Below are 52772 nucleotides of genomic sequence, written 5' to 3'. Positions count from 1 at the left end.
CCGACTACCTGGGCGGTACACAAGCCCCCCAGTCTTAAGCGAAGACTTGTCCAGCGAAAAGACTAAGTGGTTACGTCACTGCCGATCTACGTGGCGCTGGCGCAGAATTCCAAACGTTCGTACCTTCTGCTTTTCTGACACTCCACCAAACACCTTTCTAATCGCTCGACACGTGGCTTCATCAACGGTTATCTTTAGCTGTCGTTTGTGCTTCCAAAATCGTTTGAAAAACCCTTAAACCCTTTTTCATTTTTACTGTTTCATCATCTTTCTGCCTTCGAAACGCTCTGAGTCTTCCCTGCAAACCCACGACGCTCTTCGACTCTCTCAATACCCAACTCCCTTCAATCCCTTATCTGATCATCGAAAGGTACCTCTTTTACTTCCTCTGTTGATATTTGTTGCATTTTAACCGATTCGCATCATCCATTAACTGTCTGGTGCATACGCTGTGGGTTGTTTCTTCCTCTCCTCCCTTTTCATAACTTAGGGCTTCGTCTTCCATCACAACGAACTTTCGTTCGTTCGTTTTTCACCCTTCGTTCACAATCGAGTCGACCTCTGCAACCTTCGCTCATCTTTCCTTTCCTTTTTCCTTTGCAGTTGCCGCGATGGCTCGTTCAAAGATCACCGCGAATCCTCCTCCTTCGTCACGAAACCCTCCATCCCAAGCGCAAAACCTACCGCGAGCATCTGGTGCTCCCTCTTCCCAGGCCGAGAGGCCTGCAACCTCTCGTCCCGACCTTGCTCAGGAAACTCCACCAGTCGCCGGAGGAGCCTCCATTCCCACTCCAGACTTCAAGAAACTCTACCCATGGGCCACCCCGACTTTGCTGAAGGAGACTTCTTCAGTAAACTCTGCGCTGGCGGTGCTAAGATTGAAGAAAGGGGACCAACCCAATCTTTCGTTCCACAAGGAGCACGACGACAAACTGGTGGTGCTGCCTTGCCCCCCCGACGTGCCAATCTGCGCGGATGACAAGGGGAACAACGGCGAGCTGTTCTGCTTCCTTTATACCACTCTCTTCAAGAAGGTGAAACTCAGACTTCCCTTCACCCGTTTTGAATGGGAACTATTGACCGAGCTCAACATCGCCGCCGCCCAGCTCCATCCCAATAGCTGGGCATTCATGCGGGCGTTCCAAATTATGTGCGCGCATTTGGGACTACCAGCCTCGGTAGATGTCTTCCTTTTCCTGTTCGAGGCCAAGAATCCTGGAGATCACCTTTGGGTGAGCCTGAACGGAGTTGCTGGGAGGTCAATCCTCTCTATCTTCCAGCAATCTTACAAAGATTGGAAGGGAAAGTTCGTCCAAGTGCGCCAAAATGATCGAGACCCTTCGCTGCTCGACGACTTTCCCTTGTACTGGGTAAATAAGGGAAATAAGGACTCCAAGGAAAGCTTCAGAAGGCCAAGAAGCCCCGACAACATGGGCGAGTTGGACAAGGACCTATGCCTCTTCTGGAAGAGCGTGGCAGCCGCTAACATCACCTTTCCCACCTCTTCAATAATCTCCTTCGAGTTCTTCGAGGACCAACTCGAAGCTCACATAGGTTAGTACTTACCTCGACATTTAGGTTTTTGCCCTGTGCTGCATCTCTGTTATCTATTATTGGGCGTCCTGTTTGTTGCGCACTAGACTTGGTTTTTATTTCCTGCACCATTTGTTTGTCTCATTTGCACACGTACTCACACATTTCACCTTTGCCTTTGTGCTTACTTGTATATTTTTGCACTATGCAGATCTCATGCTGGGCAAAGGCAAGTTAGCTGAATTGAGGGCGCTCGCCCGAACCCACAGATTGGCGTCGGGTTCCCAAACTGTGCCTAACTCAGTGGTGGAGATCGCCGCTGCTCAGGGCAGATCGCCCCCTCAAGGCCCAGCTCCTCCAGAAGCATTGCCCGCTCCTCAACGAAAGAAACTCATATTGAGGAAGCCAAAGAGGAAACCTCCTCAGGTGGTCCAAGAAGATGAAGAAGAGGACGATGAGGCGACTGAGGATGGCCTCATTACCAAAAGGAGGAGGGTGGCACCTTCTTCACCACCTGCTCCACCTGCTCTACCAGCATCAACACCAACACCAACACCACCTTCTCCCCCGGCTCCAACACCGCCAATCCAAGCAGTACCCTTGGTGGCTGCACTTCCTGCGGTTGAGGCCAACGAGCCCAACTTCATGGAGAACCCTCCGAGCGCCTCCACGCCATTCGTATCCGCTGGAGAGGGTCCTCCTTCAACTGCCTCAATCGCCGAAGCTGCGCCAGGTGGGGAAGAAGGCGCTCATAACTCGCCAATAATCATTACCGAGTCCCCCACGTCACCACCACGCCAAGAAGCCCAACCTCAACAACCAATTCAAGAGGGTGGTGACGAGAATCAGCACCAGGCTCCTCCAGCACCTCCACCAACAGCGTCTGCAAGCCTTCCCCTCGCGGTCAAAGGAATCTGGGGGCCCTTCACGGCTAAGCTCAAAATGATGGCAGAGGATCTCCCCTCCATCATAACAAAATCTGTGGAGAGCTCTACCAAAACACTTCAGGATGATATCTCCACACTCGAAGAGGAGAATCGCCTGATAAGAATCAAGGCGGAGAAGTTGTCTTGCAACCTCATGATGGCAGAGATCGACCACTCAAGGGTGGAGGATGCCATGAGCGCCGAGCTGCGGGTCGCACGCAAGGAGACTTCCGATCTACGCCAGAAACTGCACCTCCTTGCTCAAGAGAAGATCGAGCTGGAGAGTAAACTGGTTCCCTACCGTCTCAAGGTGGCTGACCTAGAGGCATCAATCAAAGCAGATGCAGCCAAGGTAGAGAACCTTGAGAAGAGGTCGGTCGATCAGGAGGTACTCTTAGGAAAAGTTGAAAAGGAGAGGGATGACGCCGTGGCTGAGCTCGCCGAAGCCAGAGAGGGGAATGCAAAGATCGCTGCAAAGCTGGCCCAGGCGCGGGAGGAAAACAAGAAGGTTGCTGAAGACCTCGCTCAGACTCGCAGGGAAATTGAAGAACTGAAGAAGCGAGCTGACGAGCTGAAGCAGCAAACCGAGGGGCTTAAAAAGCAAAACGAAGAGCTCGAACTGAGCTCCGCCCCAGTCCTCGCCGCTGGGTTCGACGCCGCCCTGGAGCAAATCACCTGCCAGTACCCCGATCTTGACCTCTCCATGGTGTCACTATACAATGAAGTGGTGGATGGGAAGATCGTGCCTTCTGAAGATTAGTCATCTCCCTCCACTGCTTATTCCCTGATACCTTTTAGCACAATGCTTGTAATATTTCTCCTCTATCCTGATGTACTTGAACTGATACTGCCTTCATTATAAATTTTTATGCTTCTTCATTTGATCTCTCTGCTTGCTTTGCTTCTTCTTGTAAAAATCGCTTAAACGAACTTGGCTTAGCGATTCTGCGAGCACAACTATTTACTTACTGCTTCGAACTCGATCAAGCTATTAACTTTCGTACGATAGTATTTTAATAACTTGTGAACTTTGAGACAACGAACTTCAGCGTGAAACTACTTACTAACAGCAAGTTTCAATCCATCTGATAGTCTAAGATGTAGTTCACCTGATCTGCTCCATCAAAATGGGCCCTTACTCTTGCCATCGCTTGAATTTCTTCTGACCGCCAAAGAATTTCTTCTCACCGCCAAAGAGTCTTGGCGATACCGGCTTCCTCTCGCCTTCATAACTTGGCCATTGTTCCCTCATCTGGGGGTAGAGGCGCCTTTCGGATCCTTCTCTACCTTCCCTGAGTTTCAGAACAATAAGTCGGATAGCTAGGCGTTCTCTTCGAACCTACCTTAGCTTTCCTTTAAACTTCTTCCACCCTCCACACCATACCTGAACTCGTTCGAGACGAGAAGGATTTTATCTTGCCTGAACTCGCTCGACGGCGAGAAGGTCTTTAACTCGCCTGAACTCGCTCGACGGCGAGAAGGTCTTTAACTTACCTGAACTCGCTCGACGGCGAGAAGGTCTTTAACTTGCCTGAACTCGCTCGACAACGAGAAGGTCTTTTACTTGCCTGAACTCGCTCGACGGCGAGAAGGTCTTTTATCTCGCGCCTCTACATTGCACCAGGGGCTACATCTTCTCTCCCCTGGAGGCACTGAGGACTTTTTACTGGTGCCTCTACATTGCCCCAGGGGCTACATCTTCTCTCCCCTGGAGGCACTGAGGACTTTTTCTCTTTCTCGCCTGCGCTCGCTCGACGGCGAGGAGGTCTTTATCTCTTTCTCGCCTCAGGACGCGCGAGGGCGTTGAGGTCTTTTAAACACTGTTGGTGCCTCCGATCGCCGAAAGACGATGAGGACTTTTAACTTTAACTGATGCCGCCAATCGCCGAAAAACGATGGGGACTTAGAAACTTTTAGAAAGCATGCAACATAACTTCAAACTCGCCTTAAATCACATTCGAGTGACAAGGTCTTTTTTCAAACTTTCGTAACAACAACAAGCATGCAATCTAAAACACTTTAAACTTCGAAAACTCTTCTTTATTGGGTGGCCTCATCAAAAACCCTCCTTAGGGAAAAAAGAGTGCCCCCTTCAAACTGTTTTAACAGAAAGCTTGCAAAACTCTTCGTGTTTGTTTTTACTTACAAAGCTTTTAACTGTAATATAACTTGAGGTGCGTGGCGTTCCAAGTGCGAGGAATCGCCCCTCCTTCCAATGTTTCTAAGCGGTAGGCGCCGTTCTCGAGCGCCTCGGTTATTCTGAACGGTCCCGTCCACTTGGGCGACAACTTGTTCTCCATCTCGTACTGGTGGGCCTTCCTCATCACCAGGTCGCCTTCTTTAAACTGCCTTGGCATCACCTTTGAGTTATACCTTCGTTCAATCCTTCTTTTCACTGCCTCAGCTTTTACTCTCGCCTCCTCCCTGACCTCATCCAGCAAATCCAGATTCAGCCTTCTTTCCTCATTTGAGTCTTCTGCTACAAAGTTCTGGAATCTCGGCGAGCTCTCCTGGATTTCTACTGGAATCATTGCGTCGCATCAATAGACCAAGCTAAACGGGGTTCATGGGTTCCTGACTGCTCGGTGGTGTGGTACGCCCAAACTATACGGGGTACCTCCTCAGCCCACGATCCCTTGGCTTTCTCTAGCCTTCTCTTCAAACCTCTCAGCAATACCCGATTGGCTGACTCTACTTGGCCATTTGTCTGAGGGTGCTCGACGGATGCAAATACTTGTTGAATTCCTACCCCTTCGCACAGCTTCTTCAACAGGTGACTTGCAAACTGAGTCCCGTTATCTGAAACCAGGCGCTTAGGCACACCAAACCGGCACACGATGTTCTTCCACACAAAGCTCTCGATCTTGTGTGCGGTGATCTGGGCCACTGGTTCTGCTTCAATCCACTTGGTGAAATATTCAATTGCCACCACCAAGTACTTCATCTGCCTGATCGCCAATGGAAAAGGTCCCAAAATGTCGATCCCCCATGTATGAAACGGCCAAGGGCTACAAATCGACTTCAACTCCTCGGGAGGCGCTTTGTACCAATCGGCGTGCTGCTGGCATTGCTTGCAATACTGTGCGTACTTCTTGCAGTCCTCCCTCATTGTTGGCCAGTAGTAACCTGCACGGAGGTTTCTTGCGGCCAGAGCTCGACCCCCGACGTGACTTCCGCATGTCCCTTCATGGAGCTCGGCCATGATTCTTGTGCATTTCTCTCCGTGCACACATTCCAGGAGTGGGTGTGTGAACCCAAACCTATACAACTCGCCATCAATCATTGTGAACTTGCTAGAGTTCTTCTTTATCTTCCTAGCCTCTGTCGGATCCAGCGGGAGAAGGCCATCTGCCAGGCATTGCTGGTACTGTGTTATCCACGTGTCTGGCTCATGCGTAGCGCAGACCTGCGTCATGTTCACCCTCTCCCCCTGACATGCTCTTATTCTCGGCGATCTCAAGGTTTCCTGAGTCAAAGACCTGTGACTCCTTGCCGCTTTCTCCGTTGACTTGCTTATTTGAAGAACCAGGTGATCTGCCACAAATGCTCTAGGCGTCTTCAGAGTTTCTTGGATCACCGTCCTCTGCCTACCCCCCTTGCCTGAACTAGCGAGCTTAGCTAGCAAGTCAGCTCGGGCATTTTGCTCTCTGGGCACATGGACCACTTCAAAGGAGACAAAGGAACTCTTCAACTCCTGTACAAACGAGAGCTCGACCACGAAATCAGCGAAAATCTGCCCCATGATCGGACCTCGGGGCTCATACTTGATATCGAACTCCGACAGCTCCATCGCCCACTTCACCATCCTCCCAGCTACGTCGGGCTTCTTCAGAACCTTCTGGATGGGCAAGTCGGTCATCACCATTATTGTAAAACTGTGGAAATAGTGGCGCAACCTTCTCGCCGAAAATACCACTGCCAGTGCAGCTTTCTCCAAGGCCTGATATCTCACTTCCGGGCCCTGCAGCACCTTGCTGACGAAATAAATAGGCCTTTGAGCCTAGTCCTGGTCTTGGGCGAGGACCGCACTTACCGGCCTTTCAGTCACAGCAAAATACAACCTGAGAGGGGTCCCCACCAACGGTTTGCACAAAATCGGCGGGCTCGCCAGGTACTCTTTAAGCTTGACGAAGGCCTCTTCACACTCCTTCGTCCAGACAAACTTGTTGTTCCGCCTTAAACACTGAAAGTACGGATGACCCTTCTCTCCGCTGGCTGATACGAAACGAGACAGGGCGGCCATCCGACCTGTAAGTTGCTGCACTTCCTTCATGGTAGCCGGGCTCCTCATCGCCAAGATGGCAACACACTTATCAGGATTGGCTTCTATTCCTCTTTCAGTCAAGAGGAACCCCAAGAACTTTCCCGCCTCCACGCCAAAAATGCATTTCTCGGGGTTTAGCTTCAACTTGAACTTGGCGATTGTGGTGAACAACTCCTCCAAGTTCGCAACGTGCTTGCTCTTCTCCGGCGAGGTCACGACCATGTCATCTACGTACGCTTGCACATTCCTTCCCAGCATAGGTGCAAGTACCCTATCCATCAACCTCTGGTACGTGGCCCCCGCGTTCTTCAGCCCAAAAGGCATCACCTTGTAGCAGTAGCACGATCTCTCGGTCATGAAGGCGGTCTTCTCTTCATCCATGGGATGCATCTTTATCTGGTTGTACCCCGAGAAAGCGTCCAGAAAACTCAGCAACTTGCACCCTGCTGCACTGTCGACCAGGGCGTCTATGCTTGGCAAAGGATACGAATCCTTTGGGCAAGCCTTATTCAGATCAGTGAAATCGACGCACATGTGCCACTTCCCATTGCTTTTCTTCACCAGCACGACATTGGCCAGCCACTCAGGGTACTGGACTTCCCTGATATGGCCTGCAGCAAGGAGCTTCTGTGTTTCATCCCTGATCGCCTGCCTTCTCTCCTCGTTGAACTTCCTTCTTCTCTGTCGTACTGGCCTGACCTGGTTGTCCATTGCTAGATGGTGGCACAAGAAGTCGGGGTCGATTTCCAGCATGTCTGAAGCAGACCATGCGAAAGCATCCAGATGCCGCTTTATCACCTTGGCAATCTGGTCTTGGAGCTCAGCCTCCAAGGATCTTTCCAACTTGAAGACCTTTCCCCCAATCTCCCTTTCGAGCCACTCCTCGACGGGTTTGGGTCTAGCTTCCCTGGCGATCACCGCCCTGGCGATTCCCAGCTCCCTCGCTTCCTCTGGGCGGTTCCTCGCCTCTTCTTCCCGCTCAGCGTTCTCTCCCTCAGCCTCAACATCCATCATGGCGACGTCGCCCCCGGCGGCCACCTCCATCGCTGCACCGACAACTCGCCATTCTGTTGGCTTGGGCTTCACACCGGGAGGCGGCGTCGTTGTGATGTAACTTACTGACCTCTTGTTTTTCAGGCTATTCTCATAGCATTTCTTTGCTTCCTTCTGGTCAGATTTGATGGTGATCAACACCCCTTCCATCGATGGCAACTTCACCTTCATGTGCCTGGTTGAAGGCACAACTCCTATTTTGTTGAGTGTTGGTCTTCCCAACAGAATGTTATATGCTGAGGGAGTATTCACGACGAGGTACTTGATTTTCTCCGTCCTCGAGCCCGCCTCATCCGTGAAGGTAGTTCTTAACTCTATATACCCCCTGACCTCCACTTGATCGCCAGCGAAACCATACAAGCACCCTCCATAGGGCCTCAGCTGGTCAAGGGGCAACTGTAACTGTGTGAAAGTCGGCCAGAACATCACATCTGCCGAGCTTCCTTGGTCCACCAGGACCCTGTGGACCTTCCTTTCTGCCGTAACAAGCGAGATGACTATTGGATCGTTGTCATGAGGCACAACGTCCCTGAGATCTTCCCTTGTGAACGTGATGTCCACGTATGGCGAGTGGTCCTCGAACATGTCCACCGTCATCACAGACCTCGCATACTTCTTCCTCTGTGACGCGGTGCATCCACCACCCGAGAAACCTCCTACAATGGTGTGAATCTCTCCGTGAGTGGGCATTTCGTGCTGCTGAGCCTCACCACCTGCTGGCTGGGAGCTCGACGCTCCCCCCGCCCTCCTGTCCAGCAAGTAATCATTTAGGAACCCGCTCTTGACCAGGTCGTCGAGCTGGTATCCTAATGCCAAACATGAGTCCACGGTGTGGCCAAAGCCCTGGTAAAATTCGCACCAGGCGTCTGGCTTTGGTCCCAACACCTTGTCGCCCACCTTCTCGGGCGCCTTGAGCCTGGCTGCTATATTGGGGATGGCGATCAGGTCCGCCAGCCCCATGACAAACTTATGCTTCGGCGGGCGATTGTACTCCCCGGGGCGCCCTGGGCCCCTGCCCTTGTTCTTCCTTGGATCATAAGGATGGCGAGTCCTTTGATCCCTCTTGGGCGCCGCTGTCTCCAGCACCCTCTGTGGCTGGATCCTGGTCTGGGCACGTGGCCTAGCGGGGGCCACGCTTCCTCTCTTCTCGGCGACCTCACTTTCATCGGCGATGAGGGCCACCGCAAGTCGCCTAACCTCAGCAAACGTGGCGGGGTGAGCCCTGATCAGCGCTTCGCAGAAAGGTCCCGGCAGCACGCCCTTTTTGAAGGCGTAGACCAACATCTCTTCGTCCTTGGCCGGCGAGCGGACCATTTGCGCCCCAAAACGATTTAAGTAGTCCCTGAGGGACTCTCCCTGGTACTGCCTTATGTCGAACAGATCATAAGACACCCTTGGCGGCGCCTTGTTCACTATGTACTGCTCGACGAAAAGCTTCGAAAACTGCTGGAAATTGGTTATGTGACCTGTAGGCAGGCTCACAAACCATTCCAGCGCTGTTCCCTGGAGCGTGCTCACAAACATCTTGCAATACACAGCATCCGAGCCTCCTGACAGCATCATCTGCGTGTGGAACGTGGTGAGATGTGCTTCAAGATCCTCCACGCCGGTGAAAGTAGCCTTCACGGGTACCGCACTCGTAGGGATAGGCGTGTCTGTGATCGCCTGAGCAAATGGCATGGGGAAGACGCGAGGCGGCGTCGACGGCGCGACCTCTTCAGCGACTGGGCGCCCTCTCTGCTCCTGAAGAGCTTGGCGCAATTCCTCAGTCACTTTGCTGAGCTCTTCATTCCTGGCCTGAGAGGCGACCAGGTCCTCATGCATCCTTGCCTGCTCTATGCGCGAGGCTTCCACATTCGCCTGCAGCGCACGCATAATCTCCACCATCTGCGCCATAGTCATGGCGCCTTCAGCAGCAACTGGCGCAACTGGACTTGAACGGTTGCTTCTCATCTTTCTCATGAAAACTTGACAGATCACAATGAGCGACGAACAAAACCTCCTTCAGCAACGATCGATCCAGCAATCAATCGGTCAGAACTTCGCAAACTCCAAAGAACTTTAAGAACACAACCTCAACAGCAAAACCTTCGCAGAAACTCGCCACTTCACCACAGACCACCGCTTCTCCACCAAAACCTCTGATTCACCGGTCAAAACAGCGAAAAACATCGATTTCACCGTTTAAAACTCGCGTAAACAGCGAAAAACTTCACCTCACCGAACGAGAACGAAAGAAACTTCAAACGAACGGTGGAAACGCGAATTTACCGAACGAAACTTCAACAAACAGCGGGAAATGGTTGCACCAGCACACAACCACACAGAACTTGCAGAAACTCCAAGAACTCACGCTGCGGATGGGAACAAGTTTTACACGGCCCCACGGTGGGCGCCTGATGATCCTGCCTGTTGACCAGGACGCAAGAACCTTGCCTCGTCAGATCTGGATCGACTCTGCGCCGTGTTAGCTTCGGTCCTTCGCCTTGATTCGCCTCAAGAACCTGCAAAAAGACAGAACGGTGCCGCTGCGGCCGATCACGCTCCGACCCCCAAGTCATCGACTGAACCACCAAATACTAAGAGAAAACTCAAGAACTCTCTGGAACCGTGCAAGATTCTCTCTCAGCGTACTCTAGTTCTCGCAAGCGTAAAAGAAGTAATCTAAAACGCGCGTACCTCCGAAGTTCGTTAGAATCTCTTATATACCTGTGCACTTTCTCTCTCCTGACAGTTACACATCTGGACACGTGGTTCGCATCCAGCTGTACATGATGGCATTTTCATGAAGTTCTTCTTGAATCAAGGTAGAGTATGGGGCGGAAGCAATGAATGAGAGTGAGCAAGATCCTCCTAAGAGTGGTGTTGATCTTGTAGGTGCATGATAAGTATGGGTATTGAGTGGTTCGGCCAGCTCAAGGGAAAAGATGAAGGAATTGAAGTTTAGAGCCTAGGATTCTAGGGAGAAGCAAAGTTGAGCACAAATTGGCAGCATAACTTTACTCACAATAAACTTGAAAATACAAGGTGTAGGCTCCTCCTTTTATAGGCTAAGAAGGACCATAATGCAACCCTAATGCTAGCCAAATGAAATGTAAATGTGAAGCACATGGGTGCACATGGCACATGGGTGCACAAATGAGCACATGGGGAGGGGTGTGTCTAGTTTTTATGCTCACCCCCCTCCATGGTCTTTCTAGAATGTTCACACAAATATGCTTTCTACACTACTCTAATTACTAAGCACCCCTAATGGGCCTTTATGTAACAATTACAAAGGTCTTCTCTTCCCAAAACCGTAGCTTTGACCCATGTGTATGTGAAGCTAGACGGTCTAGAAGGAATCCTCATCATGGCCTAGACGCTCCTTATGTAGCCGCTCCTCATCATGGCCTAGACGCTCCTCTTCATGGGCTAGACGCTCCTTTTTTAGTCTAGACGCTCCTCATCATAGGCTAGACCGTCTAGTCTTGGAGGCTTGGCTTTCATCGTGTGGTGAGCTTGGGCCCTCCTCCATCATCCCCTCCCTCTTGAAAAGGATTTGTCCTCAAATCCAAAGCTTTTGCTTTTGAGGGGGATTGTTGTGGCTGGATGGTGTCCATCATCTCCTCCTTCAGGAAAAGATCTATCCTTAGATTTGCTAACTTGATCTCGGATAGCAGCCTCTTGCTTCGTCAAGGTGTGTCCTCCCGGATCAAATATCAACCTATGAGAATCTCTAAACAAAGCAAAGGAGTTAGAGTGAGTATTTGGAGAACAATTAATTGTGTGAAGTTGCCATCTTTGTTCTTCTCTTGTTTTGGTCAACTTCTCACAATGCTTCCCTTTTGATGGTTGTAGGTGCCCTCTAATCCTCTTATGTTTTCTAAAATTTCCAAAAGTAGTTACTTTTTCCTTAGGCATAATCCCTTTAGGAAATGGTGACAACTTTAAAAAGGCAAGAGGACTATGTTCACATACAACTTCAAATGGAGAGATATGAGTAATCTTGTGGACTACTCCATTGTATGCATGCATAAAAGGAAAAGGATTCTTATCCCAAGAATTGTGGGTGTCCCTCATGATTTCGTGAAGCATAGAAGGGAGAGCTATGTTTTCAAATTTTGGAGCTGTATCCCTTATTTTTGAAAATAAATCATGGAGGCTTGTCACTTTTCTTAAGAAGAGTTTATCCACTTCCATGAAGAAAGAATCAAGACCTTTTGTCGTCCTAGGAAGCTCTAATTTGAAATGTGTGTCTTCCCATGGATCTTTTACAAAAGGTGAAGGAGTATAGAGTTCTTGGAACGTTGCCTTAGGTGTAGTTTGAAAACAAGAGTTATACCTAAAGTAATGTCTTTGAACTTCTTTTCTCATGGGTGACAAAAGTTTTCCTCTTAAAAGCTCTAGAGTTTTATCAACTCTAATTTGACCCATGAGTTCTCCTTCATGAAGAATTTCTCTTTTATGTGTGAAGGTAGTCTCGTTGATACAACCTTTGTTCATGGAAATTTCAATTCTTTGCAAAGGTTGTCTCAATAAGACATGACAAGTTTCTTTAGGCACTACTTCACATAAAAAATTGTCTTTGTAGATGCCTATAGATGACTTGACCTTCACTTGGTGATATCTTGGCATGTATGTAAAATAATCTACTATATTTTTATCTATGCAAACCTTTTTTAAGGATTCTTCTTTTTTTTCTAGGCTTGCAAGTGTTCCTTTACAAAAGGTAAGGCTAGGTTGTTCAACAAGAGGTATATTTTCAAATGTATTTTCAACTTTTCCTTCTTGTTGAATGACCTTGTGGGAAGGAACACTCTTCTCCCACGCCTTTTGTTTCCCAAGGTTTTTCTCTTGCTTTTCTATTTTTACATTTTCTTCACTCTCACTAGCTTCTTTTTCTTGGCTACTATTCTCATCTTTGTCCCTTAAGATCATAGATCTTTCATTGAAACATTGAGATGCTAATTGATCATTGCCAAGGTATTCTAAACATGGAATTTCTCTAGCTGGAGTGTGAGAGATATGCTTGGTTAGGTTTTCTTGTCTCTCTTTCCTAGCTCTCCTAGGGAATTGTTGATGATATTCATTTTTCCGAAGACTTTCTTCCCCAAGATAATCATGATGTTTAGAGCTAGATGCATGAGAATGTAATTTTTTTGAAAATTGAGACTTCTCATTCTTTGCTTTAGTCAAAACATTAAGTTTAGTCTCACTCTCCAATTGTCTATATGCAATTGATTGCACAGTTTGTGAAACTTCTTTCAAAAGAGTTTTTAAAGATTTTAATTCACTTCCAATAGACTTTGTAGAATGAGAAGAAGAAGACATGGCTAATGTTTTTGTGTATATAAGTGTTTTACCTTAAGGAAATTTAGGAAAGTCAAAGAAGGTAGTTTTCCAGGTAAGGGAGGTGAGTCACAAAGGACTACTTAAATACCAAGCCTTTGCCTTAGCCAAAAACTATCCCTCAATGTCTTCACACAAAACTTTCTCTTAGTAAACCACTTAGAACACAATTAAGGTGAGAAATCAAATTTTCAATGAAAGAAAACAATGCAAGCTACTAATCAACAAAGCTAGTCGGTTTAACACAAACTTAACAAAACTAACCATGCAAAGCGTAACTATGAAAGCAAAAGAAAAACAATTACAAACAAGTAACAATTACTAATCAAGAATGCTATACTATTTGGCCCTAGGTGAGGCTTCTTGGACACTTAGAGCCCTTGAAGACACACTCACCGTCTAAAACGTAATTAAAAAGGTAATTAACAATAAACCAAGTTGCAAAGGAAATAAGAGAACTCCCTTTGTTGATCCTCTTTTGGTTAGTGCACTTCCTTGTTGTCTTTGATTGTTGATCTTCCAAGTGTTTGTAGTGTTTATTTCAAGAATGCTTGTTTCGGCTTTGGCCTTGTCTTCTCCTTAGAATGATGGTCTTTAATTCACTACAAGGAAATAACAATTTAGTCACCGAATTTAGCGACCGAAAATTAGTGGTCACAATTTGCAACTGAAATAGCCACCAAATAACTGTAGTGTCAAATCTGCGACCGAAATAGCGACCGAATGAATTATTTATTATGTTAGTTAGTTTTGCGACCAAATCCGCGACCGAACATGAGAGTGACAAAACCATTGGTCGCTAAAGTGGTGGCTGTTTCGAATAACTTAGGAAAAATATATCTGCGACCGAATTAGCGACCGAATATGTTTATTTTTTAGCCACCGCTGTTATTTCGGTCGCTAAATTTTATTGCTTTTTTCTGCCACCGAATTAGCCACCGAATATTCTTACTTTTTAGCCACGGATTTTCTTTTGGTCGCTAAATATAAATGTTTATTTTTGCCACCGAATCAGCCACCAAATTTATTTATGTTTTAGCCACCGATTTTGCTTCGGTCGCTAGATATAATTGTTTATTTTTACCCCTGAATTAGCCACCAAATACGTTTATTGTTTAGCCACCGAATTTCTTTTGGTCGCTAAATATAATTGTTTATTTTACTAGTACTATTAATAATAATAATAATAGTAATAATAATAATTCATTTTTATATTTAAAAAATTATAGAAGGATCACATACACTTTGAATATTAATGCGTACTCATCCCTTTAAAAAATAATTAGTTGTATTACTAATTTCTTTTTCTATTTAAAAAATATGTGTCAATTATATTTTTAATTTCTTAAATTTAAATAAAATTTATTAAATATTGATTTTATAATAGCAGCTCAAATAAAATTCTAAATAAAATTATATAACACAATATTATTATTAATAAAATTAATCCTTTAAAAAAAAATAGATTACACTATATAATTAAACTTAAATAAAATGATTTCTTTAAAATAAATTTAATTTTTAAAAATAAATATATTTTCCAAATTAAATTGTAAATAATTTTTTAATTATTAATTTCTTTTATTAATAACAATTTTATCACTTGTTTCTAAATTATTTTTGTTTAATTAAAAATTATTAACGTATCTGCCTTAGAAATTATAAATGTATCATTATGAAAAATAATTAATTGATTAAAATATCCACATTTATTATATGAATATTTAAATACTTATTTAATAGTTATTTTTTAATTTTACATTTTTTAATATTATTTATGAAGAGGAGTAAAAAAGAATGTGATAATTAGATAAAATTGGAGATTTGTTTTTTTTAAGTTTCAAAGTTATTTTGAAGTTGCAGATGCTTAGGGCACCAAATACTCAAAATTGGTCCATGGTGTAAGCAAAGGTGGGGAGGAAGCTTCAAGGTGGTCGGAGGCGGAGGTGAGCGGAGGCGAAGGTGAGCGAAGGCGAAGGTGAGCGGAGGCGGAGGTTAGCGGAGGCGGAGGTGAGCGGAGGCGGAGGTGAGCGGAGACGGAGGTGAGCGGAGGCAGAGGTACGAACAGAGGATATTTCTCCTCTCAGTTTTGTTAACTCTTTTCTATGTTTGATAGTTTTGTTCCCCAAATGGATTAGCTTGCCTTCTACCAATCTAGTGTGTTATGTGAGGAAACTAAAATTTGGTGATATAGTGATAGTCATTGTTGAAATTTTTTGAAAGCCAGTTGCTTCTGGGATTTGTGAGTTTGGTAGTGAAACCTTAGGTTAATAGTCTGCAGCTTGAACCTTTTTCAAGCTTTCTAGTGTGCATTTGAAGCTTGTTTCTGTCCAGTTCTCTGTTATTCCCCTACATGTGTGATATGGCCGTTTGGCTCCTTTTCTGGGCTTCATTTTTTCTGTCATTACTTTGAGGAGTAGAAAGGTTAAAGTTGTCTAGCTTGGGCCTTCCCAGCAATTAGAGTTTAGCCCCAATTTAATCCAGTCACAGGTTGACCACTATCTCTCCAATATTAGCTGTGTCAAATCTCCAGCTGCATCAACTTCTAGATGTGTCTATTTCCAGAAGCATCCAGTTCCAACAGTTGTAAAGAGTACTTAGTGCTCCAGTGCTCTTTTTTGTGGCCTATAATCATGCCCTTTGTTTCCTTTGTAGCCTTCTGTAGTGGAGTCATATTATTTATAAAAAATTGTTTAAAACAAGCTTAAAACCCAATTTTCTAAGGTCTCACAAATAAAAGTTTAAATGTTGAAATAACAGAAAAGTTGGAAATATTATGGATTAAAATGTCATTTTTTATTTTATTTAATGGCTTGTCTTAATTTCCCTATAGAAATCAATATTTGGGAAAAAATCTTAAATCAAACAGAAAAACTGAATTATCATTTAGTAATTAATCACTTTAAAATATCATTATTATATCTCTGAACAGTCTAAGCTCATTGTTGTGTCTTTAAAACGTGCAGAAGGGATAATATATACTTATTGGATCATGCTTACGTTCGCTGCAGCATGGATATGTTCCACTCATGAATTTTATTTTAATCAAAACTCACGACTACATTTCATTGTCATGCACTATGTCGGAAATATGTGGATGATCTTTATCTATATATTAGTAAGTCACGTTAAGTGAGAAAGTTAAACATTATTATATATTAAAAAAATTATATTTTGAGTTGGAAATAATGTGATTATATAAACAGTTGATGGTTCATTAATGTCAATTTTTTCTAGTATATTGTGTGATCAATGTTACGTCTTTCCTACTAAAGTGTTATACTCAGTGTATTTATCATTATAAGTTTACTTTAATCTAATTAACAATACTTTTTATATTTATATTTTACCTGTTATGATATTTCTTTTATAAAATACTATTGACTTTATAGTGTTAGAGAAATGAGTTAATATATAGCAATTAAGGGGTAGCATGTCTGGTTTGAGGAAGTTGTTGGAGTATTTATTTGATGATTTGATAATTAAGTGCCCTATCGTTCCACACTTGACCCTTCCTTGTCCTAAAGAGAACCCTTTCATAATGAACAGTAAGTGAAGATCTACGAAAATCCCACTTTTACTTGCATAGTGCATGCACGGTTTATTCCTATTCCTTTGCTCCTTTTCTGCGCACAACATGTTTATGCTTCTCTGTTTCGCTAGCGTTAAATCCTATCCCACTAACAACCATATAACTTCTTTTTATTTATAGGGCCATCAATATGACTAATTACAATGTTTCTTCAGCCTCATTCATCTTTTTTTTCGAATGTTCTATTCTATAATATTCATTTCCCTGTGTTCTAAACCAAATTAATGGTTGAACTTTAAAAAATAAAAGGTGAAAGATTTTTCCCTGTGTTCTAAACTTGCCTCTACATTCATTTCCTTAGTTTGTAGTTTCTTCTTTCTTATTCTTTTGTATGATATCGGGATGAAACTGTTGGCAATATGGCTAATCAATGGTTGATTATATCTCACTTTGTATTAGTTTTCCATGATGGTGACTAAACCTTTATTATTAGGCTGAAGCTAGTTTTACTTATTTAAATGATCTTTTTATTCAAGAAAAGTTTCAAGAACAAGGTGAAATGTTAAGATGTCCTTGTATTAAATGTAGTTGTAAAGTTTTCAAGTATGTTGATCAAGTTGGGTGGGATCTTTATCAAGAGGGATTCATGCCTAATTATTATTGGTGGACAAATCACGGTGAAGAATTGCCACAATCCCCCCCAGTGGATGTTGCCAGTTCATGTTATGGAACTTGTGAACAAAGAGAAGAATTAGGTCGTTTCCATCAAATGATAATGGATCATGTGGGACCCTCAAATGCACATTGCATGCAACCAGAGAGTGTTATTGGATCTGAGTACATGGAGGAAAATCCTGATCTTGAAACTCGAAATTTTTTTAACATGCTTGCTGCTGCACAAGCACCCTTGTGGGAAGGATGCGAGAATCACTCAGAATTGTCAGCTTCTTTGGAAGCTCTAAGCTTGAAATCTGATTATAATATGTCTGAAGGATGTTTCAATAGAATGGTCCAACTTATGGGGGAGACTATGCCCAAAGATCATCGAATGGTTAATAATTTTTTCCAAGCTAAGAAGTCAGTGGAAAAATTGGGTTTGGGTTGTACGAAAATTGATTGTTGTCCAAAAGGATGCATGTTGTATTATAGGGAACATTGTCATAAAAGTATAACTAATTGCTTTATTTGTGGAATGGAGCGATATAAGACAGTCACTAGGAGGGGAATTGAAAAGAAAATTGCTATTAAGAAAATGTGGTACTTTCCCATCATTCCTAGACTTAGAAGGTTATACTCTTCAATGGCAACTGCACCTCACATGAGATGGCATAGTGAGAATCAAAGGGACCCGTCTATTTTGTCTCATCCATCTGATGGAGAAGCTTGGAAGCATTTTGATAGAATGCATCCAGATTTTAGTCAAGACCCAAGAAATGTCAGATTAGGTTTATGTGCAGATGGGTTTAATCCTTTTGGTCAATATGGAAAAAGTTATTCTTGTTGGCCAGTTATCCTAACCCCATACAACCTTCCGCCTTCCATGTGCATGAAGAGAGAGTTTATGTTTTTGACAATCTTAGTTCCAGGTCCTTCAAATCCAAAGCATAAGATTGATGTGTTCTTGCAACCACTTATAGATGACTTATGCACCTTGTGGGCTGAAGGGATATTGACTTATGACGTGTCACTAAGGCAAAATTTTATGATGAAAGCTGCTTTGATGTGGACAATTAATGACTTTCCAGCTTACGGCATGTTATCGGGTTGGATGACTTCTGGTAGACTTTCTTGCCCTATATGCATGGAAAGAACAAAGGCTTTTTATCTTAGTCATAGCCACAAGATATCCTTTTTTGACTGTCATCGTCAATTTCTTTCACCTGATCATCAATTTAGGAAGAATAAAAAGGCATTCAAGAAGAAGTTTGTTGAGACTGATCCCCCTCCTCCACGTTTGTCTAGTCTTGACATTTGGAATAGGGTTGCACACTTACCAGTTTGCACTGAATTACAAGAACAACCAAATATTCCTGAATATGGTATTAAACATAATTGGAAGAAACAAAGTATATTTTGGAGGTTGCCATATTGGAAAACTCAACTTTTACGTCACAATATTGATGTTATGCACACAGAGAGAAATGTGTTTATGAATGTGTTTGACACTGTGATGGATATCAAAGGAAAAACTAAGGACACAAACAAGGCTCGATTGGATGTAGCACAGATATGCAATCGAAAAGAGCTAGAGTTGAAAGACATTGGTGGTGGGAAACTTATCAAACCAAAAGCAGCATATACATTTACGAAATCCCAAAGAGTCTTTATTTGTAAATGGGTTAAAGAACTGAAGCTTCCAGATGGATATGCTTCCAATTTGGGTAGATGTGTTGACCTTAATCAAGGCAAGTTACATGGCATGAAAAGTCATGATTGTCATGTGTTCATGCAACGTTTGCTTCCAATTGCATTTGACGCATTACCAAAATCAATCTGGAAAGTTCTTATTGAACTTAGTCTTTTCTTCAGAGAATTAAGTTCGACAACACTAAATGTTGAACACCTAAGAGTTATGGAAGAAAATATTCCTGTGTTATTGTGTAAATTGGAACAAATATTTCCACCAAGCTTCTTTGATTCCATGGAACATCTTCCAATTCATCTACCTTACGAGGCAAAAGTTGGTGGTCCAGTCCAATATCGTTGGATGTATCCATTTGAGAGGTATAAAATTACTAATCACTATTATAATATTTGTTGTTTATTTATTTAATATTTAAAATTATGTACATCCATATTCATTTTTAGGTTCTTACACTCCCTAAAAAAAAAGTAAAAAATAAAGCAAGGGTGGAAGGCTCTATTTGTGAAGCTTACTTGGTGGAGGAAACATCTACATTTGCCTCATTTTATTATCCTGATCATGTTGAAACAAGAAGGACTAGGATCCCTCGTAATCTTGAAGTAGGCGAGGGTTCTTCACGTGCTCCTCCTATTTCAATTTTCAATTATCCAGGAAGAGAAATCGGAAAATGCATGACATATTATCTAAATCAAAAAGACTTTGATGCTGCCCAATTGTATGTTCTTCAAAACTGTGAAGAGGTTCAACCATACTTTGAGTAAGACAATGTTCACTCATTTGAAAAGAAAGTTAATTATGTTGCATGAGGTTTGAATAATCAATTTCTTTGTTGCAGTATTTATGTTGAATATTTAAGAGAGATTAGTCCTACTGCTTCAGAAGCTCAAATTGGCCAATACATTTCATCCTATTTTGCTACATGGTTCAAACAATATGTATGTTTTTAATTTGCCTTTTATACAAATTTTACTTTTAGATAAACATTGTGTAATTTATAATCTTTTGTTTAGGTTCTAAATCCAGAAAATAATATTGAAGATCCATTATTGGTTAACTTAGCATGGGGTCCTAAGAGAAAAGTTCAATCATGGTCTATCTATGTTATCAATGGATACAAATTTCACACTGTTCTTTGGAGTGAAGGCATGAATTCCACTAACTATGGTGTTTATGTACGAGGAACCAATGGTCAATCAGAGTCAGATTTTTATGGAATATTGTCTAATATTATTCAATTGGAGTATACTGGCTTTCCAATAATGAATGTAGTTCTCTTCCAGTGTGAATGGTTTGATAATACTCCTAATATAGGAACCAAAGTAGATAAGAACTATGGGATCGTTCAAGTAAAAGAATCACGGAGATATAATAAAGCATATGATCCATTCATATTTGCCCAACAGGCAGAGCAAGTTTATTACACCAAATATCCAGAGGGACATCAAGGTTGGTTGGGAGTAATTAAAACAAAAGCTCGTATTAGAATCATTGATAACACAGTAAGTGAGGTTGAGCATGACACTCCATACCAAGATGATGAGCTTCTACAACTTGAAGTAGTGCTACATGTTGATCCAGAATTCATTCATGATTCTCTTGCTGATGTTGATGGGGGGGGGAGAAGAAGTAGATATACAATTACTAAATGAAACAAACATAGATGAACAATACGAGGAGGAATACATTTCAAGTGAGGATAACATTGAGAGTGATTTCAGTGACACAGATACCTCTTCGGTAATTCATGCATTAAAATTGATTGTATACCTTGTCCAAATTATGTTTAACATTAATTTTATTGTGGTTTCCCATAATTGTAGTGAATAACAGGGAAGATGACTGACATATTTGGTTGACATATTTGGTTGTAGAAAACACAATCAGGTTTGAGTCTTTTGATCATGATTACTTTATTTGTTTATTCAAAATTGATTGATCCACTTTGATTATTGTATTAATTACATCTTATATATGTAATATTTTTTACTTGCAGATGACACCAAGGGGTAGAGGTGGTGGTCGTAGACCACCTAATCGTGGTGGTCGAGGTGTTCGTGTTGATGATATATCTTTACCCAATACCAACATTCCCCCTTCGTTTGTTCTTCCAACAACTATGGAGTCTACACATCCTATTTATGAAGGAGCCGCCCCACTTCCTACACTTCACGGACAAGATATTGAACATCATGTAGGAGAATCAAATCCTACTACCTTTTCTACAGAGCCAACTATGAATCAACCTTCACCGATACAAGACTCTCTTACACCTGACAATGAGTCTGGCAATGTAGTTGATCAAAGACCCTGGCTTCATGCAGAAAGAGGAGAGTAAGTATATTTTAATCTAATTGTAATTCGTAAATATCATCTAATTTTCATATATCATTTTGACAATATATTTTAAACATAGTTTTTCACCTGCAAATGGACCTTCCAATGTAATCTCACGAATCATCAAGCAAAAATATGATGAACCCAGTCCCACTTGGAAGAAGGTTCGTCTTGAGCTTAGAGATAGATGGTTTGGAGAGTTCAAGGTAATTTGAGTTATGATTACATTTAAAATGATATTTTATTTTTCTACAATGTTTTTTTTCTAATTTATTTTACATGCAGAAAGAGTATAGGTGGGATATGGAACAAGAGCAACTCATTAGATCCATTTTTGATACAAAAGCCTCCCGTATCTTTAAAAATGCTATAAGTAAAGTTAGGCATGGTCAAGATAAGGGGACCTGGATTCCACAACTTGTTCGAGCAACCTTGGACCAGCATTGGAGTTCTACAGAATTCCAGAACAAGAGTGCTATTGCCAAGGCGAATCGGGCTGTTGAGAAGGGAGCCTCAGCCTATTGTGGTGGTTCCATATCTACCGCAGCTCACTTTGAGAAAATGGTAATATTATTATATTTCTTCTCTTTCTATATTTAATTTAAATACAATCTATGATATCTTTTTTATTGAATTTATGTAGACTAAAGAGCTTGAACGACAACCAACTGCTTGGGAGGTTGTAGAAAGAACAAAGAAATTGAAGACTGGACAATGGGTCAATGACAAGACTCGCGACCTTGCGGTATGTTTAAAATTTGTTATGGTTTAATTTTTACTATATGTTTTCTTCGCAATAATCAATTTGACTTCATTTTCAGGAGAAATATAAGAAACGTCGAGAAGAAGCCCAACAACAGCAAATGCTTGAAAGCGCATCTTCGCAAAACTCTCATGTTGCCTCTATTGATGACAATGAAATATACATCGATGTTGTTGGAAGTGGAAATAAAAAAGGGAATGTCTATGGTCTTGGTGTATTGAGCAAAAGGTTTAATAGTTCAACAAGTGCTCACTCTGCTGCAAGTCAAGCTCCAGTAGTCCATCAAATAGAAGAAATGCGTGAGATTATTCAAAAGCTAAATGATGAACTTATGACAAAACGTGTCAAGGAGCGGACACTTGAAGAAAAGATGGAGCTATTGATGAAAACTCATGAAGAGCAAAGTGAACGCATGCGCAAACAAGATGAGAAGATGCAACTCATCCTACAACACATTCAAATGAATAATCCCGCATCAGGCTCTTCAGATCCTACTACCAGTGGACATCATAAAGGAGACCAGAGTAGAGATGACAGTTCAGAAGAAGATTAGTTATATGTTGAATTATATCATAGATTTGACTCTTTTAACTAGTTTTCAACAGTTTTAGTTGTGTAGTATGATTTACCTTTAATTTGAGCACTACTTCTTCTTAAACTATGTATTTGAAGTTCATTACAATTTAGTTTGATTGAATTTTGAGTATCTCTATATGCAGGTCTGAATATTTTTATAAAATGGTCAAAATCCCATTTTAAATAGGTATTAATAATACAAATAAAAATAGCCACCGAAAATTGATTTGGTGGCTATTTAGCCACCGAAATCAAATCTATCGCTGTAGAAGTCTCCATTTAGCCACCAAAATAGTCACCAAAAGATTTCTTTTTAGCGACCGAAAATGGTGGTCGCTATCACCTTCTAATTCAGCCACCGATTTAGCCACCGAAATTTGGGTAGCTAATTTGGGTTTTGAATTTCTGTGACCAAATTTTCTGCGACTGATTTAGTCACCGAAATTTCGGTTGCTAATTTGGTTTTCAAATTTTGGTGACTAAATTTATCTGCGACAAATTTGGCAACCGAATTTTTGGTGGCTAATTTAGTTTCTAAATTTTGGTGACCAAATTTCCTGCGACCGATTTAGCCACCGAAATGTCGGTTGCAAATTAGTGACCACTTTATAATTCGGTCGCTAACGGCTTTGCGACCAAGGTTTTCGCTTCCATCTTTATTTGGTGACTGTTTCGGTCGCAGATATGATTAGCGACCGATTATAGTGATTTTAGCGACCGAATTTGGTGGTCGCTAAAAGTAATTTTTTTTGTAGTGATTCTCCAATTTCCAGCACCTAGCAAAGGGCTAAACCTTAACCAAATCAAGTTCCCATTCACATAAGCACCAAAGAAGAATTAAATTCCAGCACCCAAATTAGAGGTCAAAGAACAAAAGCAAGAAACAAATTTAATTGAATAAAACAGTACCACCAAAAGGATTTAGATTGTGACAACTAGAAAGAGAGTCAAGTAATTAAAGCAAACAAATAAAGGTACTCAATTAAAGGTTGGCACACAAAAGAATTCCTAAAGAAAAGCACTAGATTAGATGACCAAATAAAAAAAAAACAGCACCACTGGAAAATGTTGTGGGCCAGAAAACGTGTTTGTTCCCCGATTTATGCTGATCTGTATTTTTGGAATTTGGCTCTGAAATTTGTTATGCAAGATATTCAGGATCTTATCTAAAATCTGGCTTTGGATTCACTCAAAACGGATGCACCATTTTTTTTTAATAAATTTTGCAAATTTGGTGTTCGGTTAGGCCAGCTGGAGCGCTTCAGATTTGCACTCTGATTTTAAAAGATTTATCATTTTTTTTCTGTTGCTTCTTTTGACCTAATTCTTTTTTTGTCCTTTCTATAACACTTTAAACTTGCATTTTTCAGAGAATCAAAATTTTCCTATGGGTGGAAATATTTTTCTGGGTTAAAACAGCCAAAACAGAGAAGGTGAAAACAGGGGAATCTGAAAACTGGAAACAAAATCAGCAAGATACCAAAGTTTAGACACAATGGAAATTTGTGAAATAGAATTGTGTATGATCTAAACACAATATGAACTCAAACTAAAAATTAAAAAGGCACCAAAGGAGCAAAGAACAACATATTCAAGCAAATAAAGAGACCCAAAATCAAGAAACAATTAAGCCAAATAAAAAGACTACTATGAATTGTTGACAATATGGATGAACATGACTTGACAAAACATGTATAGATTCAGAAAATTAAAGACTCAAAGCATAATATGAAGCAAAATAATGAAAGCAATAAAGACTCAAAGCCTAAAAGAAAATAGCAACACAAAGGTGTATGGAATCCTATCACAAATTGCACAAGAACTTGTTCAAGATCAAATGAACAAGAGTGCTTCGGTTGGATCTTCCACAAAGCACACCAAGAACAAAATAAAATGTAAAAAACAGCAAGACAAGTAAGGAAAGTAAATGACAATATGAAATAAAGAAGAACTAAAATTTAAAAGACAAGGAGCTACTCATCTTGAAGAACCAAAGCTCATGATACCAAATGATGGCATTTTCATGAAGTTCACCCTCTCCCCCCTCCTCTCTCTCACTAGGCTCATCCTCGCCACTAGTGTATTCATCTACACCCTTAAGAAACAAAGTCCTTTGGTTTGGACATTGTGCTTGCACATGCCCTCTACCATAGCACTTGAAACACTTAACATCTCTAGCTCGGATGGGTGGAGTGGAGGTTTCTTTGGTGAAAGGTTTGGTAGGTTCTTTTGATTTTTCTTTTGATGTACTACCCTCCCTTCTAAACTCTTTCTTGGGATAAAAGTTAGTGTAAGGGCTCACCTTTTGACTTGACGTTTTGCGTAAGATTTGTTGCTCAACTTTAATGCAAAGTTGAACCAAGTCATTCAAGTCTTGGTAAGGTAAGAGCTCCACTCTATCTCTTATCTCAAGTGATAGGCCACTAAGGAACCTAGCTATTGTGGTATCCTCCTCTTCTCTAATGGATGCTCTCATCATGTAGAGCTTCATTTTTTGTCTATACTCTTCCACACTCATGTTTTTTTGTTGGAGTCTTTGGAGCTTATCCATCAACTCCCTATGGTAGTAGGAAGGTATGTGTCGGCGTCTTAGGGCTCCCCTAAGGTCATTCCAATATGTAATGGGAGGTTCCCTATGAAGACGCCTTTCTCTTTCGAGAGAGGTCCACCAATACATGGCGTTCCCTTGGAAGCTAAGGGTGGCTAGGGGTACCTTACGTTCTTCACTCACCCTATGGCAAGCAAAGAGTTGTTCTACTTTCATCTCCCAATCTAGGTAGGTTTCTACATTCTCCTTACCATGGAAGTGAGGTAGGTCTACTCTAGTTTCCCTTGGCCCCTCTTGCTCCCTTTGCCTATTCCTTCTAGGGGGTGGTTGGTAATAATCATTAATTCTAAGGCTTTCGTCCCCTAGAGACTCATTACTCCTAGATGCATGAGTATGAGTTTTCTTTGATTTTTGTGATTTTTCGGATTTCTCTTCTTGGGCTTTAGCCAATTCATTAATTTTATTCTCATTCTCCAATTGTCTAAAAGAAATCATTTGCACAGCTTGTGAAACTTCTTTTAAAAGAGATTTTATAGATTTTACTTCACTTTCAATAGACTTTGGAGAGTGAGGAGGAGAAGACATGGCTAAAGTTTTTGTGTATATAAGTGTTTTACCTTGAGGAAATTTAGGAAAGTCAAAGAAGGTAGTTTTCCAGGTAAGGGAGGTGAGTCACAAAGGACTACTTAAGTACCAAGCCTTTGCCTTAGCCAAAAACTATCCCTCAATGTTTTCACACAAAACTTTCTCTTAGTAAACTACTTAGAACACAATTAAGTTGAGAAATGAAAATTTTTTTCAATGCAAGAAAACAATGTATGCTAACTAATTAACAAAGCTAGACGGTTTTAACAAAACTTAAAACAACCACACATACAAAGCGTTACTAATTAAGCAATAGAGAAATGTACCGACCAGGTAGTCGGAAGTGATGACGTGGCAGCGAGCGATAATATAGGCGTGTTGAACGGGACACCTGGCTGACAGAAGGGAAGGATATCGGGGAGTCTGTGTAGTCGCCAATCATTAAGTTGGCGTGCTCCGATCTCTAGCATATCTAAATCGGCGGTCACCAGGCTTGTGTCGTAGTCGCCGTGCGTGAGCCTAGGCGACCAAGTGGTCAGAGATCGCCGAGAGGGGACATCGCCGAAAGATCAGGGAAGCTTGTTCAAGGTTTCCAAAGGGCACGAGTACGAAGGATGGAGTTATCAGATGATCATTCCCTAACCAGAGGTCGAGGCAAGGGAACAGTTTACCAGGACATGCACGATGAGCAAGTAATGCAGATCGTGATAGCGGCAGGCGAGACCACAGAGAAGATGTGCATGGTGACACCCCGTGCTCGCCACTAGAAGAAGATCGCGCTCCAAGGTAGCTATGCACCGAGTTGCTCCTCACCTGAGTAACTTAGTCGAACAGCCTGAAGAGTAGAAGTGGCGCTCAAGCAGAGGACGTTCCAGATGGTGACACGTGAACAGCTCGATGCGAGCCACGTGTCCAGAGGTGTAACCGTTAGGAGAGAGAAAATGCACAGGAATATAAGGAACTCTTAACAGATTCTGAGGTACGCGCATTTAGAACACTTCTTTACGCTTATGAGAACTTGACTACGCTGAAAGAGATTTTGCACGGTTCCTTGAGTTTTAGCTTTCTCTCTTAGAGTTTTTGGTGGTTTCGTCACTGACTTGAGCGTCGGAGCGCGATCGGCCGCAGCGGCACCACTCTGTCTTTTGCAGGTTCTTGAGGAGAATCGAGGTGTGAAGGACAGAAGCTAGCATGGTGCAAAGTCGATCACAGAGGAAGATACCTTCGACGTGGCAAGACTCTTGCGCTCTGGTCAACCGGCAGGATCATCAGGCGCCCACCGTGGGGCCGTGTAAAACCTGTTCCCATCCACAGCGTGAGTTTTCGAAGTTCCTGCAGTTTCTGTGTGGTTGTGTGCTGGTGCAACCATTTTCCACCATTCGTTCGAGCTTTTGCTCGGTGAATTCTCGTTTTTCGCCGTTCGTTTGGATTTTAATCGGTAGTTTGAAGTTTTCCACCGTTCGTTCGAGCTTTCTGTACCGACTAGGTCATCAGGCATGATGACGTGTCTTGCACGTGCTCGGGTGGGGCGTGCTCAATGGAACGCGTAGGCTAGAAAAGATGAATGGTTCAGAAGTGGGCATAGTCGCCGATCGCTGAATTGGCGTTCTCCGATCTCTAGTGTGCGTAACCGGCGGTCACCAGAGTTACGTCGCAGTCGCCGTATGAGAGTGCTAGGAGAACGGATGATCAGAGATCGCCCGGGAATGCTAGGAGATCGGGTGGTTTACACGCCGCCACAAGGAGCACATCGCCGGATCTCCCAACAAACTTAGTTAAAGCTGTTGAAGGCTCAGAAGGGTAATTTCAAGCGTGTAAGTTCAGTAAGACGATTGTGGCACTAGCATGGGGCATGAAGGTCGAGTGGGTTGGGGGGAACACCTTGCTCATCAGCGACAAGATTCCCAGAGTGGACATTTGTTGGTGGCAAGGTTTCCCCAGCTAGAACATGCATGGCGTAGCAGTAAGGAGGGTGCCATTCGCGATGAGCGATATCACAGAGATGATGCACTTTGTTGCATCCGATACTCGCCTTGTCGGGTGGTGTTTCACAGCGCATTATGTGCTAGGTTGCTCCTTGAGTTGAGGACTTAGCTGTGCGGCTGGTTACTACACAAGAATGACGTTCAAGTTGCCCCAATCCAGATGATGACACGTGTAGGGTTGGATGTCACCAGTTACTCCAACCTAGATGATGACACGTGTAGGGTTGGGAGCAATGGAGAAATGACGCTCAAGTTGCCTTAGCTCAGATGACGACACGTGTAGGGTTGGGCGCTACCTGCTATCCCAGCCCAGATGGCGACACGTGCAGGGCTGGATGCGAGCCACGCATCCAAAAGCATAACGACCTGGAGAGAGAAGAAACCTAGCTATAAAGGTAACCTTAACAGAATCTGCAGAGGTACGTTTTTCATTACGGCTGATACTGCTAGCGTTGTGTGCCTACAGTACGGTCCTACAGAGCATATTTCTCTCTTAGTTTTTGGGTGTTCTTGTGACTGACTTGAGCGTCGGAGCGCCACCGGCCGCAGAGGCGCCACTGTGTGTTTTTCAGGTTTTCAGAGAGGCCATCTGTGGAGTGGACACGGAGGGCACGTGGTGTCAAGCTGGTGAGGAAGATCGTGACTCTTGCGCTAAGTCAACCGGCAGGATCACTTTCGATCGGATTCTTGAAGTTTCTGCTGTTTGCGCGATTTCCAATCGGTTGAGTCCAAGTTTTGCCGTTCGTTTGCGTTTCTGATCGGTGAGTCAGGAGGTTCGCTGGAGAAGCGGTAAGTTCTTGGCAGTTCGAGAGTTTCTAACCGATTGATCGCTGGATTGATCGTTTGCTGGTGAAGGTTTGGTTCGTTGAAGTTTGATTTGCTGACTTTTCATGAGAAAGATGAGGAGTAACCGTTCAAGTCCCGTCGTTCCAGTTGTTGCAGAAGGTGCCATGACCATGGCGCAGCTGATGGAAATCATGCGTGCGCTGTAGGCAAATGTGGAGGCATCGCGCATAGAGCAAGCGAAGATGCTTGAAGACCTGGTCGCATCTCAGGCCCGAAATGAGGAGCTCAGTAAAGTAACTGAGGAGCTGCGTCAGGCTCTTCAGGAGCAGAGAGGGCACCAAGCTGTTGAAGAGCTCGCGCCGTCGTCGTCGCCGCGCGTTTTCCCAATGCCTTTTGCTCAGGCGATCACAGACACGCCTATCCCTGCTGATCCTACCGGCAACTCGAACGTGGAGGAATCGCTCCGTAGCACTCTCTGCCCTGTCTACGCGACTGCGTCTTCTGCAGAATCACACCCGGAGCCTTCTCTTGCTTCTCCAAACGTGGCCTGCAAAACACACAGACGGCGCCTCTAGCGGCCGTTTGCACTCCGACGATCAAGTTAGTCCACAGAACCACCAAAGAATAGAAAACTAGTAGTGTGTGTGAAAAAACTCTTGCTCTGTTTTTCTCGTCTCCCTCACTCTCACCCTGATTCTCTCTTTCATGCCTCTCTCCCTGCTTTTTGGGCATAACAGCATTCTGTTATGCTTTTCTGGCATGTGTCAGAAGCTTGTTATGCTTTTCAGAGAAGGCGTACCTTCAGAATCAGCAATGGGAGCGTGAGAGTCTGTGTATGTCTGCGCGTCTCTGCGCTTGGTTGCACCTGTGTGTACCCTTAGTGGTACAGAGTGCTCTTTTGTCTGGACCGCACCCCTCTCAGAAGATGACACGTGGAGGCCTGCAACTCACATCTAGCCACCCACGTGTCATTTTCTGGAAGGGCTCTAACGCTTCTCTTTGTGTGCCCAAGTCACGCCCTTGCAGAGTAACTTAGGATATTTCTCTTATCTGGGTAAATCGCATACTCTTAGGAGAACGTCGGGTGTGGCTGGTCTAGGCACACTCACCAAACGTTGCTCTCTGCGTAGGCGACTCACCCTTCACGATGCCACGCACGTAATGGGTTGAGGGAATCACCAATCACTGACTGGTTTACTAGTTCCCTCAGGCCACTCTCGTGCATGATTCCCTGAGGTGTGCTCATGCGAGATCCATGCGTAACGCTCTCGCTGGGAACCTCAGTCCCAGTTTAACTGCGTGTAACACGAGACCCCGATGACAATACACCCGATGACTGATCAGTGTTTATTCGCTTCTCGCGCTCTGCCTCCAGGCGCGAGTCTGGGAACTGGTCTGCTGGTGGCCACTTGGCTACTAACCACCGATCACCATTCTGGGTGATCTATCCCCCGACCTCTCTGCCGCCTGATCTGTCGGTGGTAACTTGGTTACTGACCACCGATCACCGCTCTTGGCGATCGTCCCCCTGACCTCTCTGCCACCTGGTCCACGTGTCACCCTGCGAGTGGTCCACGTGGTTCTCTGTTGCTGACGTCACCGACTACCGATGACCGATCGGATCACAAGCCCCCCAGTCTCGAGTCGAGAACTCGTTCTCAGCGAAGAGACTAAGTGGTCGTGCCCTCAGTCCACGTGGCAAGTGGGGCCGCCTCACGTGCCACCTCACGTGCTGCGTCTTTAACGTTTGGACTTCTTCTCTTAATCTCGCGACACGTGGCCCCATCAACGGCCAGCGCTGTGCGTCGCTAGCGCTTCTCTTATTCAAATTGGCGCGCCCTTTCACTGTTCCTCCATCTTCTTCATTCGACTCCCAGACTCTCTGCGAACTTCTCCTCTGCGCACCCATCTTTCTTCAAATTTTCTGTTTCCCAAACTCTTGCGATCATCCAAAGGTATGGTTTTTCTTCTCCCTGGCCCGTTTTTGGTCATCTTTACCGATTGCATTTATCATTCTGGTTATCATGCATTCATCTTCTCTATTTCCCTCTCTCGAACCCGCGCTAGGGTTTTTCATCCCCTCGCTCTGACTTCTGCTTCTTCTTCTTTCTCTTTTCACCTGGGCATCTCCTTCTCCTTTCCCCTCTCTGTTTTCACCGAAACATTCATCATTCCCTCTTCTTCCATTCATTCTGACCTTTTTCGTTTTTTCTCCATTTGCAGCTATCTCACGATGGCTCGCTTGAAACAAACTGCGCGCATCATTGCCTCTTCTTCTGGTGCACAGCCTTCCGCGAGTGCGCCAGCTCCGCCACCGCCTGTGGCTACCTCCTTCCACGACAATGCCAGGGTCTACGAATGGGCTCCCCTGGCATTGCTCGCTGAAACCTCCACTCTACTGCCCGAGGGCCATCTCAAGTCCCTGCTAAGTCGCAATCCTGATGAGCCTTCCTGCTCCGTCGACAGGGAGAATGACTTCAACATTCAAATCCGCATTCCTCCTCGAGGAATGCCTATCTGCGCGAATGACAGGGCCACCAATGGGGTGCCCTTCGTCTTCATCTACTCCGCCATTTTCAAGAGACTAAAGCTGCGCCTCCCTTTCACATTCTTCGAAAAAGAGCTGATGATGGAGTTAAACGTCGCGCCCTGCCAACTCCATCCAAATGCCTGGGCCTTCATTCGGGCGTTTCAAATCCTCTGCAGCTATTTCGGGCACAATGCCTCCGTGGACGTGTTCCTCTACTTCTTCGAAGAGAAGAACCCTGGGGACAGGTCCTGGGTCAGCCTGAACGGGGTTGCTGGACGGGTGCTACCCCTCAAAGTCCAAATCTGCTCGAGGGGTACCCCCTCTACTGGGTTCCTGGAGTTGAATTCAAGAAATCCAGGGGCCTCGAAGCTATGGCTCCCTATGAGCGCTTGCTGTGCGGGCTGCTCCTGGGGGCCAAGTACAATTCTGCTCGTCTCATCAAAGACGAGTTCGATGTGGTGGCCTTAAAAAAGTATATAGGTAGCTCTTTATTCTCCTCTTAGGATACCTGCACCTTTTCATGCATGCTTTTATGTGTTTTTTAACTTACTTGCATACCTTGGTCAACTAACCCCTCCTTTTCTCGTCTATGCAGACTCAATGACGGGGAAAGACAAGAAGTTGGCCTTGTTGGAGCTTGCCAAACGTAGGGGAGCCAAGGGCACTGGCTCCTCTTCTTCTACAACTGAGCCCATTGCAGCCCCTCCACTCTCGGTCGCGCCAGTTGAAGGCCCCGAGCAAGGGAAGAAAAGGAAAAGGCTGGTGAAGGCTTCCACTTCAACTGCTGCTGCTGCTTCAACTGAAGAGGAGAGCTCAGGCTCTCCTCTTGTGCATCGCCAGAGGAAGAGAGCAGCAGTTGAGGGGGCCTCATCTCTCCAGCCTGGAGAGATTGAGGTGGTGGAAGTAGAGGAAGGGTCTTCCCCTCCTCCCTGCGCTCAAACTGCCTCAGAGCCCATCAACCTTCCTTCTCCAGGCCAGCAGCTGCCTCCAACTACCAAACTGCCATCTTCCCCCCCAGCAGGCCAATCACCTGGTCCATCCGCTCATCCTGCTGGGGGTGCTTCTGCCCAAACTGGGGGTGCACCACCACCACTGCTGCCAATCCCTACCGCCACTGCTGAATGTGGTGGGTCTAGCTCGCGCCCAAGTGCTTCTGGGGCCACCCACGAGAATTTCAGCAGGGTCATCACCCTAGTTCGACAGCTCATAAGTAACCGGGAGCTCGTCGAGTGGAATGGTGATGAGGTTGACATGCACCTGGCAAGGCAGGTGGTGCTCTCTCTGGAATTCTCCACCCAGCATCGCAAAAAAATAGCCCTGGAGAAGAGGGTGAAAGAGCTTGAGCACGACAAGGAGTCACTGCGAAGTGACTTCGAAGCTGCTCAAGGGTCCGTTGAACTGATGCGAGGCATGGTGGAGAAGGCTAGGAGGGAATACCTAGCGCAGGTCCAAGAGACCATCAAGACGGAGATCTTGATGGGGCAGATGGTGAGCTTTTTGGACTGCGAGGTGGTGGAGCTTAGGGCCGAGACTTCCTCCCTGCGCCAACAGAACACTCAGCTATTGGGGGAGCTCGAGTCCACCAAAGAAGCAGCTGCTGCTGGGGAGAAGAGATTTGACGAGGTGGTGGGCAAACTGTCTGAAGTTGCCTCCTCCCTTGCTGTCGTCACCACTGAGAGAGATGTTGCGGAGGCTTCAAAGCAAGAACTGGAGGTGGAGAAGGCTGATTTGATGAACGTGGGTGCTGATGCCCTTACAGATGGATTCGAGCTAGCACTCGAGCAAATCAGATGCGTTCTCCAGACCTGGACCTCTCGCAGTTCAGCATCTACCATGAAGTGGTGGATGGAAAGCTCATCCCTCCTGCCCCTTAAACCTTTCTCTTCTCTGTAAATTTAACTTCTGCACAATTTTTCTTTGTACTTTAAAATTGTATAAGACTTGGCTATGAATGTAATATCTCAATGCTTCTTTTCTTGCATCAGTTTCTTCCCTTGTATTTTCTTTGAACTTCACTTATCTTTATGTGCGCGACTAACTGTTAGCTAGCTTAGGTTCAGCGCGATCTTGGGCTTTACCTTTCCTTTCGCACACGACTAAGTGTTAACCAGCTTAGGCTTAGCGCGATCTTGAGCTTCGTCTTTCACTTTGCGCACGACTAAGTGTTAACCAGCTTAGGCTTAGCGCGATCTTGAGCTTCGTCTTTCACTTTGCGCACGACTAAGTGTTAACCAGCTTAGGCTTAGCGCGATCTTGAGCTTCGTCTTTCACTTTGCGCACGACTAAGTGTTAACCAGCTTAGGCTTAGCGCAATCTGCTTCTCTTATTCTTTCGCTTCTACTTATCACGACTGGCTATTCCCTCAGCTTGGTGTTTAACAGTCCTCGTGCGCTGCTTTGCACCACTAGCCAATTACTGACGACTCATCAGTGATCGTTCTTTAGTCTTTACTTAGCTTTCTCTGTCGCTCTAGCGCTAAGTGCATGGAGGACTTTGACATCGATCGCTCAAGGTGATGCCTCATCTTGGGGAAAGAAAAGTGTTTCTCGCTAACCCCTCTTACTTTCCCCAAGGTCATCACCCTTTGGCGGGTTGAGTCGCTCATTCCCTGCCTCGCTCCTGGGGTGAGAAGGGTTTCGGACTAAGAGTCTTACTGGGCCAATATTGGTGTATGCCAAGTGGGTAAGGACGTTTTGTCAAAACCTTTCCTTTCCCTCCCTTGGTCTTACTAGCACCCCTGGCTTTTCAAACCTTTAACTGCTTGCGCTCACACCTGGGGTGAGGAAGACTTAGATCGGTGCCAGTACTTGCGCCTAGGGCAAGTAGGGCCCAACCAATCACCTGCACTTGCACCTGGGGCAAGGAGGATTTTAACTTTAATACTTGAGCACACTTGATATGCTGGAAATTTTTCTTTAATTGGGTGGCCTCGTTAAAAACCCTCCTTAGGGAAAAGAGTGCCCCTTGTCTGTTCAACTGTTTCCACCACATACAAAGCATGTATCTTTTAGCGCGAGAACGCCATTACTGTACAACTTTAACTGAAATAAAATTTTAAATGGGTGGCGTTCCACGTTCTGGGGATTGCTCCTCCCTCCAAACTCTCTAGGCGATAGGCTCCGTTCTCCAATGTCTCCACCACTCTGTACGGGCCTGTCCACTTTGGGGATAACTTGTTCTGCATGTCATTCTGATGCGCCTTTCTCATCACCAGATCACCTTCCTGGAAGCGCCTGGGCCTCACTTTAGAGTTGTGCCTCCGCTCTACTCTTCTCTTCATAGCTTCAGCACTGACTCTAGCCTCTTCTCGCACTTCGTCTAGCAGATCCAGATTCACCTTACGCTCTTCATTGGACTCTTCAGCAACGAAGTTCAAGAATCTGGGGGAGCTCTCCTATATCTCCACAGGAATCATGGCGTCTGTCCCATAGACAAGGCTGAAGGGTGTCTCATGGGTGCTGGACTGTGGGGTGGTGTGATAAGACCATACAATTCTGGGGACCTCCTCTGCCCAGCCTCCTTTGGCCTTGTCTAGTCTTCGCTTCAGCCCCCTGAGCAGCATTCGGTTTGCTGACTCCACCTGCCCATTGGTTTGTGGGTGCTCCACTGATGCGAAGACCTGTTGTATCTTTAACTCTTCACACATCTTCCTCAGCTGATGACTTGTGAACTGGGTGCCATTGTCGGAAACCAGCCTCTTGGGTATTCCGAAGCGGCAGACAATGTTCTTCCAGACGAAGTGTTCAACTTTCTGTGCGGTGATGTGTGCGACTGGCTCTGCCTCCACCCACTTGGTGAAATACTCGATGGCCACGATGAGGAACTTCATCTGCCTTGTCACCAGGGGAAAGTGTCCTAAGATGTCAATCCCCCATGTATGGAATGGCCACGGGCTATGGATGGACCTCAACTCCTCAGGGGGTGCCTTGTGCCAGTCTGCATGCAGTTGACACTGTTTGCATCGCTGAGCAAACCTTATGCAATCTTCCTTCAGCTTTGGCCAGTAGTACCCCGCGCGGAGTACTCTACTTGCCAGAGCGCGACCACCTACGTGGCTTCCGCACAACCCCTCGTGCAACTCAGACATGAGCCTGGTGCATTGCTCGCCGTGTACACAGATCTGCACAGGGTGAGAAAATCCAAATCTAAATAGGCTTCCATCTATAAGAGTAAACTTACTTGAACCCCTCTTTATTCTTTTTGCCTCTGCCAGATCGAGCGGGAGTACACCATCTTCTAAGTATAGCTGGTATGGCGTCATCCAGGTGTCGGGTTCCTTCTCCGCATGGACCTCCATCGACTCATCGGTCTTTGAGGGTCGCGACCTCACCCTCGGTGCTCTTAGCGTTTCTTGGGTCAACGACCGATGACCGATCGTTAGACGCTCCATTGACTTGTATACATGAAGCACCTGGTTGTCTGATACGAACGCGCGCGGCACCTTCAGGGTCTCCTGAATGACGGTCCTCTGCTTCCCCCCCTTGCCTGAGCTGGCCAGCTTGGCAAGCAGGTCTTCTCGGGCATTTTGTTCTCTTGGCACGTGCACTAACTCAAACTCGGCGAAGGACGTCTTCAGGAGCTGCACATACTCCAGGTAGGCTGCCATCTGGGGATCCTTTTCTTGGAACTCCCCCGTAACCTGCCCGGTGACTAGTAACGAATCGCTCTTGGCCAGCAGATTTCTTGCTCCCATTTCTCTTGCTAGCAACATTCCTGCGATCAGGGCCTCATACTCCGCCTGATTGTTGCTAGCTTTGAAGGCAAAAAGGAGGGACTGCTCGATCAGTACCCCATTTGGTCCTTCCAGGATGACTCCAGCGCCGCTTCCCTGCTGATTAGAGGAGCCATCCACCGATAACACCCATCGGAAATCTAGCCCTTCTGCAGGTGTCGCGATTGATGATAGCTCGACTACAAAGTCCGCGAACACCTGCCCCTTGATCGGTCCTCGGGGCTCGTACTGAATATCAAATTCTGACAATTCTACTGCCCATTTGACCATCCTGCCTGCTACATCAGGTTTCTTCAATACGTTCTGGATAGGCAGATCAGTCATTACCACCACTGTGAAGCTGTGGAAGTAATGCCTGAGTCTTCTGGCTGAAAACACCACCGCCAGAGCAGCCTTCTCGAGGGCTTGGTACCTCGTTTCAGGGCCTTGCAGCACTTTACTCACGAAGTAAACAGGCCTCTGGGCCTGGCTCTGCTCTTGCACCAGGACCGAGCTGACTGCTCTCTCCGTCACAGCAAAATATAGACGAAGAGGGATGCCTACCTGGGGTTTTCGCAAGACTGGTGGGCTCGCCAGGTACCCCTTTAACTTGATGAAGGCCTCCTCGCACTCCTGTGTCCAGAGAAATCTGCTGTTGCGTTTGAGACACTGGAAGTATGGGTGGCCTTTCTCCCCTCCAGCGGACATAAACCGGGACAGAGCTGCCAAGCGACCGGTGAGCTGCTGCACCTCCTTCACCGTCGTTGGGCTCCTCATTGCCACGATCGCCGCACACTTCTCCGGGTTAGCTTCGATTCCCCGCTCTGTCAAGAGGAAACCCAAGAACTTCCCAGCCTCCACACCGAAAATGCATTTCTCAGGGTTGAGCTTCAGCCTGTACTTGGCAATGGTGGTGAATAGCTCTTCCAGATCAGCTGCATGATGCTTCTTCTCTACGGACGTAACCACCATATCATCTACATAGGCGTGTACGTTCCTTCCCAGCATGGGCGAGAGCACCCTGTCCATGAGCCGCTGGTAGGTAGCCCCCGCATTCTTTAACCCGAATGGCATGACCTTGTAGCAATAGCACGACCGTTCGGTCATAAACGCAGTCTTGCATTCATCCATTGGGTGCATCCTGATCTGGTTATACCCCGAGAAGGCGTCCAAGAAGCTGAGTAACTTTCCCCCCGAGGCGCTATCAACTAGAGCATCTATGCTGGGTAAGGGGTAAGAATCCTTGGGGCACACCTTGTTGAGGTCAGTGAAGTCCACGCACATTCTCCACTTGCCGCTTGCCTTTTGAACCAGTACCACATTCGCTAGCCACTCGGGGTACTGGATTTCTCTGATGTGCCCTGCGGCAAGGAGCTTCTGCGCTTCGTCGTGGATCACCTTCCTCTTTTCCTCGTTGAATTTCCTTCGCCTCTGTCGCACAGGTCGAACCATGGGGTCCATCGACAGACGATGGCAGAGGAAATCGGGGTCGATTCCTGGCATGTCGGATGCTGACCATGCAAAGGCATTCATATGCTTCTCAATCACACCCATGATCAGCCTTCGCTCTTCTTCAGCGAGGGATCCCCCTATCTTGAACTTTCTTCCCCCGACATCCACTTCGACCCATCCTTCAGCTGGATGGGGCCTTCTCTCGCTGGCGATGACCGCCCTCGCGATCCCTGACTCGCGAGGAGTGATCGCGCCTTCCTCTTCTTCTTCAACTTGGGCTACTTGGGAGCCCCCCACCGCAGCATCCTCCATCCTCCGAGCGCCCTGTGTCTCCCTGACCACCGATCGCTCTTCGCGCACGCCTGGTGGTGGTTTTGTGGTGACGTGGCACACACTTCTCTTTTGCTTCAAGCTGTTCTCATAACAGCGTCTTGCCTCAGCCTGATCCGACTTGATGGTTATCACGGTCCCCTCCATCGACGGCAGCTTCAACTTCATATGCCTTGTCGACGGTATCGCGCCCAGTCTATTGAGTGTTGGCCTTCCCAACAAGACATTGTACGCAGAAGGGGCGCTCACCACCAGGTACTTTATCTTTTCAGTGCGGGCTGTCGTTCCGTCAGTGAACGTTGTCCTCAGCTCGATGTATCCCCGCACCTCTACCTGATCTCCTGCAAAACCGTAGAGACAACCAGTATACGGTCTTAACTGATCAGGGGACAACTGTAGCTTGTTGAATGTTGGCCAGAACATGACATCCGCCGAGCTTCCTTGATCTACGAGTACTCTGTGCACTCGTCTTCCCGCTGTGATGAGAGAAATGACCACAGGGTCGTTGTCATGCGGGACAACGTCTCGTAGGTCAGCTTTCCTGAAGATAATGTCCACTTCAGGGTAATGACTCTCATTCACTACGTCTACCGCCATCACCGATCGAGCGTATCTCCTTCTTTGTGAAGCTGTGCATCCCCCACCAGATAAGCCTCCCGCGATCGTCTGCACTTCCCCATGCACAGGGACTTCATGCTGTTGTTCTTCAATCTGGGATCCTGACGCGCGATCACCCTGCGGCTCACGTAGGTAATCTGCTAGGAAACCAGACTTCACCAACTCTGCCAGTTGGTGTCCCAGCGCCAAACAGGAATGAAGTGTATGGCCAAAGGCCTGATGAAACTCACACCATTCATTCTTCTTCCTTCCAAGTACCTTATCTGTCTTCTCTGGTACTCGTAGTCTTGCTGCTACAGCAGGAAGGGCGATGAGATCCGCCAATTGCACCATGAAGTCGTATCTCGGGGGTGCGTTATTCTCCCTTGCACGCCCCCTGCTCTGGTCTTTGCCTGGTGCATAGGGACGAGGTTTTTCCCGCACCTTCTTCCCCTCCTTGGCCTCATGCACCCTTGCTTGTTGTGGCTTTCCTTGCCCTCCACGCGGTCTGGGTGGTGCAGCACTTCCCCTCTTCTCAGAAACCTCTATTTCTGCCACTATGTGCGCCACCGCACGTCGTCGAATCTCTGCAAAGGTGCTGGGATGGCTCCTTATGAGAGACTCGCTGAAAGGGCCAGGCAGCACTCCCTTCTTAAACGCGTGCACCAGCATATCTTCATCTTTGCTGGGCAGTCTAACCACTTGTGCCCCAAAGCGGTTGAGGTAGTCCTTCAGCGACTCCCCCTGGTATTGGCGCACGTCGAACAGATCGTAGGACACCACTGCAGGTGCCTTGTTGACGATGTATTGTTCAGTGAAGAGCTTCGAGAACTAATAGAAAGACGTGATATGTCCTTCTGGCAGGCTCACGAACCACTCCATGGCGATTCCGCTGAGCGTACTCATAAACATTTTGCAGTAGACAGCGTCTGAACCCCCAGACAACATCATCTGGGTGTGGAACGCCGTCAGATGCGCCTCCGGGTCTTCTACCCCCTTGAACGATGCTTTCACCCCCACCAGGTTAGGAGGCACCATGGTTCCCATGATCTCAGGGGAGAATGGCATGGGGAACGCTCTTGGAGGTGAGGGCTGCCTAGACACCCTTTCGTCAACCATGTGTTCCCTCTGCGCCTGCAGCGTCCTTCTCAACTCCTTGTTCACGCGATTCAGCTCGTCGTTCCTGCTTTGCGACGCAGCTAGCTCCGTCTGCATCCTCTCTTGTTCAACCTTTGACGCTGCGGCGTTATCCTGCAGCGTGCGCACCATTTCCAGGACCTGTGCCATTGTCACAGCTCCTTCGTCAGCGGATGGCGCAGGTGATGGTTGTCTGTTTCTAGGCATCTTTCTCTATCAACGAAACTAATAAGACTCTGGTAAGTCTTTAAAACTGTGGTATATATGGGACAACGATTCACTCGGGCCCCACGGTGGGCGCCAAATGATCCTGCCGGCAACTCGAACGTGGAGGAATCGCTCCGTAGCACTCTCTGCCCTGTCTACGCGACTGCGTCTTCTGCAGAATCACCCCCGGAGCCTTCTCTTGCTTCTCCAAACGTGGCCTGCAAAACACACAGACGGCGCCTCTAGCGGCCGTTTGCACTCCGACGATCAAGTTAGTCCACAGAACCACCAAAGAATAGAAAACTAGTAGTGTGTGTGAAAAAACTCTTGCTCTGTTTTTCTCGTCTCCCTCACTCTCACCCTGATTCTCTCTTTCATGCCTCTCTCCCTGCTTTTTGGGCATAACAGCATTCTGTTATGCTTTTCTGGCATGTGTCAGAAGCTTGTTATGCTTTTCAGAGAAGGCGTACCTTCAGAATCAGCAATGGGAGCGTGAGAGTCTGTGTATGTCTGCGCGTCTCTGCGCTTGGCTGCGCCTGTCTGTACCCTTAGTGGTACGGAGTGCTCTTTTGTCTGGACCGCACCCATCTCAGAAGACGACACGTGGAGGCCTGCAACTCACATCTAGCCACCCACGTGTCATTTTCTGGAAGGGCTCTAGCGCTTCTCTTTGTGTGCCCAAGTCACGCCCTTGCAGAGTAACTTAGGATATTTCTCTTATCTGGGTAAATCGCATACTCTTAGGAGAACGTCGGGTGTGGCTGGTCTAGGCACACTCACCAAACGTTGCTCTCTACGTAGGCGACTCACCCTTCACGATGCCACGCACGTAATGGTTTACTAGTTCCCTCAGGCCACTCTCGTGCATGATTCCCTGAGGTGTGCTCATGCGAGATCCATGCGTAACGCTCTCGCTGGGAACCTCAGTCCCAGTTTAACTGCGTGTAACACGAGACCCCGATGACAATACACCCGATGACTGATCAGTGTTTATTCGCTTCTCGCGCTCTGCCTCCAGGCGCGAGTCTGGGAACTGGTCTGCTGGTGGCCACTTGGCTACTAACCACCGATCACCATTCTGGGTGATCTATCCCCCGACCTCTCTGCCGCCTGATCTGTCGGTGGTAACTTGGTTACTGACCACCGATCACCGCTCTTGGCGATCGTCCCCCTGACCTCTCTGCCACCTGGTCCACGTGTCACCCTGCGAGTGGTCCACGTGGTTCTCTGTTGCTGACGTCACTGACTACCGATGACCGATCAGATCACATGCGATGACCACGTTCCACACGCAGATGATGCTGTCAGGGGGCTCGGATGCTGTATATTGCAAGATGTTTGCGAGCACGATCTAGGGAACAGCGCTGGAATGGTTTTTGAGCTTGCCTACAGGTCACATAACCAATTTGCAGTAGTTTTCGAAGCTTTTCGTCGAGCAGTACATTGTGAACAAGGCGCCACCTAGGGTGTCTTAAGACCTGTTCGACATAAGGCAATACCAGGGAGAGTCCCTCAGGGACTATTTGAATCGTTTTTTAGCACAGATGGTCTGCTCGCCTGCTAAAGACGAGGAGATGCTGGTATACGCCTTCAAAAAGGGGGTGCTGCCGGGACCTTTCTGTGAGGCGCTGATTAAGGCGCACCCCGCCACGTTTGCTGAAGTTAGGCGACTCGCGGTGGCCCACATCGCCGACGAGAGTGAGGTCGCCGAGAAAAGAGGGAGCGTGGCTCCTGCTAGGCCACGAGCCCAGACCAGAATCCAGCCGCAGAGGGTGCTGGAGACGGTGGCGGCCAAGAGGGATCAAAGGACTCGCCATCCTTACGATCCAAAGAAAAACAAGGGAAGGGGCCCATGGCGCCCCAGGGAGTACAATCGCCCACCAAAGCACAAGTTTGTCATGGGGTTGGCGGATCTGATCGCCATTCCCAACATAGCAGTCAGGCTTAAGGCGCCTGAGAAAGTGAGCGACAAGGTGTTAGGACCAAAACCAAACGCCTGGTGTGAGTTCCACCAGAGTTTTGGTCATACTGTTGATTCGTGTTTGGCCCTGGGATACCAGCTCGACGATCTGGTCAAGAGCGGTTTCTTGAATGATTACCTGCTGGACAGGAGGACGGGGGGTGCGTCGAGCTCCCAGCCGGCGATTGGTGAGGCTCAGCAGCATGAGATGCCCACCCATGGCGAGATCCACACCATCGCTGGAGGTTTCTCGGGTAGTGGATGCACTACGTCACAGCGGAAAAGATATGCAAGGTCTGTGATGACAGTGGATATGTTCGAGGATCACTCGCCAGATGTGGACATCACATTCACAAAGGAGGATCTTAGGGACGTTGTGCCTCACGACAACGATCCCATAGTCATCTCGCTGATCACGGCGGGAAGGAAAGTCCACCGGGTACTGGTGGACCAAGGAAGCTCGGCGGATGTAATGTTCTGGCCGACTTTCACGCAGTTGCAACTACCCCTTGACCAGCTAAGACCCTATGGAGGATGCTTGTATGGGTTCGCTGGCGATCAGGTGGAGGTCAGGGGGTACATCGCGCTAAGAACAACGTTCACAGATGAGGCGGGCTCGAGGACGGAGAAAATCAAGTACCTCGTTGTGAATGCCCCCTCAGCATATAACATTCTGTTGGGAAGACCAACACTCAACAGAATAGGAGCTGTGCCTTCGACCAGGCACATGAAGGTGAAGTTGCCGTCTATGGAGGGGGTGGTGATCACCATCAAATCTGACCAGAAGGAAGCAAAGAAGTGCTATGAGAATAGCCTGAAGAATAAGAGGTCAGTAAGTTACATCACGACCACGTCGCCTCCCGGTGTGAAGCCCAGGTCGACGGCGATGGAGGCCACCGCCGACGGCGATGTCATCATGATAGACGCTGAAGCAAAGGGAGAGAACGCCGATCGGGAAGAGGAAGCGAGAAACCGCCCAGAGGAAGCGAGGGAATAGGGAATCGCCAGGGCGGTGATCGCCAGGGAAACCAGACCCAAACCCGTCGAGGAGTGGCTCGAAAGGGAGATCGGGGGAAGGGTCTTCAAGCTGGGAAGATTTTTGGAGGTCGAGCTCCAAGACCAGATCGCCAAGGTGATAGAGCGGCATCTGGATGCTTTTGCATGGTCTGCTTCAGACATGCCGAGAATTGACCCCGATTTCTTGTGTCACCATTTGGCAATGGACACACAAGTCAGACCAGTGCGGCAGAGAAGAAGGAAGTTCAACGAGGAGAGGAGGCAGGCGATTAGGGATGAAACACAGAAGCTCCTTGCCGCAGGCCACATCAGGGAGGTCCAGTACCCTGAGTGGTTGGCTAATGTCGTGCTGGTAAAGAAGAGTAACGGGAGGTGGCGCATGTGCGTCGACTTCACAAATTTTAACAAGGCCTGTCCAAAGGAGTCGTATCCTTTGCCAAGCATAGACGCCCTGGTCGACAGTGCTGCAGGGTGTAAGTTGCTGAGTTTCCTAGACGCCTTCTCGGGGTACAACCAGATAAAGATGTATCCTATGGATGAAGAGAAGACCGCCTTCATGACCGAGAGATCGTGCTACTGCTACAAGGTGATGCCCTTTGGGCTGAAGAACGCGGGGGCCACGTACCAAAGATTGATGGATAAGGTACTTGCACCGATGCTGGGAAGGAATGTGCAAGCGTACGTAGATGACATGGTCGTGACCTCGTTAGGGAAGGGCAAGCACGTCTCAGATCTGGAGGAGTTGTTCACCATGATCGCCAAGTTTAGATTGAAGCTGAACCCCGAGAAGTGCATTTTCGGCGTGGAGGCAGGGAAGTTCTTGGGATTCCTCTTAACTGAAAGAGGAATAGAGGCAAATCCTGACAAGTGTGCTGCCATATTGGCGATGAGGAGCCCGGCTACCGTGAAGGAGGTGCAGCAACTTACAGGTCGGATGGCCGCCCTGTCTCGTTTCGTGTCAGCTAGTGGAGAGAAGGGCCATCTGTATTTCCAATGTTTGAGGCAGAACAACAAGTTTGTCTGGTCGAAGGAGTGTGAAGAAGCCTTCGTGAAGCTTAAAGAGTACTTGGCGAGCCCGCCGGTTTTGTGCAAACCCCTAGTAGGAACCCCTCTCAGGTTGTATTTTTGTGTGACTGAGAGGGCGGTGAGTGCGGTGCTCGCCCAAGATCAGGACCAGGCTCAGAAGCCTATTTATTTCGTCAGCAAGGTGTTGCAAGGCCCGGAGGTGAGGTATCAGGCCTTGGAGAAAGCTGCACTGGCTGTGGTATTTTCGGCGAGGAGGTTGCGCCACTATTTTCACAGTTTTACAGTGCTGGTGATGACCGACTTGCCCATCCAGAAAGTCCTGAAGAAGCTTGATATAGCTGGGAGAATGGTGAAGTGGGCGGTAGAGCTATCGGAGTTCGACATCAAATATGAGCCCCGAGGTCCGATCAAGGGGCAGATTTTCGCTGATTTTGTGGCCGAGCTCTCGTCAGAAGCAGCACGAGTCGAAGGGGATGATTTTCGTTGGGTGCTCTCGGTGGACGGATCGTCAAACCAGCAGGGTAGCGATGCTGGAGTCATTCTAGAAGGGCCCAACGGCGTGCTGATAGAACAGTCCCTGAGGTTTGCCTTCAAAGCCAACAACAATCAAGCAGAGTATGAAGCGTTGATCGCCGGAATCTTACTGGCCAAGGAGATGGGGGCTAGGGTGCTGATGGCTAAGAGTGACTCGTTATTAGTCACGGGACAAGTAACAGGCGAGTTCCAGGCCAAGGATCCACAAATGGAGGCTTACTTGGAGTATGTGCAGGAGTTGAAGAGTTCCTTTGTCTCATTTGAAGTGGTGCATGTGCCCAGAGAGCAGAATGCCCGAGCATACTTGCTAGCTAAGCTCGCCAGTTCGGGCAAGGGGGGTAGGCAGAGGACAGTGATCCAAGAAACTCTGAAGACGCCTAGAGCATTTGTGGCAGACCACCTGGTTCTTCAGATAATCAAGTCGACGGAGAAAGCGGCGAGGAGTCACAGATCCTTGACTCAGGAGACCTTGAGATCGCCGAGAATAAGAGCATGTCGGGGGAGAGGGTGAACATGACACAGGTCTGCGCTACGCACGAGCCAGACACATGGATAATACAGTACCAACGCTGCCTGGCAGACGGCCTTCTCCCGCTGGATCCGACGGAGGCTAGGAAGATAAAGAAGAACTCTAGCAAGTTCACCATGATCGATGGCGAGCTGTATAGGTTTGGGTTTACACACCCACTCCTAGAATGTGTGCACGGAGAAAAATGCACTAGAATCATGGCCGAGCTCCATGAAAGGATATATGGAAGTCACGTCGGGGTCGAGCTCTGGCTGCAAGAACTCTCCGTGCAGGTTATTACTGGCCAACGATGAGGGAGGACTGCAGGAAGTATGCACAGTGCTGCAAGGTCAACAGCACGCCGATTGGCACAAAGCGTCTCCAGAAGAGTTAACGTCAATTTACAGCCCATGGCCGTTTCATACTTGGGGAATTGACATTCTGGGACCTTTTCCATTGGCGGTCAGGCAGATGAAGTACTTGGTGGTGGCAATTGAATACTTCACCAAGTGGATCGAAGCGGAGCCAGTAGCCCAGATCACCGCACACAAGATCGAGAGTTTTGTATGGAAGAACATCGTGTGCCGGTTTGGTGTGCCTAAGCGCCTGGTGTCGGACAACAGGACTCAGTTTGCAAGTCACCTGCTGAAGAAGCTGTGCGAAGAGGTGGGAATACAGCAGGTGTTTGCATCCGTCGAGCACCTTCAGACGAATGGCCAAGTAGAGTCTGCCAATCGGGTGTTGCTAAGAGGCTTGAGAGAAGGCTAGAGAAAGCCAAGGGATCATGGGCTGAGGAAGTACCCCGCATAGTTTGGGCGTACCACACCACCGAGCAGTCAGGGACCCACGAGACCCCGTTCAGCTTGGTCTATGGATGTGATGCCATGATTCTAGTAGAAATCCAGGAGAGCTCGCCGAGATTCCAGAACTTTGTGGCGGAAGACTCGAACGAAGAAAGAAGGCTGAATCTGGATTTACTGGATGAGGTCAGGGAGGAGGCAAGGGTAAAGGCTGAGGCAGTGAAAAGGAGGATTGAGCGAAGGTATAACTCCAAGGTGATGCCGAGGCAGTTTAGAGAGGGCGACCTGGTGATGAGGAAGGCCCATCAGTACGAAATGGAGCACAAGTTATCGCCTAAGTGGACAGGACCGTTCAGAATAACCGAGGCGCTCGGGAACGGTGCCTACCGCTTAGAGACGTTAGAAGGAGGGGCGATTCCCCGCACCTGGAACGTTACACACCTCAAGTTATATTACAGTTAAAACTTTGTAAGTAAGAACAAACATGAAAAGATTTACAAGCTTTCTGTTAAAACAGTTTGAAGGGGGCACTCTTTTTTCCCTAAGGAGGGTTTTTAATGAGGCCACCCAAGCTTAAGTTTTCTGAGTTTGCGTGCATGTTTGTGTTGAAAGTTTGTAGAAAAAGTGCATGCTCTCAGTTAAAAGTTTTAAAGTCCCCATCGTTTTTCGGCGATCGGCGGCATCAATTAAAGTTTTAAAGTCCCCATCGCTTTTCGGCGATCGGCGGAATCAGTTAAAGTTTTAAAGTCCCCATCGTTTTTCGGCGATTGGCGGCACAGTTAAAGTTTTAAAGTCCTCATCGTCTTTCGGCGATCGGAGGCACCAGCAATGATTAAAGACCTCAACGCCCTCGCGCGTCTTGAGGCGAGAAAGAGATAAAGTGCTCCTCGACTTTGTGCGAGTGCAGGCAAGAACAGATTAAAAGACCTCTCTGCACCAGCAGATAGAGGCAAGATTAAAAGTCCTCAGTGCATCCAGGGAAGAGGAGATGTAACCCCTGGGCAAATTAGAGGCACCAGATAAAGTCCTTCTCGCCGTCGAGCGAGTTCAGGCAAGAGAAAGTCCTTCTCGCCGTCGAGCGAGTTCAGGCCAGATAAAGTCCTTCTCGCCGTTGAGCGAGTTCAGGCAAGATGAGCTGAAAAGTCAGGGGTGTTTGTGACCTTAAGTGGTGGGAAGGGAAGGAAAATGCCTTTTCCCCTTTAAGTGAAACATCAATATTGACCCAGTAAGACCAGATCATTGTTCTGAAACTCAGGGAGGTAGAGAAGGATCCGAAAGGCGCCTCTACCCCCAGATGAGGGAACAATGATCAAGTTATGAAGATGAGAAGGGTCACATCGCCATAATACTATGGCGATCAGAAGAACCACAGGCGATGACAGGAGTAAGGGCCCACTTCGATGGGGCAGATAAGGTGAACTGTATCTTAAATATCAGTTTGGTTTGAAACTTGCTGTTTAGTAAGTAGTTTCACGCTAAAGTTCGTTACCTTAAGTTCACAAGTTTTATTAAAATGTCATCGTTTGAGAGTTGATAGTTGCTCAAGTGTTATTTGAGTTAGCCGGTTGATAAGTTGTTATTAAGTTAACAGTTTATTCAAGTGTGAAGCATTGTGTGAAAGCAAGTAAGAGTAAGAAGAATTCGAAGAGAGGTAGCAGACAACAACATCTTAGCAGAGGAAGTTATATAAAGCGGTGTCAGTTCAAGTTTGAACGTAAATGTGATCAAGTACGTAAGCAGCTATTACATATAAATTTTTTACAAACAAAGATAAGCGCCAAAGTTCCAAAAGCAAGGTGATGGAGGGAGGTAGCTAGTCTTCAGAAGGCACGATCTTCCCGTCCACCACCTCGTTGCAGATAGATACCATAGAGAGGTCGAGTTCTGAGTATTGGCAAGCAACTTGCTCCAAAGCGGCGTCGAACCCGGCGGCAAGGACTTGGGTGGAGCTTTGCTCGAGCTCTTCAGTTTGTTCCTTCAGCTCGGCAGTTCGTTTCTTCAGCTCTTCAGTTTCCCCACGAGCTTGAGCAAGGTCTTCAGCAACCTTTTTCCCTTCGTCCCGCGCTTGGGCCAGCTCTGCAGCAGTTTTCTTGCCCTCCTCTCGAGCTTCAGCGAGCTCAGCTATGGCATCATCCCTCTCCTTCTCGACTTTCCCAAGGAGCACCTCTCGGTCTGCCGACCTTTTCTCCAGGTTGGCCACCTTTGTCGCATCAGCTTTCATTGCAGCCTCCAAGTAGGTCACCTTGAGCCTATAAGGGACCAATTTGCTCTCCAGCTCGATCTTTTCTTGTGCTTGGAGCTGCAGTTTCTGGCGAAGGGCGGAGGCTTCCCGGCGCGTGCTCCTTAGCTCAGCATCCATGGCGTCCTCCAGCCTTGAGTGCTCTAACTCAGTCATCGTCAAGTGGCACGAGAGCTTCCCAACCTCAGCCCTTGCTATCAGGTTTGACTCCTTGAGCGCTGAGTTTTCCTCTTGGAGCTTCTTGAGTGCGTCCTTCACAGTCTTTGATACGATTGCGGGAAGATCCTCCGCCATCATCTTTAGTTTAGCTGTGAAGGGCCCCATGATCTCTTCGATGGAGGGTGGGAGTTTTGAGTTTGTTGCTGGTGGAGGTGCTGGCGGAGTCTGGTGCTGGCTTTCACCACCGCCCTCTTGAGTTTGTAGGGCAAGTTGGGCTTCTTGGCGTGGTGGTGAAGTCGGGGACTCAGTTATCAGAATTGGCGAGTTATGAGCGCCCTCATCCTCGCCTAATGTGGCACCAGCGATCGAAGCAGTAGAAGGAGGACCCTCTCCAACAGACACGAATGGTGTGGAGGTGCTTGGAGGGTTCTCTATGAAATTTGGGTCGCTGCTTTCGACCACTGGGGGTGCGGCGGCCAAAGGTGTTGCTTGAACTGGTTGTGTTGGAGCTGGAGGTGAGGGCGGTGTTGGTGTTGGGAGAGCGGGTGGTGAAAAGGGTGCCACCTTTGTTCTTTTGGTGACGAGGTCGTCCTCAGTCACCTCATCATCTTCCTCTTCATCTTCCTGTACCACCTGAGTGGTTTTTCTTTTGGGTCTCCTCAGGACCAGTTTCTGTCTTTGAGGGGCGGGTAGTGTCCCCGAAGGAGTTGGACCTTGGGGTGGAGTCTTGCCCTGGGCAACGACGATCTCCACCACCGAGTTGGGCACTGTTTGGGAGCCCGCCGCCAGCTTGTGAGCCCGGGCGATCGCCCTCAGTTCTGCCAGCTTTCCCTTTCCCAACATGAGGTCTGCACAGGGTAGAAAACAGATGAGTAGGCCCCAAAGCAGAAGCAGGACATGCAAGTATATGCACTCGGAGATAACACAAGCAAATAGCACATGGATGAATAGTTAAGATGAATATAGAATAAACAGAACGCCAGAGATGGAATGGTAGAAAATGCTAAGTCAGTTTCAAACAAGGGACTTGGTGCTGAGGTAAGAGCTAACCTATATGAGCTTCGAGTTGGCCCTCGAAGAACTCGAAAGAGATGATTGAGGCCGTAGGGAAAGTGATGTTGGCAGCAGCCACACTCTTCCAGAAGAGGCAGAGATCTTTGTCCAACTCTCCCATTGTGTCAGGGCTCCTCGGCCTCCTGAAGCACTCCTTGGAGTCTTTGTTCCCCTTGTGTACCCAGTACAAGGGGAAGCCGTCGAGCAGGGAAGGGTCTTGCTCGTTTGGGCGCACCTTGACGAACTTCCCTTTCCAGTCTTTGTAGGATTGTTGAGGATTGACCTCCCAGCAATCCCGTTTAAGCTAAGCCAGAGGCGATCTCCGGGATTCTTAGCCTCGAACAGAAACAGGAAGACGTCGACTGAAGCTGGCAACCCCAAGTGGGCACACATGATCTGGAATGCCCTCACGAATGCCCAGCTGTTTGGATGAAGTTGGGCAGGGGCGATGTTGAGCTCTGTTAGTAGCTCTCTCTCGAAGCGGGTAAAAGGAAGCCTGAGCTTCACTTTCTTGAAGAGGGTGGCGTAGAGGAAGCAGAACAACTCGTCGTTGTTCCCCTTGTCGTCCGCACAGATCAGCTCGTCCGGGAAGCAGGGCAGCACGGCCACCTTGCTATCGTGTTCCTTGTGGAAGGAGAGGTCGGACTGGTCTCCTTTCCTTAGTCGGAGCACGCCCAGCTCCGTGTTTATTGAAGAAGTTTCTTTTAACAAGAGTGGGGTAGCCCAAGGATAGAGTTCGTTGTAGTCTTTCGGAGGCAAGGAAGCCCCTCCGGCGACTGGCGGGGTTGCCTGAGCGGGGTTGGCATGAGAAGTTGCAGGCCTCTCAGCCTGGGTAGAAGGAGCACCAGATGCTCGTGGTGGGTTGCGCGGTGGTGGAGGATTTGCCCCAAGAGCAACCCTACGCGCTTGAGGTGAAGGGTCTCGCGATGGAGGAGGAGGGTTCGCGGTGGTTTTCGTGTGAGCCATCGCAGGAACTGCAAAGGAAAGAGGAAAGGGATGAACAAAGATTGCAGAAAACGACTCGATGGAGGACGAAGAAGGAGGAACGAACAAACAAGAGTTCGCTGGGATGAACGTAATGGAAGACGAAGCCCTAAGCTACGAGAGAGGAGGAAAGGGAAAAAAAGCCCACAACGTATGCTCCAGACAGATAATGGATGATGCGAATCGGTTAAAATGCAACAAGTATCAACAGAAGGCGTAAAAGAGTTACCTTTTTATGATCGGATGAGTGTTGAAGGAAGTTAGGGATTGAGAGTTGAGAAGCTTCGTAGGTTGCAGAGAAAAAACTTAGAGTTTTTGAGAATGCAGAAAGATGATGGAACAGTGGAAGTGCAAGGGGTTTTAGGGGTTTTTCAAACGTTTTCGGAAGCGCAAACGACAGCTGAAGATGACCGTTGATGAAGCCACGTGTTGAGCGATTGGAAAAAGGGGTTTGGTGGAGCGTCAGAAAAGCAGAAAGTACGGACATACGGAAGTCTGCGCCAGTGCCACGTAGATCGACGATGACGTAACTCTTAGTCTTTTCGCTGGACAAGCCTCAGCTTAAGACTGGGGGGCTTGTGTACCGACCAGGTAGTCGGAAGTGATGACGTGGCAGCGAGCGATAATATAGGCATGTTGAATGGGACACCTGGCTGACAGAAGGGAAGGACATCGGGGAGTCTGTGTAGTCGCCAATCATTAAGTTGGCGTGCTCCGATCTCTAGCATATCTAAACCGGCGGTCACCAGGCTTGTGTCGTAGTCGCCGTGCGTGAGCCTAGGCGACCAAGTGGTCAGAGATCGCCGAGAGGGGACATCGCCGAAAGATCAGGGAAGCTTGTTCAAGGTTTCCAAAGGGCACGAGTACGAAGGATGGAGTTATCAGATGATCATTCCCTAGCCAGAGGTCGAGGCAAGGGAACACTTTACCAGGACATGCACGATGAGCAAGTAATGCAGATCGTGATAGCGGCAGGTGAGACCACAGAGAAGGTGTGCACGGTGACACCCCGTGCTCGCCACTAGAAGAAGATCGCGCTCCAAGGCAGCTATGCACCGAGTTGCTCCTCACCTGAGTAACTTAGTCGAACAGCCTGAAGAGTAGAAGTGGCGCTCAAGCAGAGGACGTTCCAGATGGTGACACGTGAACAGCTCGATGCGAGCCACGTGTCCAGAGGTGTAACCGTCAGGAGAGAGAAAATGCACAGGTATATAAGGAACTCTTAACAGATTCTGAGGTACGCGCGTTTAGAACACTTCTTTACGCTTGTGAGAACTTGAGTACGCTGAAAGAGATTTTGCACGGTTCCTTGAGTTTTAGCTTTCTCTCTTAGAGTTTATGGTGGTTCCGTCACTGACTTGAGCGTCGGAGCGCGATCGGCCGCAGCGGCGCCACTCTGTCTTTTGCAGGTTCTTGAGGAGAATCGAGGTGTGAAGGACGGAAGCTAGCGTGGTGCAAAGTCGATCACAGAGGAAGATACCTTCGACGTGGCAAGACTCTTGTGCTCTGGTCAACCGGCAGGATCAAGAAACAACTAAAAACAATTAACAATTGCTAATTAAAGAGTTCTACACTAGTCGGTCCTAGGTGAGGCTTCTGGGACACTTGGAGCCCTTGAAGACACACTCACCGTTTAATAACGTAATTAAGAGGTAATTAACACAAACTAAGTTGCAAGGAAATTAAGAAAACTCCCTTTGTTGATCCTCTTTTTGCTAAATGCACTTCCTTGTGTGTCTTTGCTTGTTGGCCCTACAAGTGTTTGTGGTGTTTCAAGAAAGCTTGATTTTGCCTTGTCTTTGTTTCCCCTTAGAATGAAGGTCTTAATTCTCCAATTCCAGCACCTATCAAAAGACTAGACCTTACCCAAGTCAAGTTTCCATTCAATTAAGCACTAAGGGAGAATAAATTCCAGCACCAAATTAGAGGTCAAAGAACAAAAGCAAGAAACAATTTAATTGAATAAAACAGTACCACCAAAAGGAGTTAGATTATGACAACTAAAAAGAGGTCCAAGAAATATTAAGCAAGCAAATAAAAGGTACCTCAAATAAAGGTAGGCACACAAAAGAATTCCTAAGAATGGCACTAGAATTAGATTACAAAATAAAAACAGCACCACTGGAAAATTGTTGTGGGCCAGAAACGTCTTTTTCCCCAATTTATGCTGAGCTGTGCTTTTTGGATTTGATTCTGAAATTTGATATGCAAGATATTCAAGATCTTAGCTAAAATCTGGCTTTGGAATCACTCAAAAGGCCATGAACCATTTTTTTTTAATAAATTTTTCAATTTCAGTGTTCAGTTACGCCAGCTGTAGCGCATCAGATTTGCACACTGATTTTAAAATATTTATCATTTTTTTTCTGTTGCTCTTTTGAGCTAATTCTTTTTTTTTCTTTTCTGTAACACTTCAAACTTGCATATTCTAGAGAATCAAAATTTTCCTATGAGTGAAAATATTTTTCTGGAAACAAAACAGCCAGCACAGAGAATGTGAAACAGGGGATTCTGGAAAAACTGGAAAAAACAGTAAGATACCAAAATTTAAACACAATGGAATTGAGAAAAGGAATTTGTGTAAGATCTAAACACAAAAGGAACTCAAACTAAAATTAAAAAGGCACCAAAAGATCAAATGAACAGCAGATTCAAAGCAAAAGCATATACCCCAAAATCAAAAACAATCAAGCCAATCAAAGGACTACTATGAATTGATGACATTGTGGATGAACATGACTTGACAAAACATATATGGATTCAGAAATTAAAGACTCAAAGAGCATAATATGAACCAAATTAAAAGTGCAATAAAGACTCAAAAACCTAAAAGAAAACAGCAACTCAAAGGTGTATGGAATCCTATCACAATTTGCACAAGAATTGTTCAAGATCAATTGAACAAAGTGCACCGGCTTGGATCTTTCCAAATAGCAACACAAAAAAA

At 46.6% G+C, this 52772-nt stretch overlaps 3 protein-coding genes across 4 annotated transcripts; 2 read left to right on the top strand and 1 right to left on the bottom strand.

The window, feature by feature from the left end:
* The first annotated feature begins 17181 nt into the window (after positions 1-17181).
* LOC137824793 (uncharacterized) lies at positions 17182-20653 on the top strand. The gene is made up of 3 exons (XM_068630473.1): positions 17182-19363; positions 19840-19939; positions 20015-20653. Exons 1-3 carry the CDS (start codon positions 17199-17201, stop codon positions 20651-20653), a joined length of 2904 nt encoding a protein of 967 aa, XP_068486574.1. The 5' UTR covers positions 17182-17198.
* LOC137826680 (uncharacterized) lies at positions 19484-22807 on the top strand. 2 transcript variants are annotated; one of them, XM_068632753.1, is made up of 9 exons: positions 19484-19761; positions 19840-19939; positions 20015-20741; positions 20825-20888; positions 20998-21335; positions 21418-21544; positions 21624-21902; positions 21982-22083; positions 22160-22807. In XM_068632753.1, the coding sequence occupies exons 5-9, from the start codon at positions 20998-21000 to the stop codon at positions 22652-22654; spliced, it is 1341 nt and encodes a 446-aa protein (XP_068488854.1). In that variant the 5' UTR covers positions 19484-19761; positions 19840-19939; positions 20015-20741; positions 20825-20888; the 3' UTR covers positions 22655-22807. The 2 variants fall into 2 exon arrangements, with proteins under 2 accessions (XP_068488854.1, XP_068488853.1); XM_068632752.1 differs by having other exon boundaries at positions 20015-20888.
* A 24396-nt stretch (positions 22808-47203) lies between these two features.
* LOC137824792 (uncharacterized) lies at positions 47204-48631 on the bottom strand. Its single transcript, XM_068630472.1, has one exon. It carries the CDS (start codon positions 48629-48631, stop codon positions 47204-47206), a length of 1428 nt encoding a protein of 475 aa, XP_068486573.1.
* Positions 48632-52772: the final 4141 nt, after the last annotated feature.

This window comes from Phaseolus vulgaris, chromosome 8 (genome assembly GCF_000499845.2).
Source record: "Phaseolus vulgaris cultivar G19833 chromosome 8, P. vulgaris v2.0, whole genome shotgun sequence".
Lineage (NCBI taxonomy): Eukaryota > Viridiplantae > Streptophyta > Magnoliopsida > Fabales > Fabaceae > Phaseolus > Phaseolus vulgaris.
The sequence above is the reverse complement of the archived record's forward strand: the minus strand, read 5'-3'. Positions and strand labels throughout refer to the sequence as shown.

Excerpts from the sequence above, each read along its gene's own strand:
- LOC137824792 (XM_068630472.1), bottom strand. The coding sequence starts at position 48,631 with ATGTTGGGAAAGGGAAAGCTGGCAGAACTGAGGGCGATCGCCCGGGCT.
- LOC137826680 (XM_068632753.1), top strand. The coding sequence starts at position 20,998 with ATGACACCAAGGGGTAGAGGTGGTGGTCGTAGACCACCTAATCGTGGT. Across the intron at positions 21,545-21,623 it reads GATGGTTTGGAGAGTTCAAG|AAAGAGTATAGGTGGGATAT; the intron begins GTAATTTGAGTT and ends TTTTACATGCAG. Across the intron at positions 21,903-21,981 it reads CAGCTCACTTTGAGAAAATG|ACTAAAGAGCTTGAACGACA; the intron begins GTAATATTATTA and ends GAATTTATGTAG.
- LOC137824793 (XM_068630473.1), top strand. The coding sequence starts at position 17,199 with ATGTTAAGATGTCCTTGTATTAAATGTAGTTGTAAAGTTTTCAAGTAT. Across the intron at positions 19,364-19,839 it reads TGGATGTATCCATTTGAGAG|TATTTATGTTGAATATTTAA; the intron begins GTATAAAATTAC and ends TCTTTGTTGCAG. Across the intron at positions 19,940-20,014 it reads CTACATGGTTCAAACAATAT|GTTCTAAATCCAGAAAATAA; the intron begins GTATGTTTTTAA and ends TCTTTTGTTTAG.